Here is a 72089-nt window from a genome sequence, read left to right as displayed (position 1 = left end):
TGAGTTGGAAGCCATTTTGCCAAACCGAAATCCGAAATCTAGTATAATCATAGAAACACATTTATCCAACTCAATAATGGAATATTGGTTCATTGCCAATAAAAAAAGACAAAAATGAATAGAAGCCAAACCTGAGGCTCAAAATCGGAAGTAAGCAGAATGTTGGAGGCCTTAATGTCTCTATGAATTATTCTCCTTTGACAGCCTTTGTGCAAGTAATTGAGTCCTCGAGCGGTTCCCACCGCGATTTTGTACCTTAGTTTCCAACTTATTGCTGGTGATTCTTCGTCTGCATACACAAAAAAAATCCTATTATAATACATCAAATTCTACCAAAATATCCTCTAATATGATCTGGTTTTCAAATTTTGTACAAATACCATGAAGAACTGAAGCAACAGAACCGTGTAGTGAGAACTCAAAAATGAGATAAAGGCCATTGTCAATGCAACATCCCAACAAAGAAGACACATTTGGATGATGAACATGACCAATAGTTCCAAGTTCTGTTAAAAATTCCGTTTCTTTTCTCTCATCATCAGCAGCTCTATTTAGCCTTTTTACTGCAACTACTTGACCATCTTTCATAACTCCCCTGTAAACCTCTGCATACCCTCCTCTGCCCACCAAGTTATCTGATCCCAACAATGCCAAAATTCAATACTTCAGTCACATATTTAAGGAAATGGGGGATTTGTTTCTTTTCAAAGACAAGTAAGCTAACAAACAAAAGAAACATACAAACACACCTGTGCTGAAGCCATCTGTTGCTTCAAATATTTCCTCATATGTATAACATTTGAAAGTGGGCTTTTGAGATAACGGTTCTATAACTGGTAAAATCAACTTGGTTTCAATGATTTTCTCTTCACGAAGAGTGTTGTTAGTTTCTTTAGAAAAAGAAAATAAACGTTTAAAGCTACTCTTTCTTAGATACAAATAAGGCATTTCTGCTAGTTTTCTTCAACGGGGTTGCTTGTTTTGAAGCAAAAAAGAAGGCAACTAACATACACTATTTGTAATAAATATCAGAGTGAAACAACACCAACTCCTACATTTGAAGCATTGAGCAAATTTCTAAAAGGGACAAAAAAGAGAAAAAAATTCTCTTGCACAATTCTATGAAAGAAAGTTAAGAACTAAGAAGAATTAATAAAGAGACCACTGAAATGCTTTGAAGTGAAGATCAACTGACCAAAGACAAAAGAGGAGAGAGACAAAGAGATAATAAGACGGGCTGTGGTTTATTAATGAAGTTGCCACTTGCCAGTACTGTTTGACACAAGGAGTTGTGCATAGAAAATGAGAAGGGGTTGGTTATATTAACGAAGGGAAGAAGAAGAAGCCCCAGTACTCCAGTTTGGCAGGACAGAGTTGAGATACTGCTTGGTTTAGTTCAAACACGTGGTGGGACATGAGGCATACAGCTGTACATGGAGCAAGCCATCCTCTTCTCTAGACAAGAAATGGAGTTGTTTGGTTACTCTGGTATGGTCACTAACTCACTATTTTGGTACTTAGACTGCTCATTTCTGCCCCATCTTCCAGGGATTCATTTTTTGTATTTTCCTTTTTAGATTGCCAAATGGTTTTCTGACAAGTCACCATTCATGACATGTGGATCAATGTGTGTATCTCCGCCCATCCATGCCACAAGTCTGCCCTGTGAGGAAACCACCAAAATTGCTAGCATACCCTCTCCATTTAAATGAAGTACAAGTGATTTATCTAGCAGTTAGAAAAAAAATCTGTATGTAATTAATTAAATGCATTTCTACACAAAATTATTGACTTGTTAATTTGATCGGTAGCCAAACTACGGTTTTTATGAGAAATCAAGTAGGGCAGATTAACAATTTTAATGAGAAAGCAATGAGTTATTTATGGTAATCCTGTTTTGATTTGGATAGCTCCTACATTGTCAATATTCATAATTTCGCAAGTACAGAGTTCAATTCTAACATAAATAATCTTGTTTTGATTGGATATACATTGTCAATATTCATAATTTCACAAGTACAGAGTTCAATTCTAAGGTTTAGTTTTCCTCATTTTTCAAGTATTTATATGATCAACTGATCAATTAACGCTGAAAGCCTGAAATGGAACTAGAAAATTAAGGACGGACGCAAAGGTTCAACATGACATATAAGAATATTCCTGAAGCGTAAACCGTAGAGACCAATGAGTACAGAATCCACCTTTCTACCAAGGGCATTCCCATGCAAGGTGACCTTAGGAGAGCTCATCCAAATTGACCCAATTTCCAGAATTACTCGCCCAAAAGTAGTCATCCCAATGCGATTGATAATTTTATTATTCAGAGAGAATGTTAAATAAAAAATTACCTTAGGACGTTTTTTTCCAAACTTTGGAGGGACGAAACTTTGTAGTTTCGGTAAATCTTATGTTTGATTGTCATAGAATGTTAAGGGACATCCTATCTCTCACTCTCTCAGGCACGTGACATGCACACTATTCACATACAACGACTCTAGACACACGAATACTCGCACGCTCGCCAAGATCGGTTTAACACTAATGACTTATTATTCGACTTCATCTCGTGACTCATCATTGCTATCATTAGCATCAGGTTTTTATCCACTGCAATACTCAAATCATTGTCATCATCACCTCTTTAACGACACTCTTTCTGTATTAGCTCAAACAACATAATATCATGAACCACAGCACACGTGCAGTTTATAAAGACGTGTCGCTCATCTTGACAGCACACATGTCCATACCACCACACGTGTTATACCAACTACTTGCTCACCTTAAAGTGCTGGATACGTAAGAATCTTCTTATTCATGAAGAACGAGCATTTCTATCCACCCAAAACACTCATTTTTCTCTATTCAGATTAGAACTAAGTCATAAATATTTGGTGTAATATCATGTTAATCTCCTATGATGAAAATAGACATTTACATATAACATAATAGTTTTTTCATAATTAATTAGTAACACTGCCCAGATTTCCTATACTATCGCACAGTCCAACTGTCGAACGATACTGAAACCCTTGATAACTTGCACAAAGTCAGGCCATCTCTTTGACATTTCCCCATCGAAAATTGGGGGCTCTGCATTGGGAGTTAGGGATTTGGAAGCTTGCAACCGAAGTTTTATAAGATATTATCATGAAAATCTGAAATCATTTAGAGCTACGTACCTCAGCTCATAACCTCAATCATTTTGCTTTCTAAGGCCTTCCCACTTAGGTATATATAGTGCATTATGTGAGTCTTTCAAAGTACAAACTTTATGGACAACTAAAAAATTGATCGTGAGAGAAAAATAAAACAAGACAAATAAATTGCATGGCTAGCCAAAGAAGATGCGTCCTATCACATAAAACAAATCTTTATCTTTCATAAATTATCCAAAAGACTATATATATAAGCTCGTGTTGTCTCTTCCAAGGTGCTCAAAAATAAATCTTGCAAAATTAATGTCAAGAAGGATGGATATTTATGAGCAATCACAAAGCAATATTGAGGACTCGTTTCAATATGGTGTCGGAAATAGTTTAATTCTTAACAATTTTATCTCTCGAATATCACAATTTGGTAGTTTAAATATTTTATGTACTTGATAAAAAAAAATTTATGTAACTAAGAAGAATCGCTATGCTAGATGTACTAGTATCAGAATCTTATCATTTTTGCTAAATTATTCACAGAATAATTAATCCAAACATATTAAAAATCAAATATACATTATCGATATACTGAAAATCAAATACGCAAGTATTGGAATCTATATTGTATTTCTAAATACTAGTGTGTGTGACTGTGTGGAGGAGATGAACAAAGACTGTTCTCTCCACTTTAGTGCATAGAAGATAGTCCCACATTGGTTATCCACCACTAGCAAATGAAGTATATGAGGAATTCCTCTACCATAAGGGCATGCCTTTAGGGTACAAATGTTTTTGTGTTAGGAAGGAGGACTCACCTAAATCCACACGCGCGCCCGCACCGAGCCGAGTCGCGTCATCTTGGGCTTGGGATTACTGTTGTGGATAGTGGATTGATCAATTACCTAAACTTGTTTTTGCTTTTGCTTCAACAAGCTTCGGTGTTCTATTATGTTTTTGTTTTTGGTTCAGCAAGCTTCGGTGTTCTATTATGAGTTGGTCTCTTTTCCTTATCTGTTTAGGTGACCGACCAAATCTCTATATAAATTAGGAGATCGACTGCTGTGACCAACCAAACCTCTATATAAACAGGATTGTGCGTCCATAGAGGGGATTTTTCAATTCAAGAGAACTCGTTAAACCAATCCCAGAGACAACAACTTATACATCCAGAGAAACAAAACTCGCAAACCCCAGCCTATTCTTCTTCTCTTCTTATTGTAGCCGCTAAAAAGAGTTATATTGTTGTTCTATAGAGTAGTTTGTTCTAGTGCAAGTCAAACTACTGTACACCATTGTATTCTGTGAGAAAGACGTCACTGCTATTTTTCTACACCACTAGAAAAGGTGAATTTTTTTCTTAAAAACAGCCTAATCCGCGCCTTGATTGTTTTCTGTTACTGTTGTCCTTGTCTCTTCATTGTTTTATTTATTCGCTTACAACAACAACAAGTGTGCCAACTCAAACACCAGATGCAGTTCAAAGAGCAGGAATGCATGCCCATTGCCCAAAGAAGAATTCTACTTCACAATTCGCGACAAATGGAAAATTAATTAATGCTATTTGTATAGACATGAAGGCGAAAGGCCGGAATGCTACAGTCGCTCAATGCAAAATAGTTGCATCTCCGTACACAATTAAAAATAGCTTCACGTTTCATGATAGCAACTATGAATTGCCGACACTTCAATTTTCTATGTGGTCCGAATAGCTGAAACAACTACTAGTCATATACAGACTTTTCTTTTCTCCTCTCCTTTTTTGGGTTTTTTTAGTTCTTTCACATGAAAGTGGTGAAACAGAAAACTGGGTTATTAAATTGTGTGTGCTAAAGTTATATTAATAAAAAATAACGCACTTGGATCACCAATTATTGAGTTATCAGTGTGTCTAGACTCTAGATGATATATTTGGAAGGGATGGAAATTGGAAAGTAGATAAATTGGCAAGAAATGATTGAACTTTTTATTTTTAGGATTATTTTTACTTCCTCCCATTTGAAAACCGCATTAGACATGCCCCTTCCAAATAGAGTAGAGAAAGAAAGACCCCTGTCAACATCTCGTCTTATCTAATCTAACAGTCACAAACATTTAATACATTAGACACGTGTCGACAAGAAAGAGTGTAGGTAGTAAGAAAAAACAATTAAAAAATAAATTTTAAGTTAGAAATTAGACTCCTCCCCCCCCCCCCCAAAATCACCATTACAATTGAATAATCTCTATTAATGCACTCAAGGTTTAGGACTTAATTACCAATACGTAATGTGAGTCATTGGATGTGAGTAATTAGATTTTGACACGTGTCATGTACATCACTGTTATATGTGTTATTAGACATGCCTCCAAATCGCCATTACAATTGAATAATCTCTATTAATAAACTCAAGATTTAGGGCTTAATTACTAATGAAATAACCCTTATTTTTATTAACAGGACCTGAGGTACGTATTGAGCAGTCCACAATTCCACATTACTTCACATATTGTGGGCTTAAAAGCCTGTGGGCCTTAGTTCTTTTGGTCAGTTACAAGCTGTTAGAAAACCTGATTGGAAGTTTCTAACCTGATTGGATTGCAATTGTGGGAAAAATTGAGGCGTTGGATTATGAGAATTTTTTTGCTCCTTGGGTTACTTGCTCATTTCGTCAATTGCGAGTAAAATCTAGATAGGTGGCAAAGTATTCATACGAGCCAGATGTTACCTTACGTGAGAGGATGGGGAGAGTGGGAGACGTGTAAGAGAGAAAATCATAAACCATAAGAAAAAAAAGGAGAACATCCAAAATATAATCTTCTGTTCTTCTCTCTTGGATTATAAAAAAAAAAATGGATTGCAGAAAACTCAACCATCTCAAGTCTGAGATTCCGGATAAAAATTGTTATAAATTAAGGTAGAACAGGTTGTGCGTGCTGCAAGAAGTGGTTATTGGTATTTTAATATAATCTCATGAAAAATTATGATTGAAGTGGTTATTGGTATTTTAATATAATCTCATAAAGAATTATGATTTTGGATGAATATTGTAAGTACCCTCCGTTCTACACTACAGAGCACGTGTCCACAAGACAGAATGTCTTACTTCAGCTCGTCCCACAACATCAGAGCGTACTAATGACCCAACACCCAGGTCGTTACCAGCAGCAGTTACAATCATTCATGGAAAGATATCAACTAGCGCAATCTTGGAGCTCAATCAACACAACAATCAAGGAAACATTTACTTTGTAACATCAGAGTAATGACGAATCATCAAGATAGTATACAAAGTGGATCTGCAATCCATAACGGTTCAGACACACATCTACAAATAAAGAGAGATGAACTACGTAAGGTTTGATTTAAGTTTACCCCGAGAAACTTGATACGTAAGCAACTCTTATCCCGAGAAGAGTGCAGTCATTTCCTATCCAACAAATCATTAGGTCGTAGTCCCAAAATAACCAACATCTATATTGGTGTCGTCTGCCGGTTCATTTTCTTAAGAAAAGAACAACCACTCTTTTCTCAAGCCCACGAAGCTGGTCAGAAAAACCACAATGGAGCCCAACCTACAAGTATTGGCAGACCAAATGAAGAGACTCCAAGAAGCCTTAATCACTTTACAACAAGAGAACCAGACAATGCGAGAGCAGACCAACTCTAACACCAACAATGGCACCACAGAAGACGGGGAGCACAACACTGTTGCAGCCCTAGCTAACACCACCAATCAGCGGTTAGAAGACTTCGCACAAAAACTAGAGAAGTCAAGCGAAAGAGCCAGCGCGATCTAGATCGCTCAAAAGATGCTAGAGTCGCACAAAGCATCACCATTCATCCAAGATATCTAAGACAAACAACCTCCTTCAGAGTTCATCCAACCAAACTTCCCGTTGTATGATGGTACCTCATGCCCAAGCGAGCACGTAGCTCGCTTTAGCCAAATCCTAGCACTCTACAGCCATCCTGACTACGACTACCTGAAATGCAAACTTTTTCCAGCCAGTTTAAAGGACGGGGCAATAGACTGGTTTTACACACTCCCTCCAGATTTGATTAACAACCCGGCTGGCCTTTGCCGAGGCGTTAAATAGCGAGTTCGATCCCACAATGAGAAAGAAGCGCACTGACCTGGACTCCTTGTTCCAGCTCAAACAAGCTCATGGCGAAACGATACGAGCCTTCCTAGGACGTTTTAAGAAGGACCTCCTCTCGCTGGAGTCAGGACTCATTGATGGTTTCGCAATTTCTACGTTCACAAACGCCCTCTTGGACGACTCTGACCTAGCAGGGTCCCTCATGCGTAACAAGCCAGACACCTCAACCGACCGGCCTATACCACAGAGTCGACAAATACATCAAGTTCGAAGAGTGGATGGCCAAACGCAAAGGCAAAGAGGTCCTCGCAGTTAGCAACAAGCTACACCCTAAGGAAAGCAAGCAATATTCAAGCAACAACAACAACAACAACAAGATATCCAACGCCAGCAAACCCTCATACACAAGGAAGGAATTCTCCAACTTCTCCAGGACGCCAAGTCAAATCCTGAAGAAAATATATACATCACTATATTTCAAACCAAACATCAACAAGGTGATAGCCATACCAGAGAGTCCATACTGCCATTTCCACAAACTCTACCAGGACGCCAAGTCAAATCCTGAAGAAAATATATACATCACTATATTTCAAACCAAACATCAACAAGGTGATAGCCATACCAGAGAGTCCATACTGCCATTTCCACAAACTCTACCACCACGACACCAACGATTGCTGGAGCCTCAAGCACTACCTCCAAGACCTAGTGGAGGAAGGCAAATTAAAAGAGTTCTTACGAAGTTTATCCGAGGCACAAGCTAGGCGCGCGCCAGGCGGGGAGCCACGCAAAGCAATGAACAACACCGGCCAACCACGAAACGGAAGTAGGAGCAGGTCAACTCGACGATCTAAGTTTCCAGGTCGGTCAAGGCACAACAGGAGACAGCACTCCTCCGACCAAGATGAGGACAAAGTAATCAACATGATTACAGACACCTCAAATGACGAAACCTCAGGTCGGGAGAAGTGCAGAAGAGTGGGAGCAATCCAAGAATTCTACCACCTCTCACCCTAAGAAGACAACGACAATTTCATTCACAGAAGAGGATCTAGACAAGGTGTGCCTACCTCACAATGATGCCTTGGTAGTGCATGTCAAAATCAATGGTTGGACAGTTAAAAGAGTCCTCATCGATCCAGGGAGCTCATGCGACATACTATTCTATCAAACATGCAAGGACATACACCTATCGGACTCGGTGATGATAGAGTCCAATGTACCACTCTATGGGTTCAACGACGATCGAACAGACGTCATCGGAGACGTAATCTTACCAGTCTCCATTGGCAAAAAAGAGGACATGGTCAAAACTTCAACACGCTTCAGTGTGATCGATGTCAGGTTGTCATACACTGCCATTCTAGGACGCCGTTGGATTCACAAAATCCAAGCAATTCCATCAACCCTACACCAGGTCCTACGATATCCTGGTCTCAGAGGCATCATGGAGCTCAAAAGCAACCAACTAGAAGCTCACTGATGCAATCAAGTCAGCACTACGTCCTCACCCAAGCCTCAGGTCGTCGAAGCCAAGAACGTCCCAAAGAGGCAGGATCCTCAAACATCCAGCCCTCCAACAGCGATATCAAAAAAGTTCAAAGGAAAACAAGCTCAAATAGAATCAGGAGAAAAAGTCAATTTGGGCACAACTGATGACCCAAAATTTGTTTATGTAGGGGATGACTTAGACCCCAAGCTCAAGGAGCAGCTTGTCAAATTTCTATTTCTCAATAAAGATGTTTTTGGTTGGTCGTATATCGATATGCCATGAATCAACCCTCAGGTCGCTTGCCACAAGTTAAATGTAGATCCAACCATCAAGCCTATCAAACAACGACTTAGGAAGCTAGCACTCAAGTTTCAAAAAGCCATCAACGAAGAGATAGAAAAGCTAAAAAATGTAGGATTCATTAGAGAAGTCGAGTACCCGACCTGGCTTGCCAACATAGTAGCCGTTCCAAAGAAGAATGGTCAGGTACGATTCTGCATAGATTTCACCAATGTCAACAAGCACTGCCCAAAAGACAGCTTCCCCCTACCAAGAATCGACATACTGGTAGACCAAACTTGCGGCCATGAGCTTTTGTCATTCATGGATGCATACAGTGGATATAACCAAATACCACTTGCAGAAGAAGATCAGGAAAAGACGTCCTTCATAACCGAGCAAGGTACGTTCTGCTACAACGTCCTACCTTTCAGCTTGAAGAACGCAAGAGCGACTAACCAAAGACTGGTCACCAAAATGTTAAAAGACTTGCTAGGAGACACTATGGAGGTCTACATAGACGACATGGTGGTCAAAAGCGAAAAGGCAGGTGATCACATCTCCCACCTATAAGAAGCTTTTGAACGACTTCACCAAAACAAGATGAAGCTCAACCCAGCCAAATGCGTATTTGGAGTAGCCTCAGGGAAATTTTTAGGTTACCTCGTCTCACAAAGACGCATTGAAGCAAACCCAGAACAGATACGAGCTCTCCTTGAAATGCCAGAACCAATGACAAAACAACAAATCTACAAGTTATCTGGCATGGTTTCAACCCTCAACAGGTTCATCTCAAGAGCATCTGACAAATGCAGACCATTCCTACAAATACTCAAAAATGGAGCAACATTCACTTGGACAGACGGGTGCCATAAAGCCTTCACCGACCTGAAAGCTTATTTATCAACTCCACCCGTCCTGTCCAAACCAGAAGAAGGAGAAACACTAGGATTGTACCTTGCAACTACCAACTTTGCAATCAGCTCAGTTCTCTTTCGCGAGCACGATGGAATCGAAAAGCCGGTCTACTTCACCAGTAAGACGTTGGCAGATGCAGAAAAGCACTACTCTCCGATGGAGAAAACAATGCTTTCTTTACTCTACTCAGCTCGGAAGTTCCGACCTTACTTCCAATCTCACAGCATCAAGGTCATCACTGATGTTCCCATCAAACTTGTATTGAGTTCTAACAACAAAACAGCCCGCATGGCCAAATGGGCTGAAGAACTTGGAGAACATCACATCGAGTTCGTTCCCAAAACGTCTCGCAAAGGCCAAGTCGTTGATGATTTCTTGGCAGATTTCCCCGTCGAAGACATCAACTGGGAACCCGAGCCAATCACTTCAATCCATCAACAAGCCACCCCAGACACATGGCACCTCCATGTAGATGGTGCATGCAATAGCACTAGTAGTGGACTGGGGGCTGTATTAACTTCACCAGAGGGAGCCCAGCTACACAAATCAATCAAAATCAATTTCGCAACGTCTAACAGTGAAACAGAATATGAAGCATTGATCACAGGCCTCCGAATGGCGCAACAACTACAAGTCTCAAAAGCTTAAAGCTAACAGCGATTCCCAGCTAATCGTCAAGCAGATCACCAAAGAATATGTCACGAACGGAGCAAACTTGGCAAAGTATTCTCAGGTCGTTTATGACATAATCTGCTCGTTCAAGACATTCTCCTTAGACCACATTCCTCGAGAAGACAACAGACATGCAGACAGCTTGGCTTTCCTAGCCTCCAAAACACAAGAGGCATGTCTGACCACAGTCTACATTGACATTCTGGAACGACCTGCTTACCAGAAAGAAAATATCAATAGCCTCACAGTTTTCCAACCCTCATCTGAAGAAGAGATCAATCAATCTTGGATGGGCCCATTCCTCAAGTTCATCTTACATGGTGAGATCCCATCAGAAACCAAGAATGCTCATGCAATACAGCTCCGAGCCCCAAGATACACAGTGATCAAAGGAAAACTGTTCCGCAAATCAGCAGGAGGACCCCTCCTAAGGTGCATAACTCCAAGGGAGGGACAACTCATTTTTTACGAAATCCACAAAGGTGAATGTGGCAACCACGCAGGAGCAAGATCACTGGCATACAAAGCAATCGCCCAAGGGTATTATTGGCCAGACATGCATATCGAGACAAAAATGTATGTTCTTAAATGCCTCCAATGTCAAACTTTTGGCCACAATCACCTAAGTCCAACAAGGGAATTGATCAACATAGCCAGCCCATGGCCGTTCCACATGTGGGGGCTAGACATCATGTGACCGTTCATCCCGCAAAAGAAATCAGGGCTCAAATACGTCATAGCAGCCATATATTACTTCACCAAGTAGGTTGAAGCAATCCTACTAGTCCAAGTCAAGGAAGTCAACGTAATCAACTTCATCTGGACTAATATCATCACTAGATTTGGTCTACCACACACACTAGTCAAGGATTTTTTTTACAAAAATGGCGCATCACTCAAGCATTTTTTACACCTAGATATGCACAAAACAATGGTCAAGCAGAGGCCACCAACATGGCCATCAAAGAAAACCTCCAAAAGAAGCTGGAGAGCAAGAAAAACCAATGGCCAGAGCAACTCGAAAACATTCTATGGGCATACAGAACAACAGCTAGAGCCAGTACAAATGAGTCTCCTTTCACACTTTGCTTCGGAACGGAAGCAGTGATACCATCAGAACTCATAATCACAACTACACGTTCTGACATTGTTGAATCAGGAGTCAATGACAACATCTTGACAAAAGAAGTTGATCTCCTAGAAGAACGTAGAGAAACTGCTGCAATATCCCTAGCTCGGTACCACCAAACAATCCAACGTTCTTACAATAAGAGGGTCGTCCCAAGATCTTTCCAAGCTGACGACTTAGTCCTCAAAAAGACTTTAGCACCAGCCAAGCTCGACCCAACATGGGAGGGCCCCTACATTGTTGACAAAGTCATTGGAAATGGCGCATACTGGATCAAAACCAAGCTCGGTGATAGGCTTTCCCGACCTTGGAATACAACTCTCCTCAAGCGCTTTTATCAATAAGTTTTTCTCCAAGTACATAATTCAATATGAATGAAATCTCATCAATATTTTGAGTGCAGCTATCATTTTTGCATTACATGAGCACCTTGCATTTCACACTACGCAGCCCGACCTAAGATATCACAATGTCAGGTCGGATATCAAAGACGGAATCCAGAATGACTCAACAACAGCCACGCAGTGGATAATTTTCAATCAATTCAAACCAAGGTCCCCCAAAATGACCCTAAACCAAATTAAACACCAATACCAGGGTTAAGTATGGTTCAACTGTAATTGCCACTCAAAGGCCAATTATCAGACAAATTCAATCTATGGGAAAGGACCCCAAGTCAACTTACGACCTCACAAAAAGTTTAAATCAGACTCAAATATAATGGCCACTCAAAGACTAATTATATCAATTAGAAGTTCCCCCAAAAGGAAAGAGTCAGGGCGTACACCTAAAGACAAGACGAAGCCTAGGTGCCAACTATGCAAATGCATCAGGTCGTACTCAAACGCTCTATGACCTGTGATAAAAGACGACCTAGCAAAGTCAAGCAGTCCATCAGGACTAGTATTACGCAGCACAGGTCGTCAAACAACAAATCAGTCAAAACAAAAGCAATCGCATGCATACTTCAAGCCGACTTCAACAAGTAAGTAATTTAAATTTTTCTAATTACAGAATCGGTTAGATACCGAGGCCCCAGGTTATCCTGGGAAAACGACCTCAATATCCCCATCAAAAAATAATATTGTATCAGTATCAAGAACAAAAGTTGTTTAAATATTGTTCAAAGACCTCCCAACCCAAGAACAAGAACGACCACAAGACGTTCAAAGATCTCCCAACCCAAAGACAAGCACAAGACGTTCAAAATCAGTTCACACAAAAAGATTATCCACATTCAAAGGGTCCGGATCGCCTCTCTACAACACCGAAGGCGGTAGCACGGTCAACAACAACCGAAACATCAAATTAGAAGCAACGGAAGAAGGCGGTTTGGAGCAACCCGGGCACAACGACTTAGTCAGATGGCAGATCAGATGGTCTACTAGCATCTACATCAGCATCTGTAGCAGACACTGTTGCATCCCCACTTTCAATAGACATCTTAAGGCGATCATACTTATCCAAAGCCTCAACATAGTCATCTAACAGCACGTACACATCGCCACTCTCCACCGTGTCCACCAAGTCGTTGTATACAGTCTCAGCTCATTCAGTAACGGAGCGCAACCTCTTGCACTCATCGACCTATTGCTGAACCTCCAACTTTGCGGAATCCAGAGAAGGTTGCAGTAGAGCCACTTTACCAACAAGCTGTTGCACTTGGTCCCTCAGACCTGCAACCTCCGTTCTCTCCACTTGCTGATCAGCCACCAGTTTGCTACAAGTTTGCTTGCTGATATCCAACTCCTTCTTGTGACGATCGAAGATAGACGGTATATCCTTCAGCTTCCGATACATCGCCAGAACCTAGCGAACAAGATAACAGATATAGACATTAAAATGGATCAAAATCAACAAGACCAAAAAGGAGCAAGCTCAGAAAGGAAGAATACTCACAAAGCACAACGACCTTTCCATCTGCACAAAGTTCACGTCTAGACCCTTACCATCCAACTTGCGCCTATCCCCGACAAGCGCAATACTCTCCAACAACGCCCCACCAACCAAAGGGGACTTGAAGCTACAGTCACCATTCACAACAAACTTCGGCAAGCAACTGTAGGGGTCCTCATACATAACCAGTCTATCAAGGACATCACAATCACTTTTCTTACTTGGGTTCGTACTTTCTGACCCCTTGCCCTGTTTAGCAGCAGGCTCAGCCTCACCAACTTTCTTCTTTCCACGGGCCTCAGCCACCCCAGCATCATCAGCCAAATCAATCAAGTTCATCCTCTTCAGAGAAGCCCGACCTGAAGACGAACGACCTCCAACAGAACTAGGTCGGTCTTCAGACTCAGTATGAGTTTTCTTAGCCCCCTCTGACTCAACCACTTCGGAACGCCTTTTCAGATTAGACTTCTGGAATGAAGTGGGAGCATCACCCTCCCCACAAGCAATGCCACTTGCAGCACCACCAGCACTTCCAGCACCCGCATCTCCAGAGAAAAAGCAGTTAGATGCATTACGAACTGCATCACCAGAGGAGAAGCGGTTGGACGCAGAGCGCCCTCCAACCCCCAGCTCAGAACGTTAGGGGTGCCAAACGATTTGCATCACCCAACTCAGAACGTTGGGATAGCAAACGATTTGCGTCACCCAACTCAGGACATCTGGAAGGCGCCACCCCTCCAGCCGCCCTCACCACTCTAGAATGGTGTTCAGCGGCCCCACTAAACGTCCTAGCTCCACCAGAATGGCTGTCACCAGCACCTCCACTTAATGTCACTTCAGAAACAGGTGCTTTCTTGTGACTCTTCCTCTCCATGGCAGATTCCGAGCTAGAATCAAAAAGTTCAACCACTACCTTGCGAGTCCTAGCTTTTTACTCCAGTCTCTTACGGTTGATTTTCTCCCCTCCACATCTCTTAAAATAATGCGCAACCTCCCCCAACAAAGCCTACTTATCCTCCAAACTCAAACAAGCAAACCTTTCAATCACACCGTTCTTCGTACGAGAAGGAATAGAAACCTCTGCAAAAAAACAAACCCAAAATAAATCAGAACGTCTAAATTATAATATAAAACACACACATTATGATCTACAACTAACAACCTACCACGAGATTGTATAACACGTTTATCAATCTCCAAACCAGGAGGACAATATCTACCCACAGCCAACAATGGCCTATGACTCTAATCCTCCTTGCTCACCCCCAAAATAACATGAGACTTCCCCTTATAAACATGAAAACTAAAGTTCATAACACCCGACCTCCTAAAAACAAAGTGCTCAATCACATCATTTAAATAGATGTTGTATCCCCTATCATTCAACAAGTCCAACACATGGAGAACCCTCCAACTGTTCCCCACGAGCTGAGAGGGGGCTTTCCACAAAAAGTTCAACACCTCTACAGTAAGACGGGAAAAGGGCAGCCTCATCCCAGCCTTCAACTACCCATAACACACAACTACTCCTCCACCCCAAGGAACGTAGTCATTAGTATACAAATTCTTCTCCCTAGCCAGATCGTACATGACCAGGTCGGATTTCACCCAACTAAACTCCTTCATCAAAGTGGCATAACAATTCACCGACTTAGGCTTCCTCTCATCCATTGTCTCCAACGAAGAAGACGACGAAGCCTCATCACCACTACGAACCTTATCCTCAACTTCTTCATCGCTTACCGTTCTCTCTCTCTCCATTTACCAACTTCAACCTCACCACTTATACTATCATTAGTCATAGACATTGCACAATCAAAGAAAGAAAGAAAGCTCAAATTTTTAAAGTTGAAAGACGAACCTGATTCACGAAGGACGAAAAGTTTTTTTTTTCTTTCTTTCTCTTTTTCTTTTTCTTTCACTCTGGATTATTTTTTCCTTTGGTTGAAAAGTGAACAAACAAAAAGCTTCTACAAGTCAAAAACCCCTTAACTGCCCAAACACCTCGAGACAATCAAAACGTTTCGTGTTCCCAAAACTTAAATTATTACTCGCCCACAAATCGCCGTAACTCCAGTCCCACGAATCCAGCCTAACAGTTCCCGCACATTCCCCAAAACCTATATTCAAAACAAACCAGCTGTCAGACACGTGCTTTCAAACTTTACTTTTTAAACCGTTCTTGTTCCACGCAACAGCTGTCCAAAGAACAAATAAAAAATAAAGGGGGATGTGTAAGTACCCTCCGTTCTACACTATAGAGCACGTGTCCACAAGGCAGGACGTCTTACTTCAGCTCGTCCCACAACATCGAGGCGTACCCAACGACGATCCAACACCGTGTCGTTACCGGCCAGATTACAACCATTCATGGAAAGATATTAACTAGCGCAATCCTGGAGCTCAGTCAATGCAACAATCAATAAAACATTTACTTTGTAATATTAGAGTAATGGCGAATCATCAAGATAGCATACAAGGTGGATCTGCAATCCATAATGGTTCAAACACACATCTACAAATAGAGAGAGATGAACTACATAATGCTTGATTCAAGTTTACCCCGAGAAACTTGATACGTAGACAACTCTTATCCCGAGAAGAGTGCAGCCATTTTTTATCCAACAAATCATCAAGTAGTAGTCCCAAAATAACCAACATCTGCAAATATTATGGAATCACATATGCACTATCCTATATGATCGTTGATCCATAGAAGTTTTGAAAGCAACCCATCTCACCCTTAACAATGAGGTGTTATTTTTTGATTTATAAGAGCCAAAGAATTCAGTTTTTTTTCTCCATATTACCATCTCCATTCTATTAAATTTCGAAATAGTATGGATTACAACTCAAAAAACTTGGTGGAGGCTCGGTTCCATTAAATCTAAGTGCCCATTTGGCAGTAGCATGAGCCTCCCCATTACTATTTATGCTAATCCAGCCATGACTAACAGGCAAATTAAGTTTATTACAAATATTTCTAATACTTCCTACTATAGACAAATTGATACATTATGTATTCTCCATCATTCTGTAGTGCTTTAACTACTGCTTGATTGTCTCCCAAAAGAACTGTAGTTCCTAGTGTTATCTTTTGAATAAGCTTGCAAGGCAGTTCAGCTGCTAAGAATTCTGCCTGCTGAGAAGTCCTAGCTTTAAACCTGGTGAAACATGCTCTTAGTGTACTTCCATTATAGTCTTTACATATTGCTCCTGCTGCTCCCAAACATTTGTTGCTGTCAAAGGTAGCATCATATAGGACATGAATCCTGTAGTCAGTTACATTGATTGTAGGTATAAGAACTTGCAACATACTCTCATTCTCTGTCTTGAAAGCTTCTAAATGCGAATTCCAAGAGGAGTAAGCATTTCTCCAAATTTCAGTCATAGATAGAGGAGCATGCTCAAATCTGATTCTATTCTTGTGTTTCCAGATCTCATAGAGCATAATTAAACAATATAGACCTCTTTGCTTTAGATCAATGTAATCATCAGCTAGCCAGTTTAAGAAAAGTTCTATCCATTGCTTACTGTCAGTGAAATTGTGAGCTTCTATTATAACAGCAGCAGTTGATGCATACCAGACTTTCTTTATCCAATCACAAGTAAAGAAAAGATATATGGTTATCAGACTCAATGGTTTTGTAACATAAACAACATGATTTGTCACCTTAAAAGACTTTGGCAAGGATTTTTTCACATGATGGGAGACAGTGGAAGTAAAGTTTCCACAAAAATAGTTGAATACTAACTTCAACTTTCATATTCCAGATGCTTTTGACAATTCTAGGGTTGAAGGTGGAAAATTGGGCTGAATATGATTCACTGCAAATGTTATGGTAAGTTGTCTTGACTGTGAAGTTTCATTTTCTAGTTCCTAACCAAATGAGGTTGTCTTCTAACACATTAGGTCTAATGTGAGTGAGACTGATGGTATTTTTGATGTGAATTGGAAACATATCTCCAATTCTATTCAAATTCCAGGTACTAGACCCTGCATAAATGAGATGGCTAACAGTAAGTGAGTGTAGATTAGGATCAAGAGGTTTGAAATCTTCAAGAGTAAGAGGTTTGCCATTGGCTATAATTCAACAGAGACACATTCTTCCCATTACCAACCATCCAGACTGAGTTGCGAGAAGAGCCAAAGAATAGCACTCGTGGGCACAATGGCACTTGATCAGGGTAGTTCGTGTGGGCCTTTGATAAAGCCCATAGTCCATACTATTATATTCCTCATCAGTCCCTAAAACCCTCTCAAAATCCCCCTACACAAAAATAAATAAATAAATGGGGGATCGAGAACGAGACAGAGATAGAAGGAGAGACAGAGATGACCGCGTCAAAGAACGTGACCGAACAAGAAGATCCCGTACACCCGAACGCAACCGTTCACGTCACACCCGTTCCCCTGACCGTCAGTTCAAGAAATCATCAAAATCTCGTTCCCGTTCCCGTTCCATAGATCACCATTCCTCATCTTCGCGTCGTCGTCACCACCATCGTTCCCCATCACCTAGAAAACGCCGTCGTAGTAGTCGAGACGAGAAAGACGACGACAATGATAATCGGGCTGCTGCGGTCGTATCGGACTTTGTAGATGGCATTGTGAAGGAGCAGCAGAAAAGGGGGTCTTCGGAAGAAGTTGGTGGTGAAGGAATGGATGCAGATGAGATGGAGATGATGAAAATGATGGGGATTCCAACTGGGTTTGATTCGACCAAAGGGAAACCGGTGCCTGGGGCTGATGTTAGTGGGATTAGAGCTGTTACTAAGCGGCAGCCGAGGCAGTATATGAATAGAAGGGGTGGGTTTAATCGACCTTTGCCACCAGAGAGGAATCGCTAGCTAAGGTTAGGGTTTATATGTTTGTTTAGTTATTTTTCGCAATGTTTTATCTTACTTGTATGAGTTAATTTATTGGATGATTAATGAGGATAACTAGTAGGTTTGCCATCGTTATTTGTCGTCAAAGTGGGTTATTAGAAATTAAAGAGGCAATTACATGCGTGTAAAATGAATACTAATTTCTAGTTTCTAGTGGACCATAGTGTTTCTTGTACCAGAGTACTGTGGGATGCAGTTGGACAGGCTTTGCAATGTTGTCAAGGGTGAGACGCAAACCTTTGCAACGGGAACCTTATGCCTTAGGCGGAACCATGTAAAGGCCTTTGACAACCAATGGCAACGATGCCGGGCTACCCTTAAGGAGTCTTAGCACCTTTGACAACATAAAAAAAATGTGTGGGCAAGCCTGTTTTTAAAGAGATCAGTAACTCGATAGTGTGCAAGCTAGCTCTGGTATCTTCACCCAAAGGTTTTACCAACTAAGCTAACTGGCACTTGCCCTTTGACAACTCCTTGTTATCCCCATACTCCTCAGACTGCTGCTAAGATGATTCTCTCGACTCCTAGTGAAGCCATATAAATATTGCAGTGGCAATTGGAATGAGTTCAGAAATGTGGAGTTTAATTGTTTAACTAAAGACTAATGAGTATATCCATAGATGGTTAATGAGTATGACTAGCAAAATTGCCACCTTTATTCATTCATCTAAGTTATTATGAGAAATTTAAGAAACAATTAAATGTTTGTAAATGAGTGCAAATATACAAGTTAAGCATGCTTTGCATCACAGAAAGTATCGTCTAATAGATGGGGTGAGCTTCGTCAAATGGGGTGGAAAAAATTGGACGTCTAGGGTGGTTGTGCTGCTGCTCTACCCAACCTCCCTACCTCATATTGTACCACCAACTGCAGTACAATACAAGCATATAGACACCCAAATACAACTTCCAGTAATTATTAGATCTTATAAATCTATTACAATGGAAAATTTAGTAAATCTATAACATTCATTTAATTGATTTAACGAAGGTAAACTCAGTACCTGGTCTGGAAAAAACATATGAAACGAGGTGGTTTCTCTGCCAACTAGACACTAGTTTCTAGTATGTAGTGGACCATAGTGTTTCTCAGTGTCTGGGAACTTGTACAGGAGCATCGTGGGATGCAGTTGAGTGGGTTCATTGCAATGTTGTCAAGGGCGAAGCACAATCCTTCCCCACTAGCGCCTTGGGCCCTAGGTGATACCGTGGCAACGCTTCGCCAACCGTTGGCTTCCACCAGGCACCTTGGGGTCCTCAGTGAGACTGGTACCTAGGCGACGCCTTAGTGCCTTTGAAAACGCGGGGTACTAGTCATCCCTGTGCTCCTTAGACAGGTCTTCAAAAAATAACAGCTTCTATTGTCATCTCACTCGACACCATATATCAATTGGAGTGACAAATGAAGGGAGTGAAGTGTTAAATTGAAGAGAGTCAGCTGAAAGATTGGTTAGTGAAGACAAAAATCGGAGAGAAAAATTGAACAGGGAAATGGGAAATCAGAATCCTCGTGGTTGATTTATATGAAAAGGTTGATATTTAGAGCATGCAAGATACACTCACCCGCGTATGTTTCTTTAAGTGCTAATATCAAAATTTAAACTTTTCGTAGGAGGGTCACACTGCTCACGTCACTTATATTAACCTGCTGGGTAGTGACCACTGTTTGATGTTCTGTTGATTAACAATTGAAGTTGAAGTTTTATCAAAAGACTAAATAAATAAATAAAAAATAATTGAAGTTGAATGCTTAAAAATAAATGAAGTCAACTTTATACAAGTGTAAATTGGAGTCTTCGAGTATATAAATATACACTCAAACATAGTATGTTCGTATATTACGTCCAATTTCAGTCCGGTAGAAATTTAAACCACTAAGGCCAGCCTTGAATCTGACTCTCCAGTATTGCCTTGATTTTCTAGCGTCAGGTATATGCAGTATGGCTTACGTCTTTTGCAGGTGAGGCCTTGATGGTTAATGCAGCGAGGGTTAAGCCTTACTCAAACAGTATAATAGCATAGGGCTGAAGTATATACATGTTGTGTATGCACACTCACACACAGGGTGAGTTTATTATGACACATAGGAAAGGACACCATGTAGACTTCTAGTACAAAACTGATGCATGGCTTAGATTTGGGCCAACACGGTATTCTTAAATCTTCTATTGACTCAATGTTTTATTTACTAAAATTGATTTAAGACAACTTTTGTTAGAACTTAGAAGCCCACCTTCCCTCATTAACAAGTCATATGACACAACTAAGTACCACCTTTTGATGATTGTCGATGACATATCTAATACTATTATCCAAAGACCAAATTTTCCACCTTTTAAGCATTCTTTGCTATGCTTAGAAAATTTTGACACACACACAGGTATGTACATGAGCATTTTTTACCATGCTTACAACAGTGGCTTACATACTGTTTCACATCTGTGAGCTTTGGTAACATCACTGAGTTGGAACACCATAAGCCATACAGACCTTAAATTTCCTTCAATATATACTTGTAATACACGTAACATCGGTGGATTTTGAGACTCTTAGATTGGCCTTGTGTAAATTTTGACATTTTTAGGTTTGAGATTTAACCCAGACATGTTTAGGTCGGTCCAAATAATTCCGGCTCTGTTGGATTCTGGAACTTTGGTTATATAGACCCTTGAAGATTGATTCAAACCTTTGTTTATTTTATTTGGAGAGATGATTCTTTTGATTTTCTATCATCTGGTTATGGTCATTTGGTAAAACAAAATTGTGAAGGAAAATTACACACATTTCAACTGAAATAACCTTTTCAATGTCGTTGGTACCGCAAAATGACAATCTTGGCAAAATGTTCTCAACTTTTGGAAAGATTTATATCGTGTTAATAGTTTGAGGCATTAATTTATCATATTCAACATCAACTTTCGGCCTAGAATTGCCCATTGAAATGTGGTTTAAAAATTTGTTATCTAAGTATGGTACTTATGTTTAATCGGCTGACTAGTGATCGTAGTTATTGACAAGATTTAAGTTGTTTTGTGCTCTGATTAAAGAGTTTGTTTCTACTGCTAGTTTGTGGCACTGCAGCAGGCCATTGTGACTTTTTAAGAAAAAAATTGATGACTCAGATTGTTACTGTAGATGTTAAATGTTGGCAGAATTTTACACAGTAATTAGATCTCTTTGGTCATCAGAACCAGAACATCCTCAATTTCGTGAAATAAACAGAAATAATCTATCCTCCACCCAAATTCATGGCCGATTTTCACCTCCAAATGAGTCTGATTATGAATGCTAGTTAAACAATTGCCGTCGTGTCTGTATAATTTGGTTCGGATTTAGAACCCTGAACGATATTGATAAATGGAAAAATTTGGAATTAGAAATGAAGTATGCTAGTTAGTTGTATTTCTGTTTATTGGTAGCTATGGTACTCCCATATTCTTTTGATTAATGGATGTACTTTTTATATTTTTCCTGTAGTTAATCTGATTTCAGATTCTGATTACCACTATAACCAGCTTTTGCGTCTTCACAGGGAATTGAGGAGGTTTTACGAGAGTTGGAGGAGATGGTTTATTATTGCTTCACAGTGAGACTTGAATTATTTAATCAGACAATATGACGAGTCAATGTAGAACGGTTTCCACCCTGATGTTACTAATTTGAATTGACTGTAGCTGTAAACTTAAGCCCTTGTCTCTCATTTTCTGTCACATATGATTGTAATCATCTTAGATAATTCAATATTTTGGAGAGTTATTTTTGCTAAGTTGAGCCGTTGTGGCATTGATCTCCAAAGTGAGCTGAAGTAGTAATCTAATGGTTTATATTATCTGAGACTTGAGAGTTAACTCTGAATCCGAGTCTCTGGCTGGAACATAGATCAGCTGATTCAGGATCTGTAAATTAGATGACCCTTTTTTTCACATCAGCAATATCACAAAAATAAAATATGTAAATGCTTTTCACACAAGCAGGAGCACACCAACGTGTTGATGTGGTGACATACGGGGGATCAGTTGACCCACCTATCCACGCTAAAAGCCAGAAGAGTTGAACTGAATAGCTTCTCATTTATATGAAACGGTCACAAGGATGCATATGGTCAGAGTCCCTCATGGCAGAACATGAATACCCAACGAAACTTTTTCTCGCCCTCTTCGAGTGTTGTCCATCGTTTCTCTAAAATCAAACTGCAACCCAACTTCACGTCAATGTTACTCATGCTGTCTTCTATAGTCATTTCTCCAACTAGTTCCACCTCCCGTCAAAACTGAACTGCTAATTGCCTCAAAGAGGGCGATAAACTTTTTCTCACCACCTTAACATCTCTTTAGACCCTTTTTTTTGGGGGGGGGGGCGCTTTCCGAAGCTGTTTATGGGAAAAGGAATCCATAGGATCGAACCGGAAAATCTTCTCCAATGGATCCAAAACTCACTGCATGAAGTTATGTGTCACGTAGAGAAATAAGGAAAATAAGGATGGTCAGTATTATCAGTCAACTCTTTAGTATATTCTTGTCATCTACATTAATCCGTCCTCATTATTTTTTCTCGTTTCTAACAAAAATCAGACGTGGAACCCTATTGATAACCAGAAGTATGAGACACGATCATACTTACCACCTCTCACTGATTGAATCCATCTCCAAGGAAATCGATTATATGCTCTTCAAAGGATGGGTACCTTGTCTCGAGTTTGATGAGGTACATCTTCAATCACTATTCTACACATTTCCATACATGTTAGTTTAGAATTATCAACATACAAAATAAATAAATTGTACAGAAGCATTTTTTATCTGGTATTAAAACTTACCGTGTGTTTCATTTGTAGTGTACTTAATTTGTTTTTATTGAACTCTATTTCATGCATGTGGAAGGTGGGATATGTGCATAGAACTAATAGCCGGATGTCGGGATACTATGATGGAAGGTATTGCACTAAATATGTGGAAGCTGCCTATGTTTGGGTGCAATGACGCTTCTCAAGTACTAAATGAGATGCAAGAGTGCAAGAACACATATCCAAGTGCTTATATCCGTTTGCTTGGCTGTTGACGACGTGCACCGCTCCACCAGGCTCAGTGCATGTCGTTCATTATTCAAAAACCAACAGCTACCCCCTAGTCACTTGGTATCTCTCATGGTTTGATGACTTCATACTACAATAATTCATCAAACTTCCTCCAATTTCGTGTACGTTACTGCTTGTACTCTCAGTAAAGGTGTTCGGTGTTCATGAAGCAAAAGTCATTCATCAGTTCGTCAAATTTGAAAGACAGTGACATGTTTAAAAGAGGGAAGAAGAGTGAAACTGTCGAATACATGCTTCTTCGAATAATGAACAGTTGTTTAAAAGACTACCCGACCTATGAACAGTAAAAAGTAGTAGAATAAAAACTTCCTAATTACCCTAGGCATAAAAGAAGTTTCTTCTCTTAAAAGCAGACGAGTTTTGAGCCACATTAGAAATAATGGAAAAGGGAAAAAGAACAAAGAGATTCTATAAGCAGAAAAGAGATACAATGCAAGTCTCAAATAAATTAACAATGCTAACGTATACAAATGAAATTGCCTAATGAAGAATGTTAAATTTGGCGCCAAAGAATCATTGACATACAAACCCTAATCCAGCTTGTATACAAGAATTACTCAACTATAAGCGGGGTCTTTCTGATCAACAGCTCAATGAAAAAGTCTCATGCAGAACCCATTACGCAGTACCCCTGGGGGTCTTTTGCTGTTTATATCATCTGAGAAGGTGTCAATCAGCTGCCCTGCAAGACACTGTGGATCGTCGACAAATGTATCAACAAACACCTTTACAACCCTCTTCTCCTCTGGAGTTGCTCGCATGCTGTACCATGTCAGGAACTTCAACCTGAAGGTCTTTTCTAAGTATCCTTCACATTCTAGTTGCCTGATTGTCTTCACACACAGTGCATATTCCTTCTCGATAGACCCATCAATGTGGAAATCCTCACCCAATCGAGCTTTACTTTTCTTCTTTGTCGAACTGCCAACTTCTGTCACCTTTCCAGGCTTACCAGACCCATTATGTAGCTCGTCATCACTATGTTCCGGTCGCACACTACTTCCTGGACTGTCCTTGGTAATCCCGGTCTTGGAAGGTACAATGACTAGGTCAGCATCAGAGCCTCGCACATATGGCACAATCTCCAAATCATTTCTTCCAGAGCAGTTTGACCCATTACCTGTGCTCAGCTCCTTAACGAACTGACCTTCAGGAGATACACACTTGGGCTTTGGAATGTCAGTGATGTTTTGACTAGTGGTTGGGGTCAAGGAGTTCCTATGAGTTTCTGTCTTGATAGTCAAGTCATGCACAGAACCTACTTCCCATGTTGTCCGTTCCTCGTCTAGTGCGGAAATGGAATCTCCTGGCATTTCTTCTATTCCTTTGCCTGAGAGATCGCCAACTCGTTCTCTATATGCAGAATTATTGTTAGATTCATCTCCTTCGGAAGATGGATTAGACAGGCAGCAGAGGCTGCTACTGTTTGTTGTTGGGCTTTCATCTCTTTCTGCTACCAAGGTATTTGCAATATTACCTACAGCACCACTTGTCGCAAATCTAACTTCCGACGTCCCTAGCTTCCTTATGCTGTTGAAAGGAACAACCTTGACCACATATTCGGTAGCTGGAGAAAGGTCAGACAACAAGAAATTTGAGTTTGGCACAAATAGGGTACAAGTTGGGTCTGGTGAATAATTTATCATGTTAGCCTTGCGGTGCCACAGGTTATACCCCACAATCTCTTCCACTGATTCGTCATTGGCACCCAAGATAAATGTAAGAGACGTATCACTGACATTTTCAAATCTGATAAGAGCTGGAGGTGCCAAACTGGAATCTGCAATTATTAAGAGAACACATTCAGTCGATAAGATTTTTCCCAATGCAACTTTTCAATAGAGTGAATAGATAATTAGCAAGCTTTCAGGAAACCTTACCTTGAGCCTTTGGACTTTGTAGATCTTGCAGAATACTAGAAGAGAGAATGCAATCTAGGGATTCCACTGCACAAGCACAAAGCTTCTGAATGTCGGGGCCTGAAGATAGCCTGTTAACGATACCCCTACCCATCTTCACGGGTGAACCAGCTATAGACCCCACTTCGGCTTCAAGCTTCTTTGCTGCCGTCTCTACAATCTCATTAAGTTTCCGGTACTTCCCACTTCCAAGGAGAAGCTTTTGGCTGAGATGAACACGATAACAAAGAACATCCACCCGCCTAGTGTCCTTTGCTGTCAGAAGTTGCTTCCTCCAACAACTGCATACAAAATTTAATGAAACTGTTAAAAAATTACACAGAACATAAAAGAAGATTTAGAAGCACGGATTGTGTATTCTTTAAATACATAAATTCAAGTGTATCCAAAAGATGATTCAGTTTTACCCTATCTGATTTTATATATGGTACCTGGCTCTGACTCTCTAAGAGTATTTCCAATGGTTAATCAATTCTACCAGTAAAGTATCTATTGTCAAAACAACCACAAGGTCTCCAATGGTTAAGGTGGAGTGAGTACTTTTTCTGCACCAATAAAACAAAAAAGACCTTTTTGCTACTTTTATCTATTTTTTAAACTTTCTCGATACAACATTATTACATACGGATCTACTGTGTTAGCCTTGTGTGCTACTCCCCTAATTAATATGTCATTTAATTTTTTTTCACTCACCTTGTCATACAATTTTAATTTTTACCAGGCCTAGTTCATTCACGACCACAACTCCTAGTCAATCTAGATATGTCTAACCTAATCAAATGTTATTATGAAAAAATTCTGGACCGTTAGATAAACATTCAAAATTGAACACTAGTTTTCACAAGGTTAGACATATCCAATTAGGATGAAATTTTGTGGGCATGCTATCCATTGTGAGAAGATCACATCCACAAAAAATCGGGTCTTAATTCAATTTGTAAGTCGATGGAATAACAAATGGAGACATGTACGAAAATTTACCTAAGCAAGTCATTTACTTTTCCACAGAATACACAACTAAAGCTCCCATCCAAACCTCTGTGGTACTCATCCTTAGGTATGCCAGATCGTTCATGCTTAATAGCACATTCAAGGTGGCATGACATGCCACATGAATCGCCTTCAAAGGGAGGCTCTGAGCTGCAAACCAACCAAAGGCTAGGATCCTTGTTGTCATCATATCTGTAGCAGATGCAGCAAGAACACCTCTTACAGAAGGCATCATTTTGGTGTAAAGCAGCTTTGCATGCTAAATTTTGACAGTAGATGTTGGAATCCATATCTCGATTACTATTGTTTAGAACTTCGATTGGAGGAATTCGTGAAGGGTTATCAGTTTTCCTCTGCCTCTTTGAAGTACTTTGGTTGTTGTTTGTAGGTGAAGGTTGCGACTCAAGGTCTGCTGCATCTTTTCGTTTTGTAGATTTATTTTCAGATACAACCTTCAGAAGATGCTCTATCATTTTGGGCTTTGTCAAACCAGTATACTTCCTCTCTTTCCCCATCTCTGCGCATAAGATTTTTAGAAGTTCCCGTCTGCTCCATGATCGCAATATTTCTGGAGCACCATTTGACCACTGTGATATTTCATGCACCAATCCTCTTTTTTCTTCCAGACTCAGATTGTTGCATTTTGAAGGGTCAAGTGGAAATCCTAAAACAGCAAACAAAAGAACATGAACATGATAAAAACAAGAAAGCAACAGAGACATGTCAACTGAGCTGTCATTGAGATACATTTTTATAATAAGTAAAGCCCAATATGATAAAGAAGATAATGTAATAAATCTAATAAAATTTCCAATTTGAAGAAACTGAATACCAGACAAAAAAGTGATTACTATTATAAAACAGGTCAATCTTAGAAAGCCTTTCAACATGTAACACAAGAAAGTACAGAGAGCAAAAAGGAAACACTTGTTCAGCTGACCAAACCTCATCCCTACATTCAAGTTAACAAACATTCCTGGATTTCTTACATATTGGGAAAACTAATTAGCAACCAGTTACTTTTTGGATTTCTCCGCTTCCTTTCTAACCTAATTCTGTAGAACAAATTGAATAATAAAATCTAGGCACCATAAATATAAAAACGAAAACATTTGACTTCCATTAAGCCCTTAATATATAATCCCACATGTTGAACAGCCCTCTTCACCAAACACATCAGCAAAAAGTCAACACTGATTGAAATGTAGACCTGGCAGCTTGTTGCTGATTTGGTTGGTGTGAAAGAGACAGAGTTTCTACATCTTAGACGGACCCGTGATCAGCTGATCCACGTTGTTCCTAGTACACCCGTCGGAAAATGTTCTTTCACATATTTCATGTGTTCATTGACTTAAATCAGAGCTAACCAGTTCAGAACCCATATTCAATTATTCAATATAAGCTGAATTGTATGTTCCATGATCCTGACCCGCAAAATTATTATTACTTTTATTTTATTTTTAATTAACAAATAATAGCTTAAATCCCAGTAGGCCTCAAGAGTCAATATACGGATAAGTAAAAACAAAAAACAAGCTTACGATAAACAATGGCCTAAATAAGGACATGCTTGGATCAGACACCAAAAAAGAGATCAAATCACAATATGAGAGATGCCCAGATCAGGGACACTTTGAGAAACAGAGAAAAAAAAAGTCAAAGATGTATAAATATCCAAAGCCTCAAACGTTTCTTCTCCAAGCACATTGATAAACACAACCCAGATTCAATTTCCACAACTAAACAACATAAAAAGAAAAAGGGAGGGGACTTACCCTCTAAAGAAGAAGAAGTCATAATTCAGTAACATAAAGCTTTGCTTCTCCACATTACAACCATGTAACAAACACCCCTTTCTTTGTCACCTGCATATAATAAGCTTTTCAATACTTGGTTAAAACAGGAAACAACTTAAACAAGGAAACCATGAGAGATGGGAAATACCAAGAAGCAGGAGAAACGCATGAAATTGTGCCATGGATGCTGACTGGGTCCAACTTTGTGGGCTTTTTTGGACCCGAATTCATCGAAAAGAAGGAAACATATTCGGGTCCTTCCTTCCTTTGAGTGTCTCAAGGGATAGAGAAAAGAGAGAGAGAGAGAACGCTGTAATAATAAGTTGGGCTTAATTAATATATTTAACAAGGCTAGCTAAGAATAGGGGGGGAGAGAAGGGTGACTTGCATGTCATTATCTAATCTAAGCTAATCTAATCTAATCTAATAATGTTGTTGTTATCTTATGCTGAGAGAAGAGTTATTCACAGTACACAAGAAAAGTAAAATTTTATACAAAATTGAAAAAGAAAAAAAAAATATATATATATATATATATTTTTTTTTGAATGATTACTCTATAAAGTTAGTGGATAGTGACTTATCTAAATATTAATGTACCTAACTTGCCACATGCAAAAATACAATTGTACATTATGTAGGACCTCGACATGAACATACCATATATTCTATCCAAACAAAAAAAAAAAACAAAACATGAACATATATACAAAATGGCCTGTATAATCGTATTATTGGCGTGTATTGCGTATCATTGTAATATTGCACCATACTAAAGATTTAAGGTAAGTGGAAAATGGCGTGTGTATATACGTTTACATTATGATGCGTGTGTGGTGTAAATTACTGATATAAATAATTGAGAAGGGCGGAGATTTATCTGCTACACATATGATAAAAATTAGCTACACATATGATAAATATAAGCTTGATTTAATTTGCCATTTCTTATTTAATTTCTAACACCTTTACCATTGCAAATTTGCAATTGCACTAATAAATCTTTTATTTGTGTTTCTTTTTTTATTGATATAGCTTTATGATATCATTCTTATTTAGTCACTTTTTTGTACTTGTAGAACAAAAACTTTGCTATTTTTCATATATATTGATAATAATAAGGGTTAACTAGTATTACCTTCTTACTAGATGAGTCAATTAGGATTTTCCCTAACTAGATGGGAAAATTAGGATCTCTTCTTTGACTATACATAAAAAAGAGTTGTTGACCGTGTTTTTTTTTTTGTATACTCAGGAAGGAGACTCTAATTTCTCCATCTAGGTGGAGGAAAATCCTAATTGACTCATCTAAGTAAGAGATAATACTAGTTAACTCTAATAATAATGAATTCCAGATGAGCTATCTGCGACAAAGTTGCAAATGACTACTTAAACCTCATTAAATGCACAATGAACCAAACTTGTACGTACCATACAAGACAACCTCGTCCACTTCTGAAGTCTGTACATGTTGCCTTCTAGCCTTTCTAAAAAAGTTTAGAGCATCAAGTGATTCAGATGAAGGTAAGCGATCTTTATAGGTACTCGTAATGTAAAGGACTCGTCCTTGCGGTAATTTGTCTTAGGCTGCCGACACAGTTGAAATGCTCATTGGACCGATGCATATCAAGTTATCAACAGCTCCTCTTCTTATTATATTTCTCCTACACTGATCTGCCATTCTGCCCACATACAAGTACTAGTAAGTAGCTATGAATATATCCGAAACTAATTAATATATACCATCCGCAACCTTAGGTTCCATCGGTCTCTGCCTGACTGTCAGCTAGCTCAAGCCCTTGCACGCACGTACAATTCAAGTACTTGAATTCTCACAATTTCACTAGTACCCTTTAGAAAGTTCAACGGTAGACGTTTATTCCAATTTTATAAGCGCATTAACGTGTTTGTAAGTATTATTACTCTTATGCTTGAACGCAGCCACACTACTTTTCGCTGTAGTTTGGTAGACAAAGACGCTGTAGTTTACTAATGACTTTCATAAGATTTTGGTGCAGCCACGAGATCACGACGTCCGAATCCATCAGAACTTGCAATGAATAAAATATATGATTGACTGACGGTTGCGTTTTTAAACTCATCCAATTTTGCGCCCTGAGTGGTAGTCCATAAAACCCTATACTAGAACATCATGAATCTCTCTATTGTAAATAATGGAACATATATAAAAGATTTGATTACTGTATGTCTATATAACAAAGAAAGGTAGAGTGGGTTGACAAATTCCAACTCATAAGGTGATATTTGGTCGTGCCACCCCCTCACTATAGTCACTAGATTGTTTTTTTGGGGTGAGTTAATAGGTCTTTTGGGGTGAGTTTAAAAGTTTTTATCACATCACTCACTCCACACAAAAAATATCACACCCCGAATTTCGATAGAATTCGGAAAATAATATTTGTTCCCGACTCTTCAATTTTCGAGGTGTGATGCGCTCTCAACTTCTAAAAACCCATAAACAGTTTAAATATACGGATAATAAAAAACCAATAAAAATTTGAAATTAAACAAAAGTCCTATTCATTACAAAAATTCACCAATAAGATTAGGTTACAAATCTATTTTCAATAACTCTTTATTTAAAATTACAAATGAAAAATACAAATAGCATAGTCTCAACTGAAAATCTATATCACTTCAAGGAAAAACAAAATCTATCTTGAAATGCGACGCTAGCGCAAACCATAAGCAGCAACCAACCTTCTTCAACACTAAATCTGTCAAGACTTATCAACTATGTTCATTTAATGAACACACCCGATAAACAAACATGCAAATCGGGTCAGTATTATAAAAATGCTGGTGTGAGTAGCTCTAAAATACAACATATACTTATACATATACATACACAATCAATAAGGCAGTTAGTTCCTCCACCGAGGCGCCTTAACTTCCAACAACTAATATGAGATTCTTAACTACAATAAGTAAGGCAGGTAGTTCTTCCACTGAGGCGCCTTAACTTCTCACTAACCACACAACAAACTATACGCATAATAAATAAGGCAGGTAGTTCATCCATTGAGGCTCCTTAGCTTCCTAACCATAATACAAAAGCATTTAGTTTCTCTACCGAGGCGCCTTAGATTCTAACTAAACAAAAAAACCAGCCAAGCATATTCTATTACCATAATTAGGTTGACCCACCCTTCTGCAAAACTATATATAATTATATCTTTAAAGATATATCATTAACCAACATATTACCATAATTATATTAATTAAGGCTTTCTTTGCGTATCCCTAAAATCACATCATATCTATATCTTACCTAGTTTCCTTGGCTACCACAATCGCTTTCCAACGCCGAACATGTACATCCACATGCCTCCCCTCACATAATGAACCACTTTGTGCGTAACTATCCTGAGCGGGATGCCGCACACCAGGTAACCCTCACACGAAAGCCATTATGTAAGTACTACCACTATTCGGCATAAAATATCGCGCGTCTCGTTCTAATTTTGCGAACAAAATAATCAAGCCACCATTCGGCTACGCCAGAAGGGTCATTCAGCTTCACTGAAACACCAGAAGGGTCAATCACATTACTTACGCCAGAAGGGCCATTCAGATTCACTGAAACGCCCAAAGGGCCAATCATATCACATACGCCCATTACTAGGGCCAAATCACATGAGTTATGGTAGCTAAGTTATAGGATTTTTGTTACGTAATTTATTCAGGTGTCATACCTTAGTATCTCATAACCATTTCACTCTATCACGTGCCAAATAAATTATTACATTAAGCCACCATATTTGGAAAATCTCAATAATAATTCTTGTTCTATCTCATGCCAGTATACTTAATTGTACTGAAACTCAACGTTTCTCGTTATAATACAATTCACATTATCACGTGCCAATACTATTTATTACACGATATCCAAATATCTCTATATCAAATATCGAAATTTATTATTTTAGATGCCAATTATATATTGCACTACACCATATGGAATATCTCAATCCTTCATAAATACTACAATCCATTTAAGTAGCAACTCATAATAATAATCAATCATGACATGTATTCGTTCAATATATTTATGTGAACTCCATTCACCATCAAAGCCCAATACTAAAGTCCATGAATCTAAGTCTATGTTTAGTTTAATACTCATAAAAACATATATATCTAAGTCTTATAAGAATTCTCCTCTTGTTACGTGCCAGTACTTATATTCTTTACACACTACTCACGTCAAATCTGAATTAGATAATGACAAACAAAGTTATACAATTTTCGATAATATTTTATTACTACATTTGTCCATATTCTTAAATATGTGAAAAATTGGAAAAAGTCAACATTCCACAGTCAATGGTCAATGGTCAACGGTCAATGTCAAAGTCAAACTGTCGTTTCCATATTCAACAGGTTCAGGGTCATAGCCCTAGTTCATGGCTAAGGGCAAAGGTGCATGGCTTATGGGGCTCATGACTAAGGAAACGGTTCTGACCCAATTAGATCTATTTTAAGTTATATGAACCGACCCAAAACCAAATTAGAAACTGGCTCAAAACACAAATGGGTTCGGCCCAAAGAATTAAACTAAAACCGGCCCAAAACTTAAACTAAACTGGTCTTAAACAAAAGATTAGTCCGGCCCAACAACTCACTAGTGTTTAGGCCCAAAAACTTAAATCAAAACCAGCCCAACCAAAACAAAATAAGATCGGCCCAACCAAAACAAAATAAGGCCCAAGCCCCACTAATAGGTTTCGGCCCAAGGCCCAACCACATCAACAGAACCAATATCGCCATTAACGCCCCTTCCTTCTTCTTCCTCCACCACCAGCCACAAACTAACCACCCACCGGCACTCCAACCTAACCGAAACGGTTCGGTTTTGATCCCCTAGAAAAACCCCCTCTTTTGATACCCTCAAAACCCAATTCCCTCATCTTTGCGAAAACTTCAACCTCGACCGCCATTGGCCTTTATCGAAGCTTCCTCCCACTAATCGGGTCCCGGCCCACACTCACCACAAACCGTTGGGTTTTGATCCCCATCCACAACCAAATCTTTGGGGTATACTCAAAACCCAAAACAAAACTTCATCTCAAGCTCACCAAAACCACCCTAATGAAACATTTCAACGCCATTAACGCTTCAAGCTTTTGAGAAAAAGACCTTACCACCCATGAAACATCACTAACCAATCCCATAACAAAATACAACGGTTTAACATCACAAAAGCGAGTTCAAACAAATAAGAACGGGGCGATTTGTTGATTTTCTTTTTGGTGACCACATTTAGGGCGACGCCATTGACGCCCTCTCAAGCTCCAACAACACACCCAAATTTTAATCCCGACGTCCAACCAACACACCACATACAAATATGATAACAGTTCAATAATTATAATCCTAACACAAAACCAAGATAACAACGGTTTCAACGATATACAAGACGATCTGGAATGTTTTCGGTTTAGGGCCAAAAAAGTTCGTGGTCCGACATTCAAACGCTATGTATTTTTTCAAGGACCCAATGCGATTGATTTTTCCCCGAGTTTCAATAATACTAGCATTAACAAGTTTTAACAACGACATTAACAATAATAATGACGACAAAAGAATGCCCAGAAATCATGAACGGAAATCTTGGACAGTAAAATTAGACCGTGAAATATAAAACTAATCTACTCACCTATATTAAAACTCGATGAATCCCTCATCGTCCGAATCGTTCCGCTCTAACCCTCTAGCAAACGAGCCGCCTCCATTTTTATTTTATTTTTTTCTAAAAAAACCTTATTCTCTAGAAAAATATGAATATATACTTGGGTTCGAAACCTAAGCCCAACAAAGAGCCCAGAAATCAGGCCCACATATTCCAAATCCAGTCCAAAGAATTTTAAACTAATTAATTAATTAATAAATTAATAAATAAATACGTATTTTAAATACGAGTGTTACAAAAAAAGTCTGGACTGTTTTTGGGCTGAATTTTTATAGGTAATTGGTTCGAAAAAAAGAGGAGGATGCGGAAATATAAAACTGTCACCTATATTAAAACTCGATGAAAAAAGGCATATATCGGACGATCTTGGGGTGGGGGATCTTGTCGGTGTCCCCAAAAATGCGCATATTTGTGCTGTATGCGGGGGACGTGCACCGGGAGCGCCGAAAGTGCACGTATTTGACTATCTGTGCTATAGAGGGGGCAGATGCGCGTCGGGGCGCCAAATGCGCGCTTTTTTGTGTCGTACAATACGGGCAAACACTAGTATGTCTATATATCACGGGTATTGCAAATTGGCAATTTAAACTATGACTCATTTTTGTACACATACATATCGAAAAGTAGTGATGTCTAATCAAAGTATCAATTGGATATTAAGATCCTGCGCGCTTGCGCTGTAAGTTTCGAGCAAGTTTTTTCTGTTTCAGACTTCAAAAGTAAGGAGCTGAAAAAAAATCTAAAACCTGCTTGTTTTATTCAGGCTCAAAACGGATGCACGCATCATCCACATTTTTTGTCAAAAAATAGGATTGTGATTCTGGGAACCACCCCACCATTATCATCAACATCATCATGTATGTAGATGACAAAAATAAGCATTTAAAAGTTATAGTTGAATTTTAAAAACCAGCTTTTCGTAATTAGGAGACAAAATTATAAAATCATGAATTTAATATGGGTCCTTCAACCCAAAGTGACTAACCACAAATGTAAATTTTTGGAGCCGAGTCACATTTTCTTATACTTTGATTTTCCTTTAATTTTCAAGACCTACTTTGTGATGGTGTCAACTGTCAAGCAAGTAGAACCTCTCAACAAACTTTTACTAATCTAGAAATGGTGGTAAATTATTATAATTCTTGTATTCTTATTTTCATGCTAGACTTACTTTAACCAAAACAAATTTCTAAAATTATTGGCAAAATCTATCTCTAACCATCGATCAGTTGTAGGCACCTCATTTGCATTTTGCTATAATTAATATGGTAGAGATTACAAGTTCGAATCCTACTAAGTATTGATTGGGATTTATTTATTGTGTAATTATGTGATGGGCCTTTGGGCCAGGCGAGTCTTCGAGCTAGAGAAAGGGTGCTACTACGATGGGTGGACCAATTCAATGAGCGAAAGCAAGTCTTCATAGATAAAGTGGAGGCAGTTGGGTAGATCTACTCAAAATGGTGCATCGGTGAGAGCCTACAGGGCTACAGGGTCGATGAGCATTCGGGCTAGGGTCCTTCAATGTAACCGGTGTAGGTTGATCTGCCTTAATTCTCTAAATATTTCAACAACAAAAAAAACACACACACACACACTGTAGAGAGTTTGTTGGTATAGCAATAGGTTCAACAAAAACACACACACACACACACATTGTAGAGAGTTTGTTGGTATAGCAATAGGTCATAGGCCACTTGGCGCATTGAGGTGTTTCTTCCGCTAGAGTTAATATTAGGACATTGAAGATGGACATCCAACTTAAAAATCAACTGGTAATAAGTTGAACAGTCCAGTTTATATATTAATTAGCTAAGTTTTAGAGACTTGATATGGGATTATAATCTCAACAATGATCTCCTCACTTCACTTCGTACGAATATGCTCATCATGATTCTTAAAAACAGTTACCATATATATATAAGAGATTCACAACTCTTAGCAGGAATGAAGGGAGGATACAATCTAATTGTTGACCTCTTAGGTGAATTATCCATAAGAGAATGGGTCTCAATAATTGTATGAAGCATATAAACCAGCACAACACCAAAACTAAACTTACTTCTGCAATTTTTTTTTTCGCAAAGTATGCATGCAATGCAAGTTCATGTCTCTTTGAGACAAACAAGACTAGGAATCAAATGATCAATATCCAATACTATATATCCCTTGTGTATAAAGTATGCAAAGCGGAGTGCAAATTTTTCTGATTTATTTTATAGCAATCCATTTCCTGGGACCTGAGTGAATAATGTGACCCAAACTCTGGAATGACATTATAAAATATATATGACAACGACAAATGCCTAACAGCCCACAAGAAGAAAGGATAAGAGGCATTGTTTGTGATAAACATAATGAAAAAATTGAAAAGAGACCAAAATAGAATTTAGGGCGCCGACATTTGGAATTGTCAAAATAAATCATCATGATTTGGTATGTATATTATGTCTTTTCATAAGAAAAAAAAGGGAACATAGTAATCAGTAGATTAGCCCAAAAAGAGTTTTGCTTTTGCTAAATAATCATTCTCAGCATGGGACTGTGGGAGTGCACAGAGAATCACAAGGAATGCATGAGAGTGTGTGTTTGGTAAGAGTAGAGGGGGAGGGACAAGGCGTTGGTCCTTCATTCACTATTTTCACATAAAGTTCAAGCTTTGTGAGGTGGGCACATAAAGTGTAAATTAATTGGATTGAAATGAAGCAAAACAACTGCAAACAGACTTGGAGTGGAGTACATGATACATCTGCTCAAAATCTAAATTGCAAATTTGCGTATCACATGTGTTTTTAAAAGAAATTTATTCAGCAAGTATAATGGATAAAAATACACAATCAAGAGTGAACCAATAGAATTTTTTTGTAAAATGTGCAAAAAAAGTGGTGTTGGATTTTTATTGTTTTAAATAAAAATAATGCAAAACTTGTGGGGTCTTATTTTTTGAAATAGTGGGTAGTTAGAAATAATTGAGTTAAAAAAATGTGTAAAATTATTCTCATTTTTAAAAAGTGATTTTGGACACACCCATAAAAACATTCTCGTACTTTAATTTTAAAATAAATAAATAAAATTATTTTAGATACATTTAGGATCCTAAATTATCTTTTTTTATTAGGCGTATCCAAAACAAATGATTTTGAATTATGAAGTGAAAGATTACAACGTCGTGTATTGTTTCATTTTTTATTATTTTTTTTAGAAATATTTCAAATGAATTTGAGAGATATTATTGGATTGAGTCCGTTATTGGGATATGACAAAAACTTTAGTTAGTTATGGAGTATGGGAGTGTTTTTATAAGTGTCTAGGATCACTTTTTTTAAACAATCATTTAAACACTTTTAAGTTAAAAATCATTTTACACAATACAATTAGTAGAGATTTTTTAGTGAAAATTGTGTAAATTTACACTGAAAATGTTTTACACAATTCTATTGGTCATGCTTGAGAGCACTTTGATGAGTTGACAAACTAGTACACAATAAGAGCTTGTTCGCTCATAAACCCAGCCTAACAAGGAACAGTCCTAATCTGCTTATAGAATTTGCCAAATAGTACGTATATTAATGCACCTACTGTATCTCGCAACCTCAAAAGCCCGCCTCACGTCACCACGTCGGCCCTTCAATATCGTATGACATGAGGGTAGCACAAAATATAGGGCCTATTCAATTACAAAACCATTGTAAACTTGTAATATCATCAGCAAATTAACTTTGCATTTTTTCATTTTGATTCATTTTTAAGAATTGAATGCAGGACTGTTCTAATACATGAATAGATGATTCAAACAATCCTGCGAGTATGTAACATACAAGTGTTTATTGTTTATCTAGGGGCCTTTTTTCTTGACCTAACTGTGGGGGCCCTAGGCGGCTGCCTAGATGGCCTTGCCCCAGAGCCGGCCCTGGTGATACGACCATTGTTGCCAAATTAAGCATTACATTTTGATTATTTTCAAGTTGCAGGACTGTTCATTAATTAACAATCCTGCGAGTCTGCAACTGCTAGTACTAGTAACTTGAATCAACAGGAACTCGCCCCGAACAACCATTTAGCACATTCAGCCATAGCTTGCAAATCATTAGTCATGTCCATAAAGCGCCCACCCTAAATCCCTAATTAACAAAATGTTTTACATGATAAATATTGCAGTATCCAGACTACGAGTCCAAAATATCTCGTAGATGAAACAACCATATAATCCTTCAACAATATCCTCGCATCTCATTTAAACCACAAGTTCAGAACTCAAGCTAGATCAGTAATACAGTTTACTTTTCAAAGTCGTTCTGCTGAATAACAATGAACTCGAGGTTCGTTGGGGATAACCTAAAATTCTAGTCAATATGAATCTGGTTAATGACAAGATTAGTCGGTGCCTACACACGAACAAGTTGTAAATCAAAGACAAATTTGGTTCAACCAATTGGTCCAAATGTCCAATGCCAACGCCAATGCCTCTTATTGCAGCAATGGTATCATGTTAAGTTCCAAGTTGCCAGCCCACAAACAATGGGCTTTCAATAAACTAAATTGACCCATACTTTTAACTCTTTAAATTCCACCTCTAACTTTCAATAAAGCTGAATTATTTATATTAGAAGAGAGATTAACAAAGCACTATGATAGGAAGAATTATATATTCCTACCCAAAAAAAAATAATAGAAAGAATTATAATAATTTTTGGTTGTTGAAATTTGAGTGTCGATTTGAGGACTAGAAGCTTTAATTAATTAAATTTAAACATTGGTCTGTTTCAACTAACCTTTACCTGCCTAACCACAATAAAAGTTGAAAATTCTGAAAGAAAAGTGTTTGTCATTAGTCATTACCTTAGAACCAAAGGTCATACACCGCGACGTTATGGTAAACTCCCAAACACATGGCAAATTATTTCAGGATCTTGCAACCTTTTTGGATATTTCTAGGATTCTAATTCATTCTTATTAGTCTGAGTATTATCTAAATTTTTTCTTCTTCATTTTCCAATCGGTATTTTTTTATCTTCAGAAAATTGCAACTATCTTCGAAGCCAGGACCGAAATATATTACGAACTCAGGTTTGGCTATAACTCCCATCTTTTTTGTTGAAAATCAAACTAGCATCCATTACATGAAATGATATTCGGTTTGAATCGGATATAAGGAAATAATTTATAAATTCTTTCCCATGATCAATACAGAAACCACTTTTCACACCACAAGTTTCAACAATTGCAACTAATTTGGCAACTAAATGATCACAATTAGTGGGGGAGCCACATGGTGGTTACATGGGGCAAGTGCCCCAGGTGAACTTGAATTCAGAAATCAGTTAATTTGTAGTTAATGGCTTACTGCCAATGTGTGTACTTCCACCCTTTAAGGGCATCTCTAATAGGGGGTGTAAAATTACACCTCTAGATAGGTGCCACCTAGGTACCATTAAGGATTTTACTATTTCAATTGTAAATTATTGTAGAGTCCATAAATATCCACTCTCTATTTGTTTCCAATAGAAAAGTGTAAAGTTTAAAAATTTTAAATTGTGACTTTAGAAATAGATAGGGACGACACTCCAAGTGATGTCCGAATTTATTTTTACTTTCGGGGCGTTTGTCGAAGTAGTGTGTCGGGAGGGCTTTTATTAGGTGATAAATGAGAGGGAATTTTTCACCCTCTCTATCAACCAATATTCTATTACCTACGGTATAACACCTCCATTGAAAAGAGTTTTTTGACATTTAGAGTGTAAAATTTTCGCTCTATACGGTTTACACTTCCTATTGGAGATGCCCTAAGTCAAAGCACATATGAATTATCTAGTACAATTACCCAAAACTTATTTTAACCATGATGTCAAAAATCAAATAAAACATGTGTACTTACTTGGTATATATTATGTAATTTTTAGTGGACCAAAAAAAAAAAAAAAAAAATAATAAACTTAGCTTTTAGTGGCTTAAGAATAGTTAACCAAATCAAAGCGTTTTTTTTCCCGGTAAGGCATCCAAGTGCCCCATGTGCCGGTGATTCCCAGCTCTGCCACTGATCTCAATGCATAACCACTTGCCAAATGAGCATGACAAATTGTATCAGTGATTCAGTGTATCACCGGGCCGGGTCGTATGGTCGGCCCTTTAATTTTGACTTGACGTTTGTTCTCTACCCAAAGGGGAGGACACATTCTATGGGCTGAACGCATAAGCCCAATAAGTCTTGTATCAATCTCATCACCTATTCACCTCTAGTCTTTAAAGGTTTGTATCGGACTTTAATTAACAATAACTGATTTTCTAGGCTAATCGGCTTGTAGCTAGGATTTAAGGAATAACTTTCAAGAATATGAAGTTCTTTGTAGTTTCCACAAAAACTTCCAACAATCTGCAATGCGCTTATTTAATTTAAATGTTCTTATCATTTATCTGTTTCAAATTCGACGGATGCATTCTATGCATAATGAGAGTTTCTACTTCACTTATGTAGATGCCATTCCGATTCAAATCTACTCGTACCCAGAATGTCTTAACTGTGAAGTGTGTCACGTCTTCTTCACCATTTATGAATACACATATTAGAAACAATAATACTTAGGATTAGTCCCATCACTAGTATTATTGGTTATCACTGCGTCTCAAGCTAAAACTCGGATATGGTCCTCCACTCCTCCAGCAACAAAAATAATGAGTTGGATAAACTTATTGATAAATCACTCAAACCATCGGCGCATGACTACTAAATTGTATTCCGGCCATTTATGTTACTAGTTGGAAGGATGCATTTACGCAAAGACACATGTTTTTCTATTTGTATTGAACAGGCCAATACCTGGGTTTGGACTAAATTGACGTAGCGGAAGCGATATTAAAAGTTCATTAAAACATTAAAAAGATAAATTGAAACATAACTTTATTGATAATATTGAAGAGTTGATTATAATTTTCGTCCATGAAACTATTTATATAGAGAACTTCATCAAATCATCTTAGAAATCTACTAAAACACTAAGAAACATTTCTTAATCTATCTGTAAATGTTAGATTTGGGAGTAACCTTACAAGCGTAGGCAATTTGGAATGAATGGGATAGATGATTTGGATTTGACCGAGTTCGTACGGACGAACTGCCTACGTATCAAGTTCTCTCTCTGGGGGGAAACTTGAATAAGGTCAGACGTAGTTTCTCATCCTCTTTATATAGGCAAGGTGCCCGCGCCTCTTCCTTTCTTGTGTCAGGTCAGATCTAGGTCTTCAGGTCACTTGTGAATCTTGATGGTGAGCTAAGGACATTTATTGTTAAGCGTGCTTGAAGTCTCGGTCTTGATTGCTATAGTAAATACATACGTTATGAGCCGTTGTGGATGAGGGGATTGAGCGCTATGGAGGTCACTTATGGGTGAGATCGTTTACTCGACTCGAGCCACTTAGAAGCGAGCTTGCAGGATGAGTACGTGAGATCGGTTTCTTGTCCGAGTCGAGTCACTATGAAGCGAGCTCTAAGGACGAGGATATGAGGTCAGTTGGTAGTTTTGTATATGCTGGACACGTATGTGATATTCATTAGATGTGAATATTACTCCCTCACACAGCGCCATCTTAGTAGGTCACTTTTTAGCAAAGGAGCGACTTGCTGAGAGAGAACGATAGCACGTGTTTAGCACATGTGAGGATGTGAACAGGTGTAATGAGAAATTCCAACCGCCTCGTTTTGTGGAATTCGAAAAGATGATATAAAAGGTGACGTGTCATCTAGGGTTTGAGTGCAATCATGACTTGCATTGGGAACTGAAAGGTTTTTCATCATAAAATCACATCTGGAGAACTGGAGAGCCATCATTTTGTCATTTTTCAGAACTTGCGAAAGGTTTTAGAGTAAACAGGTTAGTCTTTCCGCCATTTTTGTTTTCTCTTCTTGCTTTGAAGGTAATTGTTTGTAATCTAGTTAGGTCGTTGTGTTGTGAGAAAAGAGAGAGAGAAAGTAAAAAATGTCTGACTCAGATGACACTCGTTCCAACGAAGTAATAGAGGAGTCGTTAGGGTTTGAAAGTGAAGAGGTAGAGGTGAGATCAGCATCTGCAATAGCTATAGCGAGTAACTCCAGTTCTGCTATGACATCTTCTTCTTCTAGTGGGTTGCCTCCGAGAATTGTAGATAAGGACACTGTAAATAGCTTTGTAGAGTTAAGGAAAGCTTGTGGTATAACGGTTAGCGAACTGGCTATATACGAGCTGGGATGTGTAGAAAACGTTTTTAGTACGGAGTTCGTTCCTAGAGATTATAGGGTGGTGGTTTGTGAGGGATAGCTGAGGGATGGAATGAAATTACCATTCTCCAGGTTAACCTGTGTTTTTCTAAATTTTTGTGAGAAAGCGCCCTGCCAGTTCATTGGCAACACGTGGCATCTGTTGAGGGTATTTGATCTGTTGAATGCGAGTGGTGAGTATTGCATTGAGGTCGCTGATATTGTGGAGCACTATGCTGTGAAGCGGTCCAGGGCCAAGAATTTTAGTTTACAGACACCGACTGGGAAGTCGGGCATCCTGGATGGGGTTAGTAACGAACCCTAGGAAAGGAGACCTTTGTTGGTGGTTGGAAACTATTGTGCCCCTGGGTTTAGTGTTGAAACTAAGGTTTGTAATTTTGCTGGTATGTATTACTGTGTTGCTGTCTGTTGCTCCAATGTTTTGGTAATTGGTTCTGAATTTGATTCATCTCTTTGATGTTTTGCGAGATCATTTGTTGCAAAGGGGAAGTTCATGGGGTTATCAAGAAGTTCGCTAAGCTTAGTCAAGCTCGAAAACGTAAAAGATTGCCCTGAAGTCACGAACTACTTTGTGGAAAGGGGAGGTCGGGAGATACGTTTGAAGAGAAAGAACCAAAAGAAGCGAAAGCCGTCGCCTAATTGATAGTGAGTCATCTCTTGAATCGACAATGGAAAGGGGAAACAGTGGAATTGTTACCAGGGAAGAAAGGAATAGGAACCGTTATGGGCATGGGCGTCCTGCTGGAGGAGTTGGGACCTCTGGGTCTGGTGGTGGGTCGATGAGGCGATCTGCCCACGGTGGATCTGATGGGGCGGTTGTCACTCCACAGGAGAGGTTGAGGGAGGGCTCACCTCTAGACCTAGAGGAGATCGGCTTTGTGGCTCGTCGGTCGAATATCCTCGGGAAGCGGAAGACGAACGAGCCTAACCATAAGGTCGCCAAGCTTGCAAGAATTGTTGAACGATCTTTTGGTAGTGGTTTTGATCCTACGACAGAGCGAACTGGAGGTAAAAGGGTTCTGAGGTTGTCGCGGGGGCTCGACCTGAGTGTACCCGATCTTGACAGTTTTGAAAAAGGGTTGAATATGGCTGGTGATGTAGGGGGTAAAGGGAAGCTGCTGCTAGGGACAGTGGTAAGACATCTTCTGTGAGAAGCAAGGGTGACGACTTAAACCGACACCTCGTCTATGTGAATGAGAAGACAGGGAGGAAGCATGCAGTTAAAAGATCAGACTGTAGCTTCAGGTCGGCACCCATTGCTAGTTGTCTTATGGATGGAATTGTATTAAATAGGGATATAAAAGAGCTAGACGCTAAAGATTTTGATGAGAACTTGAGGACGATGGATATGGCCCATTGCTTGGTAAGCGGTGTGCTTTTTGTATTTTCTTTTCTGTTTTAGAACTAGGGCTAACATTGATGTCTCTCATGCGGTACTTTCACCGGGCACTAGAATCTGAAACAAATGGTGCAAATCGGTGAGGGTGAGAAGGGCGAGCTGGAGAGGTTGAGGGAAGAATTAAGTAATGTTCAGGTTGTTCAGGAGATTGAGAAGAAAGAACTGGAGGAGCTGAAGAAGGCGTACAACGGGGTGGTTCTAGAGAAGACGGCTCTGAGCAACTCTGTGGAAGAGCTGAAAAAGAAGTTGGCTACTGTGACAGATTATGCCAAGACATGCAAAAGGGTTGTTAAGCGAGCTCAGCAGACGTATGACGGCTTGGGGCAAGATTATGATGAGCTAGAGCAGATGTACTTTCAACTGAAAGAGGAGCATGAACATGGGGCTCGAGGTACAAGTGTAATCAGTGTACCTGGAGATGCTAGTAATGCTCCGTGGTGCCTTCTGAGCGACCTAAAGAGGTTGATGATGATGCTCTAGAGCCTCCAGTAACCACTCCTCTAGCTGATGTTGAGACTACTGTCCCTAACGACCTGGACCCTTTGCAGACTGAGGTTTTGACTACTGTTGCTTGATTTCTTCTTCTTTGAGAGTTGTGAGGTTTTTTATCGTTTCTCTTGAATTTGTAATCCTGTGCAAAAGTGGTGGAGATAAAATAGAGCTGGTTTACTGGGCTTGCCCAGGCAATTTCCCTTATTATTGGTTGTATGGCTTGGGCCAGATACATTAAAAGTTGATAAACTAGGGTAACCCGGGCAGTTCACTTTATTTATCGCTTTAGTTTTGAGATATGGACGAACTAGTTTCCACATAAGTGGCAGTTCGGTAGTTTTAAAGAACTAGTTTCCTGAGTGTGTTCAGGCAATTAGTATTTTGCACTTATGAAATGCATGTTTACTTTGAAGTATGATCCTACTTTTGTCTGAATGCTTGTTGCATGTTGCTTTAATATCTTAGTAGGAACTTGACCTAGAGATGTATGTTCTATCGTCTAAGAAGACTTAGGATGCCTTGAAGCATTTTAGCTCGATTGAGTAAGCATTTTGCGATAAGTTGATCCTCAAGTTGTAGGTATTCAACCAGTGAGAAGTGTTGGAGCTATCAAGCCTTTAAGCTCGAGTGAGTGTTGTAGCTTAAGTAAGCGTGTTTTTCTTAGAAAACATTCTACACTGAGTTGGCCCTAGAAGTATAGGTCTCCAACTAGTGAGAAGTGTTAAGGCTAAGTAGCCGGCCTGTGAGCTCGAGTGAGCATTTTATAATGTTGAACATTTAAGTTCTGGAAAGTGTTTAAGTTCAAATAATCGTTTGGCACTTTAAAGAGCGTTCTGCACTAGGTTGGTCCTATAAGTATAAGTCCCCTACTAGTGAGAAGTGGTGGTGCTATGTAGCCATGAGCTCGAGTGAGCGTTTAAGTACGGAGAACGTTTGAGCTCTTGAGAGCGTTTTAGTTCAGGTTAGCGTTTTACTCTTAGAGAGCGAGTTGTGTGTCTATTTAATAACATTGAGAGATTGTAGTGCCTTGATGCAAAAATAAAAGCTATAGTACTAAGAGAAAGAACTCATGGCAATGGAATATTTTTTTTATTGATAAAATTTCTTTAAAAAGAAAGTATTCCAAGGTCGTGGTAATGCCTGTTCGTCTTGGGTTTTGATCCAATATGCTCCATTGCTAACGACTCGTTTCACTATGTAAGGGACTTCCCATGTTGGTGCCAGTTTCGAGTCATCCTTAGTCTTCTTCAGGACTAAGTCGCCAGGTTGGAAACTTCGAGGGTTAACTTGCTTGTTGTATGTCTTCCTCAGAGTTTGGTGGTAGGATGCCACTCGAATGGCTGTTAGGTCGCGTCGTTCTTCAAGTAATTCGACCTCTCAGGCAAGAATGGAATCATTTTGACCAGATTCGACAATGTTAGACCGAGTCATCGTAATTGTCAGCTCAGTAGGAATGATGACCTCAGTGCCGTAGCATAGTGAGAAAGGTGACTCGCCTGTACTAGAACGAGCTGTCGTTTTATGAGCCCATATAATGTTTTCTGGCTGCATTGGCCACTGGCTTTTGTTCTTTTCAATCTTCTTTTTAAAGTTCTCCAGAATTGCTTTGTTACTAGCTTCTACTTGACCATTGCTTTAAGCGTACTGGAGAGTAGAGAACGCGTGAATGATCTTCCACTTAGTCAAGAATTCTTTAACTATTTTCCCTTTGAACTGGGAGCTATTATCTATCACCAGTGTGTGGGGGAGGCCAAATTTGGTAATGATGTTGGTCTAAATGAAGTTTTTGACATTAGATTCTTTGACATGAGCCAAGGGGATCGCTTCCACCCATTTGGTGAAGTAATCTGTCGCAGCTAGGATGAACCGGAAGCCTGTACTTTTTTATGGAATGAATGGACCCATGATGTTCAAGCCCCACATGTGAAATGGCCAAGGGCTGGCAATGTTGATGAGTTCGCGAGCTGGCTGGATAATATTGTGGCCGAATGTTTGGCACTTAATGCATTTCAGTACATACTTCTTTGCATCGATCTACATTTTTTGCCAGAAGTATCCTTGTGAGATCGCTTTGTGAGCCAAATAGCAACCTCCTACGTGGTTCTTGCATTCTCCCTCGTGGATCTCTGCGAAGATCATCTAACCCTGTTTTGGGCTTATGCACCTCAGATAAGGTCCTCCGGCGGACTTTCTAAAAAGTTTGTCGTTTACTAGGCAGTAGCAACCTGACTGGTATTGAACCTGTCTGTCCTTGATGCGATATGTTGGTGCTTTGCCTAGCTGGATATAATCTATGATAGGTTGCATCCATATTTGACTCATCTGAGTGTCAGAGAGTGAGCATATATCGTTGATTTCTGGGACGTGCTCATTATGGTAAGCAAGTCTATCAATGACTTCGATGAGTAGCTTCCTAAGGTCACAATTTGGTGTTTGGGTCGCGAGATATGCCAAGCTATTAGCATGGCGATTCTCTTCCCGTAGGAAATGGTCACTACAACAAACAAGTTTTTTAGCGACAAAATAAAACGTCGGAAAAGGGCAACAAAAAACGTCAGTAATTGTTATTGGCGACGTTTTTCAAATCGTCCCTCGATCGTCGCAAGAAGTATAGTCGCAAAAAGTCTGAAACCATGTAATAAAAACGTCGGCAAAGCAATTTATCGCGTCGGTAATGTACATAAAAATGTCGGTATATATATTTCCGATTGAAAATTCAAAACGTGGCAAAAAATAGATATTTCGCGATGATATAAGAAAATGTCGGTATGTGATTACATTCCCGACGTTTTATTTCGTGGTAAGAAACCAAATTTTTTCGTCACTTAAATACATATGACGACATTTTTTATCGTCGGTAGTGGTTGGCTTTTGGCGACGATTTTGAAAACGTCAGTGTGTAGGCCACAAATCCACAACACAAAACTTTTTAATTTAAATTCGTGTTGCAACATTATTTTCAGTCGCTATAGGTGAACTTTTGGCAACACTTTCACAAATACATGGCAGGTTATGGATCAGCAGGGACGTTTTGATATGCATTTTTCCAAATGCAAGTAGCGTTGCAAAACGTCGCTATAAGTACATTTGTAGTGACGCTCTAACAAAACGTCACTTTATTACTATATTCAATCACATTCATATTGCTTCTAATGTACCTATTTTTTTCAATCACAAAACCTTAAAAAACACACGTAAACAACATCAATTCAACCACATTAAATTTAACCAACAACATTTTCAAAATTCATTAATATAAAGATTATTTAAGAGTAATATGATTCATTACATATATAGTAGTCTTATAAACTACAAAACATGAAAAGTACTTGTTTTAACATCCTATATGGCTATATATAGGTTTTTACCATTATCCGACATCACATAACTTAGTACTTGTTTTTTTTTTCCAAAATCCTACCCAAAAGCAGTTTCCCAAGTAAGTAATCCCAAACACAAAACCCATACAAATCACAAATCGCTTCTTCCTTTCCAAACCCCATGACTCTCGAACCTGCAAACAAAATATAACAACATTTAGTTCACATTCATTGAAATGTCAAACCAAGATATGACAACATATATTTATAATACAACTCATTGAAGACAATCACAAACATCATATAATTACATAATAATATCTCTTTGCTGATGACATTCATTTTCATTAAAGGGACTATAAACACTTGGAGGAAAACACTCAAGAAAAATACTCAGGAACAAACTTACCCACACAAAATACTTTATCTTAAAAGAAAATCCAGTTAACATGTAACCCATGAGCAATTGAACACCCTGTTTAAAGTGGGCAAGGCAAGAAGAAGAAGTTCTAGATGACTAAGAACATACATACCAAGAAATAGAAAAGAAAGGGGATTCTAGGAGTTGCAAGTAATACTTATAAGACTGGCATAAATCTGTTGTGTCTCGTTTGGCCTACTATCAATAAGCAACTTCAGTTAGAGTTCAAATGCGCTGAAACATATGAAAAAATGTTGGCTCTAAGGAACAAACTTTCGTACGCATGACAAGGAAGATGTAGCCAACTACACAGGCTTGGCTATGCTAATCCTACATACTGTTTAATGTTAGTTCAGATTCCAAAAGGTTACCCTCACTGAATCCTAAATGGGTATAACCAAACTCAAATACTCAATCATATATCTAACGATCTTGTGCAATACCAAGATATCAAAATCTTTTCTAGCGAAAAAATGCACAAGGTGGCCTTGTTCCTATGTAACATTCTATAAAACTCAAACATTTTCAGCAGTGAGACGATGCCTGCAAACGTTATAAACGCTCCATCGAAATGGAATGGGGATCGACAACAAAGGATGAGCCACACCCCAAGTGTCCTAAAACCTCAAACATATCCTAAACTTCAAAATCTTGATGGCACAACAACCCAAGACTTCTAAACAAACAAGAACATCTATGAAAATGCATAAAAACAATGGAACAACAGTTGCAATCATAACGAACCAGATTGGACAAAACAGAAAAATAGAAAATACAGCAGGCTGAAAATACCCTCAACTTAGCAAGCAGTCTTGTACTAAATCAATGGGAGTTATAAGACAAGGTTGCTACAATTGGAAAGCTTGAGAAGTCTATTTTCAGGAACAACAAACGGTTTGCAAAACAAAGAAGAGAGCAAAATTTATGAATATTCTAGTGATGCATGGCAGGCGGTAAACCAACCTGAACAATTGAAGGCATGAAGTTATAGGCCATCGATGGGCTGCTGCAGGCCACCCCATGCCAGTTCTAAGCTCGACAGTCACTGCAGGCTATATTCCAGCCACTGCAGATCATTTCCAGCTACTGCATGCCATTCTTTTATGACTTCTCTCGACATGCCATTCACTAATTATGCATATTACTTCCTTCAGAAACCAAAAATCAGCACCATAGAATTAACATATATACTTGTAATCACAATCAATGAACACAAAAAATCCTTCACAAATACATTGAGAGGAAATGGAAAACAAGGAAACCTAATTAAACAATAGTGGAAAGTGATAGTCCTAGTTAACATCAACTGAACCCATAGATATTCGTTCGATGCTCGAGTTCTTGCATTCCAAGCCTATCATGTCATGCGTCTTTGATTTGAAACCTGCAGAATGACCCTATCATTTTCTAATGTCATGAAACTAAGAAATCTAACAAATTTATGCGAGTCTTAAAAACTGAATATAAGTTAAAGTATGATACAAACTCGTACCTGAAATTGGATACTAGTGCCTCATCCAAACTCTCAACACTTCCATTCTTTAAGCATTTCTTTTATTTGAACTAAGCAACCCGCATGCCACCATAAATAGGATGTGAACAAGGGCAAAACTATAAGGGTCAATGTCGGGGCAAAAAGTTAACTTGACACTCCCGATGTAATGGTGCTTCTGAAAGCTCGAAAGAGATAGGATTAGGTATTTTGGAAGAAGTGAGACTGCACCAACGTTCTGGTTACCTACATACCCAGTGAAAAATCCGGAATCAAGTCTCTTAAAACGTAGTTCTAGAGGCTGCAAAAGCCTTAGTATATATAGCAATCTCTTACCTTGGCGGCCAAGAAAGTGATTCTCGGAGATTGCCTTCCTCGATAAATCCTAGTATAATCCTATCTAAAATAGGATCATTCCCCAAGATTTCATTCTATCCTTGTGCAAGATCTTATTGGATTGCACTAGGATTTCTCGCCTCTGCGGATCAGGTTACTGGATCAGAATCATCCGGACGGATTGGATCCATGAACTTGGGCCACCCAGATGGGCCCTAGACCTATTGTGAACTCTGACGGATTAGAGGACCGGATGATCCAAAAGTGTTTATTTGACAACCACCCGACTAATCTGCCGCTGGTCCCACTCCCGGTTCATGGTCCGAGTACGTTCTAGACCGAAAATATAATATAGGGTACACACGGTCAACAAATAGGATATGCAACGAATGAATGCAACAAATCCATCTCAATCTTAAATAAGGAATATAAGTTAAAGTAGATTCAATCCACAAATCAGATCCTTACCTGAGGTAGAAATGTAGAGTGGTAATGCCTCATCCAAATCTTGGCCCTCCCGTTCATCTTATTAAGCTACAAATCCATCTCAATAAATTAAGTACAAAATATAAGTTAAAGTTAGATACAAATTCATACCTCATGTAGAGCTACTAGTGCCTCATCCAAACTCTCCTCACTTTCATTCTTCACCATTTACTATTAGAACTACTATATTCAACCACTATATATGCATGAGGCAAACTACATGGCGCCACAGATAAGATGTGAACACAACCAATCAGTACAATACTAAGAAGATCAACAAATGAAATGAATGAAGAAACCAAATTAAACTTCTTGAAAAAATAACAATTAACAAAATTTAACAGATAGTTGCATCCTTACTTATGCACACAAATTTAAAACCAGTTTGCCCAACATGATATGTTAATCCTAATTGTGGCCAATTCACCCAAATGGTGTAGTGTCATTTCATAAGAATCCCAGAAGTCAAAAAGCCTTAAAATAAGAGATCCCCCAGCGCCTCCCCTCTTACGAGTATGAAAAGACCAAATGTCTCCTACAATTTGCAATTCGAGAAGAAGCTTGTATGGTGAACTAAAGCATGCAATGCATCACATGATATTGATATTACACAACTCACACAAGTAAAAATTGCTTCAAACATGAAATTCAGGTGAGCCAAAAAAGGCACATAGTTCCAGCAAAACAGTGCAACCTTTTATTGTACCTTGTCGCAAGGCCCAAAATATCGATATCGATCAATATATCGGTGTACCCAAAAACCGATATATATCAGATATATCGGATATATCCATTATTTTGGTGATCATTTCAAACTATTTAAAATATCAGAAATATCGGAAATATCGGACATATAATATCGGAAATATCAAAAATATATCGGAAATATCGGATTTATATTAAAAAATGGTCAAAAAGTCAACCGATATATATCGTAAATATCGGATATATCGATTATATCGGCGATATAAAGTTTTATATCGGAAATTCCGATATATATCGGGAAAAAAGGGTTCTATATTCGGTGGATATATATCGAAAATATCGATGTCGGTGTACTAAAATACCGATATATATCGGCAATATATCGGATATATCGGCGATATTTTGGTCCATGCCTTGTCGTTACAAATTTATCCATTGTAACCCCCAAACTCATAACCAACGCATCTAAAATAGGCTGGTCACAACTCTTCAAACAATGACTGAAAACACATCCATCAATATTCTCAACCTCCACGACAAACCAATTAAGCAAATTCATGGGAAAATTCATGAGCATTTCATCAAAATGTTACTAATGTATAATAATCCTTATTAGTGGTACAAGTCCAATGCTCATATGCTTGTGCTCCGACTTGGTGGTTTAGTGTGAAACTTGTTAGTGCGCTATGTACTCTGATTAGGTTTGTCCCAAGTTGTTCTCTTGTTTTGGTTTTATATCTAAAGAGTTCATATAATATCAGTGATACCTAACCAAATATAAACAAGACTACCATATCAACCATCTGATTTCTTATGGTTCCATATAAGGACATGCTACAAAGAAAAAACTCAAATTGTCTTATATAAACCACATAACAGTTCGCAAAAATATCTTCAAGTAAATAAACTCCAAAGTAGTAGGATATATCTTATGCTTCAACTAATTAAATTCCAAAACAGAACAAACTAACCTTAAGAGTATGGTGAAAGTTGGAAAATATGCAACTTACTCAAAATTTGATCAGATTGGGAGTTACTTGCTATCTCTATCAACACCTTAGAATTGGACCACACCGCCAACTCTAAGTTAAGTAGAAAACTGAGTACTCCACCAAGGAAAATGAACCCAAAATCCAAATTTTGTACAAACTACAAAGCAGGTTTCAATGTTTCATAACCCTCCTAGCAAAACAATTAACCAAACACACTTAGTAACAAATGACATGGTGTGTGAAACTCCAAGTGTGCTTTAAACCATTTCTGGCCACTACATCAAGTGCTCCAAGTGCAACAATAACGCTGGCATCATTTTTGGAAGAAGGCAGAGTTGAGAGTCTACAACCCAGAAAATTACACTAGAGTCTATTCACACACATTATAACTTAACAAATATGCAGTGAAGCCATTGGGGTACCCCAATCACTTAACCAATTTCACATCATAATATGCATCCACTGAAATTCAGATCAATTTTTGTTTCTAGAACAATTCAACCAATTGAAATCAAGCTAAAAAAAATACCTGAATTGATAGCTAGCAAAAAAAGAAGTATATTAGCAGAGTCCAATAAGTGCTTTTGCTCCTAATACCAGAAAAAGTTAGATTCTTTAATTTCTACAAACAAGTTTGATTAAAACTTCTTGCTTCAAAACAAAAACAGGTTCAACGTTGTAGAAACTAAAAGAAAAATCATGACTTTACTCTATTTTATCGGTAAACAAGTTCAAAGATTGATTTTTTGCTTCATAACTTACCAAAAATTTGACTTGCTTTCTCTCAATAGTGAAGGATGAAGGAGAAGGCAAAACCGAATCCGAAATAAAGCGCCTACAACAAAAGAATTGAACTTGCAACAATTACAAAAGATAGAGAAGAGAAGCTAAGTAGAGACTTGATTAAATTTCTCCATCTTTTGTTCTTTTGTTTCCTTTTAGTTTAGGTTTCATTCCTCTCTGATTAAATTTCCAAAAGTTTCTTCCCTCTTTTTTTTCGGTGAAAAATCAAAGTGTTTGGCGCTGGTAATTATCGAAATCGCATGCAATGGACAACATAATTTTTGACAGTTTCAAACGTCCGTATAAAATACCAATTCCCGATATTCTAAAATGTCGATACTTTAATATTAGTCTTGACAAAATTAATCGTCGCCCTATGTACAAAAAAATAATTTCCACGTTTTTATCGTCGGAACTACACAGCTTCAACTTTATTAAAAACAAGATTATTATTGAAAATAAATATAATATAATTTCGGATTTAAAAACGCCGCGCAAAATCTAATTTTAATAGCTGATTTAAAGCGTGCCAAAAGTGTGTTTTAGGGGATCTAAACAAAAACGTTGCTAAAAAGTTTCGTCGCTAAAAAATATGTTTGTTGTAGAGGGTGTATGGTAACTTTCTTGAAAGAAAGCAGTAATTGATTTACAACTTGAAGGTATTTAGAAAGGTTACTTTCATTGGTGGTGTACTTATTGGCGACCTGATTTTTCCACCATAGATCCATCTAGTGACACTAGGACTACTCTAACTCCGCTGCCGCCTGGATTGCTAGCTCCATCTACGTAGAGTGACCATACGGATGGGTCGTGCTGCTTAGAGGATGGGGTGTTGTCCTTTGGTTCCCAGTTTAGGTCGTCAACTGGGAAATCTGTTAAGAAATCTGCAACGACCTGACCCTTCTGAGAGGTTCTTGGGGTGAACTCAATGTGGTGTTCACTGAGTTTTTCTGACCAAACTGCTATGTGAGTTGTCTTGTTGGCTTTAAGAAAGATCTTCTTTAGTGGTAGGTCAATGAGCACTTTGATTGGATGCGCTTGGAAGTAGGGCTTGAATTTTTTTGCTGAATAAAGTAGTGTCAGTAATGCATTTTCAATGTGGGAGTAGTTCTTCTAAGGTGGCAACAATGTCTTGCTTGTGAAATAGATCAGTTTCTCTGCATTTTGTTCCTCTTTGAAGAGAACTGAACTGATAGCGAAGTCAGACATAGCTAAGTATAGCCCTAGTGTTTCACCATTAATTGGTTTGGTCAGTACAGGTGTCACACCCCGAATTTCGACAGAATTCGGAAAAACATTATTTGTCCCCGACTCTTCGATTTCCGAGGTGTGACGCACTCTCCACTCCCAAAAACCCATAAACAGTTTTAAAATATGCGGATAATTAAAACCAATAAAAATTTTAACTTAAACAACAGGCATCTTCATTACCATAAACAATTTACAAATGAAAATGCAAATAACCTTATCTTAACTGAAAATCTATATCACCTCAAGGGAAAACAAAACTTATCCTGAGATGCAATGCTAACGCAAACCACAAGCAGCAACCAATCTTCTTCATCACTAAACCTGTCAAGACTTATCAACTATGTTCATTTAATGAACACACCCGATAAGCAAACATGCAAATCGGGTCAGCATTATAAAAATGCTGGTGTGAGTAGCTCTAAAAACAACATATACTTATACAAATATATACATAATCCATACGGCAGTTAGTTCCTCCACCGAGGCACCTTAACTTTCAACGACTAATATAACATCCTTAAGAATAATAATTTAGGCAGGTAGTTCCTCCACTGAGGCGCCTTAACTTTCAACGACTAATACAACATCCTTAAGAATAATAATTTAGGCAGGTAGTTCCTCCACTGAGGCGCCTTAACTTTCAACGACTAATACAACATTCTTAAGTACAATAATCTAGGCAGGTAGTTCCTCCACTGAGGCGCCTTAACTTCCCACTAACCACACAACAAACTATACGCATCATAAATAAGGCATGTAGTTCCTCCATCGAGGCGCCTTAGGTTCTAACTAAACAAATAACCAACCAAACATATTACCATAATTAGATTATTTCGGGCTTTCTTTGTGTGTCCCTAAAATCACGTCATTATCTATGTCTTACCTAGTTTCCACGGCTACCACAATCGCTACCCAACGAACATGTACATCCACATGCCTCCCCTTATATAATGTACCACTCCGTATGCGTAACCACCTGGCGGGATGCCGCGACACCAGGTAAATCCTCACACGGAAGCCATTATATAAGTAATGCCCCTATTCGACATAAAATATCGGCGGCGTCTCTTTCCAATATTTTGCTTAACGGAATAATCAAGCCACTATTCGCACGATTGCCCAACACATGGGTCAATCAACATCTCATATATATACAACATCTTATATATCAACATCTTATATATCAAGCCACTATTAAATTACGATTGCCCAACACATGGGTCAATCAACATCTTATATATCAACATCTTATATATTAAATAATGCCCACAGGCGGATCACATGAGTTGTGGTAGTCGGGTTATAGGATTTTTCGTTCGTAATTTATTCGGTGTCATCCATCTATGACTCATAATAATTCCACTATATCGTGCGGTCAATTACCTTATTGCACTAAGCCACACTATTTAGAAATATCTCAATTATATCTCATAACCACTCTCATACTTTCGTGCCCAATATATTATTGCACTACACCACTCAGGTGGGCAAATATTCACTAATCTTGTGCTACCTCATAGTAGCATCTCACATATATAATAATGGAGTATTTATACCTTTATGTCTCTAAAACTATTCCATTTAATATATATATCCCAACATATATATGCTTTACACACTACTCACGTCAAATCTTAATTAGATAATGACAACTAGATTTATATCAGCTTCCACAGCATTTCCACATTTAATTTGTCCATACTATTTACAACATAAAATGTAGCACAATTATACAGTCTACAATCCACAATCAAAGCCCAATATATATATGCTTTACACACTACTCACGTCAAATCATAATTAGATAATGAATATAAACAAACGTGTGAAAAACTAGAAAAGTCAACGTTTCCTAGTCAACGGTCAAAGTAAACGGTCAAGGTCAAAGTCAACCGTCAATGGTCAAAGGTCAACAGGTCATTGTCAAAGTCAACAGGTCTTGGTCAAAGTCAAACTGTCGTTTCCATGTTCGACAGGTTCATGGTCATAGCCATGGTTCATGGCTAAGGTCAAGGGTGCTTGGCTCATGGGCTCATGACCAAGGGTAATGGTTCGGACCCAACTGGCCAAGCCCAAACCTTAGAACCCGAAAGTCTAAAACCAACTTATTAATTTCTACCCGACCCCAATGGATCGATTTAAGTCCTAAGGACTGGTCCCAAAGCTATATTAGAAGCGGGCCCAAAACTTATCTTGAATCGCCCAAAACATAATTGGAGAAGGCCCAAACAAAACTTAATTAAACTGATCCAAAAACTACACCAAAAGAGACGTTTACCAACAGTTATAACTGTTACTTATATTTTTACTAACGCTTATATTCGTTAGCTGGGTGTTATTCTGATCCTTAGGCAAAAAAATTACTAACGGATATATCCGTTACTAAAATTAATTTTACTAACGGATATATCCGTTACTATAAATATTTGTAACAGATAAATGTCAATCAAATTGGTCGTTTATAACGGATATAAATGTGAGTAAAGTTTGGCAGGCTGTAGTCACTAACGGATGCATTTGTTACATTTCTAATAATTAGCGGGAAAAATGATTTGGTATGTCACGGATATATCCGTTACTAAATTGTAAACCTGGAAAAAAATTTAATTTCTGGGATCAAATTGTTTCCACCCTGCACTTATAGCTCTAGCCCCAGATCTGATTATTCCATCTTACATAATATATCACACTCCACAACAACAAAAGAATAACTAGAAAAACCAACCAATTAAACTTTATAGAAACAAATCCACCAATCCAAATCCCAATTTACATAGAAACAAAGCCTCCAATCTACCCAAATCCCAATTTACATAAACATAAAAACTAAAGCTAAAGAAGTTTTCCTACTTCCTTCCTTGATTCATTTCAACGACATATATAAACAAACATAAACGAGCAAAGTCACGTTTCATAATCTAGCCTTTCAACATTCCTCCATATTATCTTCAAGTAAAGAGAATGATTTGTTTAAGTAGGAAATGAAGCGAGAGCACATTTAAAAGGCTCCACACTTGCAGCAAAACAACAACCTGCACAAAGGATAGCTTTTGGCCTCAAAAGCATTTAAGAGAGAAACCGAAAGTTCCGAAATTGAAAATATATTTTGAATCCGAAAAAAAATTGGATCGGATTTGGCTAGCATATTAGGTTCCGAAAAAAATTTGGAAAAATTCCGAAGGAGGTTAATCCGATCCGATCCGATCCGAAGTCACCCCTAATTACATAAATAAAGCAAAAGATATTGATATGTACCTTGAGAAGCATACCATAGTCAATTAGAGGAATTTAGCTCACAAATCTCCATGTCTTTTATAAAATCTGGAAAAAAAAAGTGCAACGCCATCTCGATTAAGCGTACTTTTTCAAGCAACCATGACCTCACTATTATGAGGTGAATATTCCCCTTCAACTAACTTAAGCATTTTGTCATATATTTCCTTAACATTCTCTCCAATGAACTTAAATTTCGAAAACAATTTAACAATTAATGGCATGATGTAAAAGAAAATTTAAGGCATCATAACACAACTACAAAGTGTTAAGTATTTAACAAATCTGCAACAAAAAATATTGTCTCATTCATCAACTAATATATCAAGCGCTTTAACAACTTACAAGATGAACACAAGATAGAATACTAAGATAGAAAAGCACAAATCAATAACTATACCTCGTGTGAACATTAGCATTCAGTCAACAAAATTTGGGAACTTTCCACACACTTGTATAATGAAAAATGAGTGGAAAATGCTAATGGCACCTAGGTTGGTAGCTCCTATATGGAGGTGCAACTTCACACCTCCATTAAATGCTCTTACAAAAGGAAAGGAGTCCAGATATGAGATAATAGGATGGAATCCTAAAACTAATTTCCCCCACAATATCGAAAAATGCAAACTAACGAGGATGAAAACCTTATACAATCATTACAATCAAATGGTACACCCATGCATGGTAAAGATTTTCTACCAGGTTAGCATTCAATTTAAAACTTATTAGTATAATGATATCATCGGTCCCCTTATTAGTGTCATTGTATTTGTTAATCTTGCTTCATCCCACTTAAGATCATAGTTCACAATTTCATGATCAACAAAAATAAAAGAAATGAATGATTAATAACCTTAGTATGTTATCTATCATGTCATGTTACTTTATCAATCTTTTGATACAGCATCAGTTGATCAGGAATGTAACATGCACAGAAGAATACTTGTTCAAATTCCTACAGTAAGTGGTTTAAGATTTTTATATGCTTGCTAGCTCTGCTGGTTAGCTGGTGGCACTTGTACCACTACTACAGTTCACTACAAGGCAAGTTTATAACTCCAATCCCTAGGCAACTCCACGAGGTTAACTTTAGAGCCTTTCACCAAAAGTCCATCAGTTTGCTCAGATTCAAACACACCTCCATTGCTTTTATTTTATTTTAATACTTATGTTCTTTCTCATTAAAATATATTTATAATTGATGCCAAACTGAAACAAAAAAGAGGATCCCTAATGGTTCTATCATGGACTTTACATTAGGTAAAGCTGACATCCTAATATCTATAAATTATGAAATACAGACATAATTGGTTATTAATACAGACAAACAAAAAAAAATGAAGGGAAGAAATTAGCCTTAATGAGAACACAAGATATAAATCTCTATCATTTGACAAAGATGCGAAACTCTTTTCTTGTCACTACTTTCTCAAATTTCTTCAAAATCTATCCAAAGAGAGAACATTCAACACGGTCAATGTAAAAATGCAACTAAGTCGAAACAAAATGGAACACATGAAACCAAAAACTAACAATATATAGTAAGGCCAACGAGAAGTGTGGTAAGATCTCCTGGAAAAAGGAAAAGAGCAACATGTATTAGATATAAGTACTAAAAGCCTTTTATATAAAGGGACTAAACATATCCAATTGCCCCTTCCCTATAATTTATCCTTAATTAATGAAAAAGGAACCAAAAGTCATATCAGTGACATCTGAAATTTGTAAAATATACTAACAAGACCTATTCTTGTGTCCAACTCTAACAACTAGTTGTTGCCACTATGTTTAGATTCATCCAGAAGCTCACAAACATATAAGATAGTTGCTTTAGAAAATATTATTCATTACTTATTTAAGTGTACTCCACGGTGAACTTAAATATAGCAAGCATGGCACAAATGAAGGAACAAACAACATATATCCACAATGATAAACCTAAATATAACAGTAATAACTTAAGTCAAAACTAAGTTGCAAGAGAGGCAAACTTCGGCTAAGGTCATCTCACTTGTTAAGGTTAGCCTTTTCAAATATATAAGTGAAGGAGAATGCTCAATGACTAAGATTAAAGACCTCCACGTGCTGTATGTAAGGTTTATCCATAGGTATCCCATCCCCTGGTAACATAAGTTTCCAAAGAAGTAAGAACTTTTCTTAATTTGTCAACCATATAAAAAGAAGGGCAACAACCCTAACAAATCCATATAGAAATAGAGGCACACCTGGAAGCCAAGAACCCCAAAAAACTTGGATAGTCTTCTCATGATATTTTTATAATACCTACAGGATCACAATGATTCTCTCACAATTGGTTCATAAATTGTGTATCTGAACAAAGACAACAATATATAAGAAACTGTAAAATGACTACGAACAATTAAATATACTTCTCTTCAATCAGAACTCAAAAGACACCTTAACTAGCTAACTGAATTTTAATCTACCAATATAAATGTCCCCATCAGGCCATCACAACTAATTGGGTTTCCAATAAAACTACAAGAAAAACAAAATGAAGGAAAACTAGAATTGATACACAGGCACACAACGGTTTATTGACAATAGAAGCAACTCTTTAAATGCACTCTTAACCTCCACAATTTAACAAGCCGACAACGATTATCCCTAGAAGAATCAAATAAATAGTCCTCATCTATGCTACAACCTCAATCAGTAAAACAAGAAGAAACATTCGTTTAAAACATAATAACAACTCACTATTTCCTCCATTCATCAAAGGCACAAGGAAATTAAGGAGGGAAAAAAGTAGAAGATAAATCTACAATGGGTGAAATTAAAGTATCAATACAGGCTATAACCAAAGTACTGGTTAATCAGAATGGCAACTCCGAGAGAAATAGCTAAAAGCGAAGCAACCCAAGTATCTCAGTTATCCCATGTACCCTTTCTTTAAATAGGTGACTACAAGAACCCATAATTAAAACTGTATAAGTTCCCATGGAAAACACGGAGTAAGAACATACCTAGAAAGACAACTCCAGCCAATTGAGAAAGCAAAGCAAGGGCAGGAATTTTCCATCAACCATTATCTTTTAAATCACTAAATTCCAAGAATAAAATGCCTATAGTTCCTTAAACCAGAGTAAACACAAGTACAAGCAAACATTAAATTTTCAAACACAGATATCCTTGATTTACAATTTTGAATAGCCATAGCCATAATGGACAGCGTACAAAAGGATGAAAGATACAAACAGAGGCAACTAGGTACTGAACGGTTAAACGACATGAACATTGTACCTTTGGAGGTTTCATCTCAGGGGATAAAGCGCCACCACAATATTGCAATACAAGTGAGTTACTAGAATTAATTCGTTCAGCTTGCTTTGCAGCTCTATGATCCATCCACACAATGATATTTCTCCTTGCATCACCACTCCAAGAAACTGTAACAGGAGAGCCATCGGCATCCACAGCGATTGCAAACCAAATGAAGTTGAACAATTTGAAGTGAAAAGAAACTGTAGATATTACAGAAAATAAATTTGTATTGAGTTGAGTTGAGAAAAAGAGAAATGAGTGAGAACAGATCGGGCTTACCAGGTTTGTCTCCATCTTTTGAGTTCTCCCAAAACCCTAACAGGCATTTTGGAACTTTTTTTGGGTGGGTGGCTGGTATTTGAACGAAAGTCTGAAACACGATATTTCATTATCTTTTATATTTCGATATTTCATTGTTAGTGTTAGTTACGGAAGTAATTGTCACTTAAGGCCCTAAACAATTGTTAGCAAATAATTTAAGTCTTTTGTTCGATATTTAGTAACGAATACAGTAATAGGTTACGGATATAACCATTAGTAAGCTTGTAACAAAAATATCCGTTACTGTTGTAAAATTCTAGCTGTTACAAAATGCCTGTTATGGTGTAGTGGTATTTGATCTGTTGAATGCGAGTGGTGAGTATTGCATTGAGGTCGCTGATATTGTGGAGCACTATCTTTGCGGAAGCCGTCCAGGCCAAGAATTTTTTTAGACACCGGTGGGAAGTCGGGCATCCTGGATGGGGTTAGTAACGAACCCTAGGAAAGGAGACCTTTGTTGGTGGTTGGAAACTATTGTGCCCCTGGGTTTAGTGTTGAAACTAAGGTTTGTAATTTTGCTGGTATGTATTACTGTGTTGCTGTCTGTTGCTCCAATGTTTTGGTAATTGGTTCTGAATTTGATTCATCTCTTTGATGTTTTGCAGAGATCGCTGTTGCAAGGGGAAGTTCACGTGGGGTTATCAAGAAGTTCGCTAAGCTTAGTCAAGCTCAGAAACAGAAAAGATTGCCTGAAGTCACGAACTACTTTGTGGAAAGGGGAGGTCGGGAGATACGTTTGAAGAGAAAGAACCAAAAGAAGCGAGCGCGTCGTCTAATTGATAGTGAGTCATCTACTGAATCGACAATGGAAAGGGGAAACAGTGGAATTGTTACCAGGGAAGAAAGGAATAGGAACCGTTATGGGCATGGGCGTCCTGCTGGAGGAGTTGGGACCTCTGGGTCTGGTGGTGGGTCGATGAGGCGATCTGCCCACGGTGGATCTGATGGGGCGGTTGTCACTCCACAGGAGAGGTTGAGGGAGGGCTCACCTCTAGACCTAGAGGAGATCGGCTTTGTGGCTCGTCGGTCGAATATCCTGGGGAAGCGGAAGACGAACGAGCCTAACCATAAGGTCGCCAAGCTTGCAAGAATTGTTGAACGATCTTTTGGTAGTGGTTTTGATCCTACGACAGAGCGAACTGGAGGTAAAAGGGTTCTGAGGTTGTCGCGGGGGCTCGACCTGAGTGTACCCGATCTTGACAGTTTTGAAAAAGGGTTGAATATGGCTGGTGATGTAGGGGGTAAAGGGAAGCTGCTGCTAGGGACAGTGGTAAGACATCTTCTGTGAGAAGCAAGGGTGACGACTTAAACCGACACCTCGTCTATGTGAATGAGAAGACAGGGAGGAAGCATGCAGTTAAAAGATCAGACTGTAGCTTCAGGTCGGCACCCATTGCTAGTTGTCTTATGGATGGAATTGTATTAAATAGGGATATAAAAGAGCTAGACGCTAAAGATTTTGATGAGAACTTGAGGACGATGGATATGGCCCATTGCTTGGTAAGCGGTGTGCTTTTTGTATTTTCTTTTCTGTTTTAGAACTAGGGCTAACATTGATGTCTCTCATGCAGCTGCTCGCTGGGCACTAGAATCTGAAACAAATGGTGCAAATCAGTGAGGGTGAGAAGGGCGAGCTGGAGAGGTTGAGGGAAGAATTAAGTAATGTTCAGGTTGTTCAGGAGATTGAGAAGAAAGAACTGGAGGAGCTGAAGAAGGCGTACAACGGGGTGGTTCTAGAGAAGACGGCTCTGAGCAACTCTGTGGAAGAGCTGAAAAAGAAGTTGGCTACTGTGACAGATTATGCCAAGACATGCAAAAGGGTTGTTAAGCGAGCTCGCCAGAGGCGATGACGGCTTGGGGCAAGATTATGATGAGCTAGAGCAGATGTACTTTCAACTGAAAGAGGAGCATGAACATGGGGCTCGAGGTACAAGTGTAATCAGTGTACCTGGAGATGCTAGTAATGCTCCGTGGTGCCTTCTGGGCGACCTAAAGAGGTTGATGATGATGCTCTAGAGCCTCCAGTAACCACTCCTCTAGGCGATGTTGAGACTCACCGTCCCCTAACGACTGGACCCCTTTGCGGTCGAGGTTTTGACTACTGTTGCTTGATTTCTTCTTCTTTGAGAGTTGTGAGGTTTTTTATCGTTTCTCTTGAATTTGTAATCCTGTGCAAAAGTGGTGGAGATAAAATAGAGCTGGTTTACTGGGCTTGCCCAGGCAATTTCCCTTATTATTGGTTGTATGGCTTGGGCCAGATACATTAAAAGTTGATAAACTAGGGTAACCCGGGCAGTTCACTTTATTTATCGCTTTAGTTTTGAGATATAGACGAACTAGTTTCCACATAAGTGGCAGTTCGGTAGTTTTAAAGAACTAGTTTCCTGAGTGTGTTCAGGCAATTAGTATTTTGCACTTATGAAATGCATGTTTACTTTGAAGTATGATCCTACTTTTGTCTGAATGCTTGTTGCATGTTGCTTTAATATCTTAGTAGGAACTTGACCTAGAGATGTATGTTCTATCGTCTAAGAAGACTTAGGATGCCTTGAAGCATTTTAGCTCGATTGAGTAAGCATTTTGCGATAAGTTGATCCTCAAGTTGTAGGTATTCAACCAGTGAGAAGTGTTGGAGCTATCAAGCCTTTAAGCTCGAGTGAGTGTTGTAGCTTAAGTAAAGCGTGTTTTCTTAGAAAAGAAAACATTCTACACTGAGTTGGCCCTAGAAGTATAGGTCTCAACTAGTGAGAAGTGTTAAGGCTAAGTAGCCGGCTGTGAGCTCAGTGAGCATTTTATAATGTTGAACATTTAAGTTCGGAAAGTGTTTAAGTTCAAATAATCGTTTGGCACTTTAAAAAGGCGTTACGCACTAGGTTGGTCCTATAAGTATAAGTCCCCTACTAGTGAGAAGTGGTGGTGCTATGTAGCCATGAGCTCAGTGGCGTTTAAGCACGGAGAACGTTTGAGCTCTTGAGAGCGTTTTAGTTCAGGTAAGCGTTTTACTCTTTAGAGAGCGAAGTTGTGTGTCTATTTAATAACATTGAGAGATTGTAGTGCCTTGATGCAAAAATAAAAGCTATAGTACTAAGAGAAAGAACTCATGGCAATGGAATATTTTTTATTGATAAAATTTCTTTAAAAGAAAGTATTCCAAGGTCGTGGTAATGCCTGTTCGTCTTGGGTTTTGATCCAATATGCTCCATTGCTAACGACTCGTTTCACTATGTAAGGGACTTCCCATGTTGGTGCCAGTTTCGAGTCATCCTTAGTCTTCTTCAGGACTAAGTCGCCAGGTTGGAAACTTCGAGGGTTAACTTGCTTGTTGTATGTCTTCCTCAGAGTTTGGTGGTAGGATGCCACTCGAATGGCTGTTAGGTCGCGTCGTTCTTCAAGTAATTCGACCTCTCAGGCAAGAATGGAATCATTTTGACCAGATTCGACAATGTTAGACCGAGTCATCGTAATTGTCAGCTCAGTAGGAATGATGACCTCAGTGCCGTAGCATAGTGAGAAAGGTGACTCGCCTGTACTAGAACGAGCTGTCGTTTTATGAGCCCATATAATGTTTTCTGGCTGCATTGGCCACTGGCTTTTGTTCTTTTCAATCTTCTTTTTAAAGTTCTCCAGAATTGCTTTGTTACTAGCTTCTACTTGACCATTGCTTTAAGCGTACTGGAGAGTAGAGAACGCGTGAATGATCTTCCACTTAGTCAAGAATTCTTTAACTATTTTCCCTTTGAACTGGGAGCTATTATCTATCACCAGTGTGTGGGGGAGGCCAAATTTGGTAATGATGTTGGTCTAAATGAAGTTTTTGACATTAGATTCTTTGACATGAGCCAAGGGGATCGCTTCCACCCATTTGGTGAAGTAATCTGTCGCAGCTAGGATGAACCGGAAGCCTGTACTTTTTTATGGAATGAATGGACCCATGATGTTCAAGCCCCACATGTGAAATAGCCAAGGGCTGGCAATGTTGATGAGTTCGCGAGCTGGCTGGATAATATTGTGGCCGAATGTTTGGCACTTAATGCATTTCAGTACATACTTCTTTGCATCGATCTACATTTTTTGCCAGAAGTATCCTTGTGAGATCGCTTTGTGAGCCAAATAGCAACCTCCTACGTGGTTCTTGCATTCTCCCTCGTGGATCTCTGCGAAGATCATCTAACCCTGTTTTGGGCTTATGCACCTCAGATAAGGTCTCCTCCGGACTTTTCTAAAAGTTTGTGCGTTTACTAGAAGTAACCCCGACCGGTATTGAACCAATAAATCCTTGATCGCGATCTGTTGGTGCTTTGCCTATTTGGATATAATCTATGATAGGTTGCATCCATATTTGACTCATCTGAGTGTCAGAGAGTGAGCATATATCGTTGATTTCTGGGACGTGCTCATTATGGTAAGCAAGTCTATCAATGACTTCGATGAGTAGCTTCCTAAGGTCACAATTTGGTGTTTGGGTCGCGAGATATGCCAAGCTATTAGCATGGCGATTCTCTTCCCGTAGGAAATGGTCACTACAACAAACAAGTTTTTTAGCGACAAAATAAAACGTCGGAAAAGGGCAACAAAAAACGTCAGTAATTGTTATTGGCGACGTTTTTCAAATCGTCCCTCGATCGTCGCAAGAAGTATAGTCGCAAAAAGTCTGAAACCATGTAATAAAAACGTCGGCAAAGCAATTTATCGCGTCGGTAATGTACATAAAAATGTCGGTATATATATTTCCGATTGAAAATTCAAAACGTGGCAAAAAATAGATATTTCGCGATGATATAAGAAAATGTCGGTATGTGATTACATTCCCGACGTTTTATTTCGTGGTAAGAAACCAAATTTTTTCGTCACTTAAATACATATGACGACATTTTTTTTATCGCCGGTAGTGGTTGGCTTTTGGCGACGATTTTGAAAACGTCGATTGTAGGCCACAAATCCACAACACAAAACTTTTTAATTTAAATTCGTGTTGCGACATTATTTTCAGTCGCTATAGGTGAACTTTTGGCAACACTTTCACAAATACATGGCAGGTTATGGATCAGCAGGGACGTTTTGATATGCATTTTTCCAAATGCAAGTAGCGTTGCAAAACGTCGCTATAAGTACATTTGTAGTGACGCTCTAACAAAACGTCACTTTATTACTATATTCAATCACATTCATATTGCTTCTAATGTACCTATTTTTTTCAATCACAAAACCTTAAAAAACACACGTAAACAACATCAATTCAACCACATTAAATTTAACCAACAACATTTTCAAAATTCATTAATATAAAGATTATTTAAGAGTAATATGATTCATTACATATATAGTAGTCTTATAAACTACAAAACATGAAAAGTACTTGTTTTAACATCCTATATGGCTATATATAGGTTTTACCATTATCCGACATCACATAACTTAGTACTACTTTTTTTTCCAAAATCCTACCCAAAAGCAGGTTTCCCAAGTAAGTAATCCCAAACACAAAACCCATACAAATCACAAATCGCTTCTTCCTTTCCAAACCCCATGACTCTCGAACACGCAAAACAAAATATAACAACATTTAGTTCACATTCATTGAAATGTCAAACCAAGATATGACAACATATATTTATAATACAACTCATTGAAGACAATCACAAACATCATATAATTACATAATAATATCTCTTTGCTGATGACATTCATTTTCATTAAAGGGACTATAAACACTTGGAGGAAAACACTCAAGAAAAATACTTTCGAGGAACAAACTTACCCACACAAAATACTTTATCTTAAAAGAAAATCCCGGTTAACATGTAACCCATGAGCAATTGAACACCCTGTTTAAAGTGGGCAAGGCAAGAAGAAGAAGTTCTAGATGACTAAGAACATACATACCAAGAAATAGAAAAGAAAGGGGATTCTAGGAGTTGCAAGTAATACTTATAAGATCTGGCATAAATATTGTTGTGTCTCGTTTGGCCTACTATCAATAAGCAACTTATTGTTAGAGTTCAAATCTTATTTGAAACATATGAAAAAATGTTGGCTCTAAGGAACAAACTTTTAAAGACGCATGATGACAAGGAAGATGTAGCCAACTACACAGGCTTGGCTATGCTAATCCTACATACTGTTTAATGTTAGTTCAGATTCCAAAAGGTTACCCTCACTGAATCCTAAATGGGTATAACCAAACTCAAATACTCAATCATATATCTAACGATCTTGTGCAATACCAAGATATCAAAATCTTTTCTAGCGAAAAAATGCACAAGGTGGCCTTGTTCCTATGTAACATTCTATAAAACTCAAACATTTTCAGCAGTGAGACGATGCCTGCAAACGTTATAAACGCTCCATCAGAAATGGAATGGGGATCGACAACAAAGGATGAGCCACACCCCCAAGTGTCCTAAAAACCTCAAACATATCCTAAACTTCAAAATCTTGATGGCACAACAACCCAAGACTTCTAAACAAACAAGAACATCTATGAAAATGCATAAAAAACAATGGAACAACAGTTGCAATCATACGAACCAGATTGGACAAAACAGAAAAATAGAAAATACAGCAGGCTGAAAATACCCTCAACTTAGCAAGCAGTCTTGTACTAAATCAATGGGAGTTATAAGACAAGGTTGCTACAATTGGAAAGCTTGAGAAGTCTATTTTCAGGAACAACAAACGGTTTGCAAAACAAAGAAGAGAGCAAAAATTTATGAATATTCTAGTGATGCATGGCAGGCGCAACCAACCTGAACAATTGAAGGCATGAAGTTATAGGCCATCTGATGGGCTGCTGCAGGCCACCCCAGGCCAGTTCTAAGCTCTGACAGGTCACTGCAGGCTATATTCCAGCCACTGCAGATCATTTCCAGCTACTGCATGCCATTCTTTTATGACTTCTCTGACATGCCATTCACTAATTATGCATATTACTTCCTTCAGAAACCAAAAATCAGCACCATAGAATTAACATATATACTTGTAATCACAATCAATGAACACAAAAAATCCTTCACAAATACATTGAGAGGAAATGGAAAACAAGGAAACCTAATTAAACAATAGTGGAAAGTGATAGTCCTAGTTAACATCAACTGAACCCATAGATATTCGTTCGATGCTCGAGTTCTTGCATTCCAAGCCTATCATGTCATGCGTCTTTGATTTGAAACCTGCAGAATGACCCTATCATTTTCTAATGTCATGAAACTAAGAAATCTAACAAATTTATGCGAGTCTTAAAAACTGAATATAAGTTAAAGTATGATACAAACTCGTACCTGAAATTGGATACTAGTGCCTCATCCAAACTCTCAACACTTCCATTCTTTAAGCATTTCTTTTATTTGAACTAAGCAACCCGCATGCCACCATAAATAGGATGTGAACAAGGGCAAAACTATAAGGGTCAATGTCGGGGCAAAAAGTTAACTTGACACTCCCGATGTAATGGTGCTTCAAAGCTTCGAAAGAGATAGGATTAGGTATTTTTGGAAGAAGTGAGATCTGCACCAACGTTCTGGTTACCTACATACCAAAGTGAAAAATCCGAATCAAGTCTCTTAAACGCGTAGTTCTAGAGGCTGCAAAAGCCTTAGTATATATAGCAATCTCTTACCTTGGCGGCCAAGAAAGTGATTCTCGGAGATTGCCTTCCTCGATAAATCCTAGTATAATCCTATCTAAAATAGGATCATTCCCCAAGATTTCATTCTATCCTTGTGCAAGATCTTATTGGATTGCACTAGGATTTCTCGCCTCTGCGGATCAGGTTACTGGATCAGAATCATCCGGACGGATTGGATCCATGAACTTGGGCCACCCAGATGGGCCCTAGACCTATTGTGAACTCTGACGGATTAGAGGACCGGATGATCCAAAAGTGTTTATTTGACAACCACCCGACTAATCTGCCGCTGGTCCCACTCCCGGTTCATGGTCCGAGTACGTTCTAGACCGAAAATATAATATAGGGTACACACGGTCAACAAATAGGATATGCAACGAATGAATGCAACAAATCCATCTCAATCTTAAATAAGGAATATAAGTTAAAGTAGATTCAATCCACAAATCAGATCCTTACCTGAGGTAGAAATGTAGAGTGGTAATGCCTCATCCAAATCTTGGCCCTCCCGTTCATCTTATTAAGCTACAAATCCATCTCAATAAATTAAGTACAAAATATAAGTTAAAGTTAGATACAAATTCATACCTCATGTAGAGCTACTAGTGCCTCATCCAAACTCTCCTCACTTTCATTCTTCACCATTTACTATTAGAACTACTATATTCAACCACTATATATGCATGAGGCAAACTACATGGCTCCAAATACGCGCCACAGATAAGATGTGAACACAACCAATCAGTACAATACTAAGAAGATCAACAAATGAAATGAATGAAGAAACCAAATTAAACTTCTTGAAAAAATAACAATTAACAAAATTTAACAGATAGTTGCATCCTTACTTATGCACACAAATTTAAAACCAGTTTGCCCAACATGATATGTTAATCCTAATTGTGGCCAATTCACCCAAATGGTGTAGTGTCATTTCATAAGAATCCCAGAAGTCAAAAAGCCTTAAAATAAGAGATCCCCCCAACGCCCTCCCCCCTCTTCTGGAGTATGAAAAAGACCAAATGTCTCCTACAATTTGCAATTCGAGAAGAAGCTTGTATGGTGAACTAAAGCATGCAATGCATCACATGATATTGTCGTACAACTCACACAAGTAAAAATTGCTTCAAACATGAAATTCAGGTGAGCCAAAAAAGGCACATAGTTCCAGCAAAACAGTGCAACCTTTTATTGTACCTTGTCGCAAGGCCCAAAATATCGATATCGATCAATATATCGGTGTACCCAAAAACCGATATATATCAGATATATCGGATATATCCATTATTTTGGTGATCATTTCAAACTATTTAAAATATCGGAAATATCGGAAATATCGGACATATAATATCGGAAATATCAAAAATATATCGGATTTATATTAAAAAATGGTCAAAAAGTCAACCGATATATATCGTAAATATCGGATATATCGATTATATAAATAAAGTTTTATATCGGAAATTCCGATATATATCGGGAAAAAAGGGTTCTATATTCGGTGGATATATATCGAAAATATCGATGTCGGTGTACTAAAATACCGATATATATCGGCAATATATCGGATATATCGGCGATATTTTGGTCCATGCCTTGTCGTTACAAATTTATCCATTGTAACCCCCAAACTCATAACCAACGCATCTAAAATAGGCTGGTCACAACTCTTCAAACAATGACTGAAAACACATCCATCAATATTCTCAACCTCCACGACAAACCAATTAAGCAAATTCATGGGAAAATTCATGAGCATTTCATCAAAATGTTACTAATGTATAATAATCCTTATTAGTGGTACAAGTCCAATGCTCATATGCTTGTGCTCCGACTTGGTGGTTTAGTGTGAAACTTGTTAGTGCGCTATGTACTCTGATTAGGTTTGTCCCAAGTTGTTCTCTTGTTTTGGTTTTATATCTAAAGAGTTCATATAATATCAGTGATACCTAACCAAATATAAACAAGACTACCATATCAACCATCTGATTTCTTATGGTTCCATATAAGGACATGCTACAAAGAAAAAACTCAAATTGTCTTATATAAACCACATAACAGTTGCGCAAAATATCTTCAAGTAAATAAACTCCAAAGTAGTAGGATATATCTTATGCTTCAACGAATTAAATTCCAAAAACAGAACAAACTAACCTTAAGAGTATGGACTGAAAGTTGGAAAATATGCAACTTACTCAAAATTTGATCAGATTGGGAGTTACTTGCTATCTCTATCAACACCTTAGAATTGGACCACACTGCCAACTCTAAGTTAAGTAGAAAACTGAGTACTCCACCAAGGAAAATGAACCCAAAATCCAAATTTTGTACAAACTACAAAGCAGGTTTCAATGTTTCATAACCCTCCTAGCAAAACAATTAACCAAACACACTTAGTAACAAATGACATGGTGTGTGAAACTCCAAGTGTGCTTTAAACCATTTCTGGCCACTACATCAAGTGCTCCAAGTGCAACAATAACGCTGGCATCATTTTTGGAAGAAGGCAGAGTTGAGAGTCTACAACCCAGAAAATTACACTAGAGTCTATTCACACACATTATAACTTAACAAATATGCAGTGAAGCCATTGGGGTACCCCAATCACTTAACCAATTTCACATCATAATATGCATCCACTGAAATTCAGATCAATTTTTGTTTCTAGAACAATTCAACCAATTGAAATCAAGCTAAAAAAAATACCTGAATTGATAGCTAGCAAAAAAGAAGTATATTCGCAGAGTCCAATAAGTGCTTTTGCTCCTAATACCAGAAAAAAGTTAGATTCTTTAATTTCTACAAACAAGTTTGATTAAAACTTCTTGCTTCAAAACAAAAACAGGTTCAACGTTGTAGAAACTAAAAGAAAAATCATGACTTTACTCTATTTTATCGGTAAACAAGTTCAAAGATTGATTTTTTGCTTCATAACTTACCAAAAATTTGACTTGCTTTCTCTCAATAGTGAAGGATGAAGGAGAAGGCAAAACCGAATCCGAAATAAAGCGCCTACAACAAAAGAATTGAACTTGCAACAATTACAAAAGATAGAGAAGAGAAGCTAAGTAGAGACTTGATTAAATTTCTCCATCTTTTGTTCTTTTGTTTCCTTTTAGTTTAGGTTTCATTCCTCTCTGATTAAATTTCCAAAAGTTTCTTCCCTCTTTTTTTTCAGTGAAAAATCAAAGTGTTTGGCGCTGGTAATTATCGAAATCGCATGCAATGGACAACATAATTTTTGACAGTTTCAAACGTCCGTATAAAATACCAATTCCCACGATATTCTAAAATGTCGATACTTTAATATTAGTACTGACAAAATTAATCGTCGCCCTATGTACAAAATAATTTCCACGTTTTTATCGTCGGAACTACACAGCTTCAACTTTATTAAAAACAAGATTATTATTGAAAATAAATATAATATAATTTCTGACGAAAAAAACGTCGCAAAATCTAATTTTAATAGCTGATTTAAACGTGCCAAAAGGTGTGTTTCGGGGACGAAACAAAAACGTTGCTAAAAGTTTCGTCGCTAAAAAATATGTTTGTTGTAGTGGGTGTATGGTAACTTTCTTGAAAGAAAGCAGTAATTGATTTACAACTTGAAGGTATTTAGAAAGGTTACTTTCAT

At 38.2% G+C, this 72089-nt stretch overlaps 5 protein-coding genes, 1 long non-coding RNA gene and 1 pseudogene across 36 annotated transcripts in view; 4 read left to right on the top strand and 3 right to left on the bottom strand.

Annotated features, from left to right (window-relative positions):
* LOC147508828 (Protein kinase superfamily protein) overlaps positions 1-1547 on the bottom strand; it is a 4041-nt gene extending 2494 nt beyond the window's left edge. The window contains exons 1-4 of the mRNA XM_086601193.1: positions 750-1547; positions 381-635; positions 132-289; positions 1-38 (exon numbers count right to left, since the gene is read on the bottom strand). The exon at positions 1-38 is cut by the window's left edge and continues 42 nt beyond it. Of these exons, the coding sequence (XP_086457319.1) occupies positions 1-38; positions 132-289; positions 381-635; positions 750-948 (650 nt within the window). The 5' untranslated portion in view covers positions 949-1547. The remainder of the gene's footprint in view (positions 39-131; positions 290-380; positions 636-749) is intronic.
* LOC147508827 (uncharacterized) lies at positions 1349-1890 on the top strand. The gene is made up of 2 exons (XR_015218255.1): positions 1349-1488; positions 1578-1890. It is a non-coding gene; the product is annotated as an uncharacterized LOC147508827 (long non-coding RNA).
* Positions 1891-17868: 15978 nt separating this feature from the next.
* On the top strand, positions 17869-22277 carry LOC147508826 (U4/U6.U5 small nuclear ribonucleoprotein). The gene is made up of 2 exons (XM_086601192.1): positions 17869-18477; positions 22044-22277. Exon 1 carries the CDS (start codon positions 17915-17917, stop codon positions 18470-18472), a length of 558 nt encoding a protein of 185 aa, XP_086457318.1. The 5' UTR covers positions 17869-17914; the 3' UTR covers positions 18473-18477; positions 22044-22277.
* Positions 21891-24892, top strand: LOC147508825 (ribulose bisphosphate carboxylase small subunit, chloroplastic-like; annotated as a pseudogene). Its single transcript, XR_015215934.1, has 5 exons — positions 21891-21903; positions 22004-22097; positions 22881-22962; positions 23083-23215; positions 23392-24892. The product of XR_015215934.1 is annotated as a ribulose bisphosphate carboxylase small subunit, chloroplastic-like (transcript).
* On the bottom strand, positions 23998-28721 carry LOC147508824 (VIN3-like protein 2). Of its 4 annotated transcripts, none has more exons than XM_086601188.1 (5): positions 28460-28721; positions 28291-28380; positions 26507-27179; positions 25487-25806; positions 23998-25386 (listed from the first exon to the last, which is right to left on the bottom strand). In XM_086601188.1, the coding sequence occupies exons 2-5, from the start codon at positions 28310-28312 to the stop codon at positions 24197-24199; spliced, it is 2205 nt and encodes a 734-aa protein (XP_086457314.1). In that variant the 5' UTR covers positions 28313-28380; positions 28460-28721; the 3' UTR covers positions 23998-24196. The 4 variants fall into 4 exon arrangements, with proteins under 4 accessions (XP_086457314.1, XP_086457315.1, XP_086457316.1 ...); XM_086601189.1 differs by having other exon boundaries at positions 28291-28394; positions 28460-28702; XM_086601190.1 differs by having other exon boundaries at positions 28291-28371; positions 28460-28702.
* Positions 28722-39046: 10325 nt separating this feature from the next.
* Positions 39047-62658, top strand: LOC147508823 (uncharacterized). Its single transcript, XM_086601186.1, has 3 exons — positions 39047-39091; positions 61434-62328; positions 62400-62658. The coding sequence occupies exon 2, from the start codon at positions 61634-61636 to the stop codon at positions 62114-62116; it is 483 nt and encodes a 160-aa protein (XP_086457312.1). The 5' UTR covers positions 39047-39091; positions 61434-61633; the 3' UTR covers positions 62117-62328; positions 62400-62658.
* Positions 47387-71754, bottom strand: LOC147508822 (uncharacterized). 27 transcript variants are annotated; one of them, XM_086601181.1, is made up of 8 exons: positions 71392-71753; positions 71159-71218; positions 69041-69145; positions 68912-68977; positions 68106-68352; positions 67876-67997; positions 67575-67761; positions 66185-66358 (listed from the first exon to the last, which is right to left on the bottom strand). In XM_086601181.1, exons 3-5 carry the CDS (start codon positions 69095-69097, stop codon positions 68155-68157), a joined length of 321 nt encoding a protein of 106 aa, XP_086457307.1. In that variant the 5' UTR covers positions 69098-69145; positions 71159-71218; positions 71392-71753; the 3' UTR covers positions 66185-66358; positions 67575-67761; positions 67876-67997; positions 68106-68154. The 27 variants fall into 27 exon arrangements, 3 of the variants coding, with proteins under 3 accessions (XP_086457308.1, XP_086457307.1, XP_086457309.1); XR_015218233.1 differs by lacking the exon at positions 66185-66358 and adding an exon at positions 47387-47677 and having other exon boundaries at positions 67575-67997; positions 68106-68224; positions 68912-69145; positions 71392-71464; positions 71529-71727; XR_015218243.1 differs by lacking the exons at positions 66185-66358; positions 67575-67761; positions 67876-67997; ... (3 more) ...; positions 71159-71218; positions 71392-71753 and adding exons at positions 47387-47677; positions 48868-49288; positions 49397-49642; ... (2 more) ...; positions 52445-52505; positions 52678-52937.
* Between the last annotated feature and the right edge of the window lie 335 nt (positions 71755-72089).

This window comes from Coptis chinensis, chromosome 3, assembly GCF_015680905.1.
Source record: "Coptis chinensis isolate HL-2020 chromosome 3, ASM1568090v1, whole genome shotgun sequence".
Lineage (NCBI taxonomy): Eukaryota > Viridiplantae > Streptophyta > Magnoliopsida > Ranunculales > Ranunculaceae > Coptis > Coptis chinensis.
This window is presented reverse-complemented; position numbering and strand designations above follow the sequence as displayed.

Coding starts and splice junctions, on each gene's coding strand:
- LOC147508823 (XM_086601186.1), top strand. CDS start 61,634: ATGGAAAGGGGAAACAGTGGAATTGTTACCAGGGAAGAAAGGAATAGG.
- LOC147508826 (XM_086601192.1), top strand. CDS start 17,915: ATGGGGGATCGAGAACGAGACAGAGATAGAAGGAGAGACAGAGATGAC.
- LOC147508822 (XM_086601181.1), bottom strand. CDS start 69,097: ATGGTGAAGAATGAAAGTGAGGAGAGTTTGGATGAGGCACTAGTAGCT. Junction 68,978..69,040: donor CACTAGTAGCTCTACATGAG/GTATGAATTTGT, acceptor ATGGATTTGTAG/CTTAATAAGATGAACGGGAG. Junction 68,353..68,911: donor ACTCTACATTTCTACCTCAG/GTAAGGATCTGA, acceptor TTTGGTATGTAG/GTAACCAGAACGTTGGTGCA.
- LOC147508824 (XM_086601188.1), bottom strand. CDS start 28,312: ATGACTTCTTCTTCTTTAGAGG. Junction 27,180..28,290: donor GACTTCTTCTTCTTTAGAGG/GTAAGTCCCCTC, acceptor TTGCTGTTTTAG/GATTTCCACTTGACCCTTCA. Junction 25,387..25,486: donor ACAAAGTCCAAAGGCTCAAG/GTAAGGTTTCCT, acceptor TAATAATTGCAG/ATTCCAGTTTGGCACCTCCA.